Genomic DNA, 72,089 nt, shown 5'->3' on the forward strand with positions numbered 1-72,089 from the left:
CGATGAATCTGTTGTTTCTTTTAACAGTAATCGTATTACTAAAGAAGATAGAATAACCATCTGCACCAGTTTTGAGACAAAAATCAAATTTCTCCTTAAATTTTGTACATAAAGACAGTCTTTCAGTACAATTATTCCTTCTCTAAAAATTAATTCCACAGTTCCTATGGCCGTGGCTGCAACAGTTGCAGTAGTCCCCAAGAAGAGTGTGACTTCTCCTTTACTCAGCCTTCTGCTTAACATGAACCCCTGCAGTGAGTTACAAGCAAGAGTCGAAGCCCCGGAGTCAATACACCAGGAAGCAGAAGCTACCAACAAATTGGTTTCTATAACACAAGTTTCGAAGTTACCTTTCTTGGATTCCAGGTAGGCAAGACAATTCCTTTTCCAGTGGCTGGTCTTCTTGCAGAAGTGACAGGCATCCGATGCTTTGTCTTTCTTTTGCTTCTTGCTCTTAGTGGCTTTCTTCTGAGGCTTCTTTGCCTTCCTTTTTCTCTTGCCTGTCTTGCCAGTTTCAACAAGCATTGCTACAGGCTCATCTTTTCTAATCAGTTCCTCAGCTCTTTGCAACATATTGCTGAGCTCTTGTAAGCTGACATTCAGCTTGTTCATGTTAGAGTTCATGATGAACGGATTAAAGGAAGGAGGCAAAGAGTTAAGGATAGCATCTATCTGGGTAGCAAGGTCCAGCCCGGATTCAAAAGCCTCCAGTTCGTTGATGTATCCCATCATCTGAAGACAATGGTCATGAACTTGTTGACCCTTGGACATTTGTGCGGTCATGAACTGTTTCAAGACCTTTTGTCGAGTAGAACGATTATGCTCTTCATACATTGTCCTGAGACTATCCAATATGTCTTTGGCAAATTCGATCTGATCGAACTACCTCTATATCAGGTTGTCTAAGGAGGCAATGATGTAACACCGGGCAAGGGAGTTTTTCTCCTCCCATTCTTGATAGTCTCTCCTTCGGGCCTCAGAAGCCCTATCACCCGGACGCTCCGGGGCAGGATTCTTTGCCACTTTGTCCTACTTTTCAGAAGCTAGCACCAGCATAAGGTTCTTGTACCAGTCAGCATAGTTTGGGTCCTTCAACTTGTTGTCATCAAGCAGTTTTGCAAAAGATCCGTTTGCCATTTTCTGATAAAAGAGCAAACATCAGTCCACAACCTAATTTGATTCATGTTCATTTCATAGATATGGATTTTAATCTACGATCCATTTCCATTTATTCATCTCTGAGATTTCTCTCCTTTCTCAGTGATGGAGACTACGGGTTCTCTCTGGAAATGTGGGAAATCACATAGGGTGCTTGGAGCCAACTGTTTCAGCTGCATAACCCCACCACCTTTCTGTAAAGGATCACATCCACTCATCATTTGAGTTTTCCCTTTGGCCTCTGTCAGACAAGGTCTAGAGCCGTTTTCAGGTAAACCTTTCTGTCCAGTGAGTGCTTACCCATCATATTCGTGAACGCGAAGGTACCGTGAGAGAGTTCCCATTTTCTGGTGAAGCCCCTCCCACATCGGTCTATGACGCCCCTATCATCTTATGAAACACTCAGACAAGCTCAACAACAAATGGATAGCCCATTTTCTGGTGTGTTTCCTCATTACTGAAGGACCCATCCTCATGCTAATGATGGAAGGCTTTTAGAGAGTTCATCATATGAATCTCCCTATCACATGCACTCATATTAGCTGGAGGGAACAAAATTATGCCCTAGTTTGATTTAGGTCAAACCTAAGTGGCTCCCACTGATTTTCATAAAGCCAGATTTCGGTGGGCCTTAAATCGGCTAGGGTTCCGCACACAACCTATTGATGAGGTGTGGGGCCCACCATTGAGGGAAGTCATCCAATGACCAAAAGGGACACCATGGCAATGATGTGCATTCAGCCATGATGTGCGCAAGAGCCACTATCGAATGAGCATGGGCCAAGTACTTATGGACCATGTACGCAGCACATCACACATCCATACATCACATGCAGGGATAAATTGATCCAATCAATTAATTATCTGTAAGGCCCGTTGGAAGCCCATTAAAATTCCATAATATTAACCATTAATATTATCTAGGTATATGGGTTGAATTAGGGTTACCCAGCTCGGCCCATATAGCTTTATCCTTTAAAATGGGCTTTTGCAGTTTTAACTATTTAAAATTGGGCCTTTACAGGCTGGGCCGAATTAACCATTTAATTAAATATCAATACATATGCCCATTAGTGGGAAATTAGGGCTGACTTTCAGCCTTGATTAAACCCTAGAATTGGTCCAAACAGTTTTGAAACAATCTTGGTTCGAATGGGTCTAGTGTTTGATTTTTAATTAAATCCTTAATTCAAGAAAATAATCTGAAATTAAATACTGATAAAATAAAAAACAAGAATCAGTCAAACAGGGCTGTTCGCACAATCCTTCCTGCAAAACAGTGGTTAGATCACAGAAATGCAGTTTTACAAACTGTAAATCGCAGATAGCATTTTCCTTATCTGCGAAATCTCCTTCTCTGCGCCGCTATCTTCGATCCAAAATAAAATAAATAGAAATCCTATTTCTATTAATAATTACATCAGATCGAATACCTATACATTGAGTCTAGAAAATAAAAAAAATATTTCAGACCCCAAAAAAGTCAAGAACTGCAAAATCGCAGATTCCCTACGCAAACCAAGAATTCGATCTCCTCTTGTACGAACAGCCCATAAATCAAGAAAATTATAAAGAATAATTCTAAATAATAATCAGATTTATTTAAAATTAATTTCAGATTATTTGCCCATCTGATTTGGGAACAAATTTCCCAAAACCAAATCTGCGCAAATTGGGTAGAACTCCTTCTCCCTAATTGCGCAGGTTCAGATCTGAAACAGAATGGTTCAAGATTTGAACCTGGCTCTGATACCACTGAAGGATTGAGAGATCCATCATATGGATGCCCAAAGATTGCGGAATAAGGGGCGAATTTCAAAAATTTTTCTCTCCCTTCAAATGGGAATCACATTCCCTATTTAGAAAATCACATTTTCAAGGATAAATCTTGAACCTTAAACTGAACCAGATCTGAACCAAAAGGAATGGGAGAGAATGATACCCGATACGGAGAAGCAATATCTCCCAACGAAGGTGTTCACGCCCAAGGAAGGATCCAAAGACTGCTCCCACTAAAGATGGCGCAGTGCAGGATGGAGCAGAATCAGCAGTGTTCTTCCCCAAGAACTCTGTCCTTCACAAGAAACAGTAGGATGGAACGTGAGCACAGTTTCCTTTTCAATCCTTTCTCAAAGAATTGATGTCAAGATCCAATCTTGACTTCTCCCACAGTTGGAGATCGAACTGGCAAATAGGGCGGCACGAGCAGGGAAGCGGCAAGAGAGTATTCACAGGGTGCAGAATTCTCTCTTCTTGATTTCAGCACTAAAGAGGATCTGATGTGTTTCTTGGTCTCTCTCAAGGCTGCCGCCCCCTCCTTTCTTTTGTTAACTTGAAAAGATCAGCTCCTAATCCCATTAGGAGGTGCTTATCCAAATCATATTTGGATCAGCCTTCTCAGCCCATAATGATCATACACTGCCCGACAAGAGAAGACCTCTCCCTCGGCTGCAAGGAACAGTGTTGCACTCACCACTAATATGGATCCCGGGAATTAAAACCTTTTGCAAACATTTTAGAAACCATAATATATATACTTTTATATCTCACATAAAATATATTTTGCAAAACAAATTTCAACGGTTGAAATCGGCTGCCGGCAGTCTTGGTTTCCAACAGTGAGAGTGCATCCCCGATCATTACCTTTGTCCGACAAAGGGGCTGATCCTGTCACTATGATCACCCACTCAGATGAATTCTCAGATTGTCCCAACATACCCAGGTTTTGTCCCCCAGTAAGGATCTCACTGATTGGTACATCAAAGACAGCCCGATCCGACACCTAGTGCAGTATCATAATCGAGTCTAGGGGTCGGGTGTAACTTTCCAGTTTTGCCCATCAATCTCCAAGGTCCAGGGCAATACTGGAAATCTGGTCCAGTTCAAAGATTCAATTAATCCCACACTGTATGTGCCTAGGGTCTCACCCCGGTAGCTGAGACAAGCCACCCCAACAGAATTGGTGGCACCACAGTGTCAGCCTTGTCAGGATAAGTCTCCCCAGACCGACCCACTGGCTGTGAACATTCAAAACTAACACGAGTCTCAATGAGTGTCTAGTTTAAGGGTAATACACAGAAACATACCAAGGGAAATGAATCAAATATGTACTTTTATTCATTTACAATAAACTCATAAAGTACATCAATTTTGATTGAAGCTAAGGGCATACAAAACTGTTAGACAGCTAGGAAAATTGTTAGACAGTTTTGTATGCCCTTAGCTTCAATCAAAATTGATGTACTTTATGAGTTTATTGTAAATGAATAAAAGTGCATATTTGGTTCATGTTCCCTTGGTATGTTTCTGTGTAATACCCTTAAACTGGACACTTATTGAGACTCGTGTTAGTTTAGAATGTTCACAGCCAGTGGGTCAGTCTGGGGAGACCTATCCTGACAAGGATGACACTGTAGTGCCACCAAGTCGGTTGGGGTGGCTTGTCTCAGCTACTAGGGTGAGACCCTAGGCACATATAGTGTGGGATTAACTGAATCTTTGAACTGGACCAGATTTCCAGTATTGCCCTGGACCTTGGAGATTGATGGGCAAAACTGGAAAGTTACACCCGACCCCTAGACTCGATTATGATACTGCACTAGGTGTCAGATCAGGGTGTCTTTGATGTACTAATTAGTGAGATCCTTAGCGGGGGTCAAAACCTGGGAATGTTGGGACAATCTGAGAATTCATCTGAGTGGGTGATCATCGTAACAGGATCAGCCCCTTTGTTGGACAAAGGTAATGATTGGGAATGCGCTCTCACTGTTGGAAACCATGACTGCCGGCAGCCGATTTCAACCGTTGAGATTTGTTTTGCAAAGTATATTTTATATGAGATATAAAAGTATATATATTATGGTTTCTAAAAGGTTTGCAAAAGGTTTTAATTCCCGGGATCCATATAAGTGGAGAGTGCAACACTGTTCCTTGCAGCCGAGGGAGAGGTCCTCTCTTGTCAGGCAGTGTATGATCATTAAGGGCTGAGAGGTTAAGTGTAAGACCATTGAGGAAAATACCTGATGGGATAATCTTGCATCTACCCATAGTCCCTGGGTGTTACAAGGTGGTTTGGCCCAGGGACAACTTAGGGTAAGTGTTGGGCCCATAGAACCCATTCGATGGGTTTCAGGGGTGCACTGTCTTTAACGGTGTATTCGACCAGGTCTTGTAACAAAGAATGGGCCGAACCCATGTGGCTGATGTGTAGATCAATGCTTGGGTCCGACGCCATACAAGGAAGCCCAACTGGGCAACAGTTAGGAAGGTTAAGTGAGCACATAAGCTTGATGGGCCTAAAGGCCATTTCGAACTGGGCTATTTATTTTGTTAATTAAAGGGGCGAATTCTGAGATGGATTAGTAGATAGGATAGGGTCTTAATCCTATCCACTCAGAGAGTCTAGATCTGAATGTGATTCAGATCTAGAAACCTCCTAATGGGATTAGGATAAAGCTAATCTAATCTGCAGATAAGATAAGTGTTTATCCTTATCATTAGAAGAGAAGGCTGATCCAAATATGATTTGGATAAGCACCTCCTAATGGGATTAGAAGCTGATCTTTTATTTTAACAAAAAGGAGTGGGCGGCAGCCTAGAGAGAAAGAGAGAGACCCCGAAACACATCGGATCTTCTTTAGTGCTGAAATCAAGAAGAGAGAATTCTACACCCTACGAATACTCTCTTGACGCCTCCCTGCTCTTGTTGCCCTGTTTGCCAGTTCGATCTCCAGCTGTGGGAGAAGTCAAGATTGGATCTTGATATCAGTTCTTTGAGAAAGGATTGAAAAGAAAGCTGTGCTCACGTACCATCCTACTGATTCTTGCGAAGGACAGAGTTCTTGGGGAAGAACACTGCTAATTCTGCTCCATCCTGCACTGCGCCATCTTCAGTGGGAGCAGTCTTTGGATCCTTCCTTGGGCGTGAACACCTTCGTTGAGAGATATTACTTCTCCGTATCAGGTATTATTCTCTCCCATTCTTTTGGTTCAGATCTGGTTTAGTTTAAGGTTCAAGATTTATCCTTGAAAATATGATTTTCTAAATAGGGAATGTGATTCCCAGTTGAAGGGAGAGAAAAATTTTTTGAAATTCGCCCCTTATTCCGCAATCTTTGGGCATCCATGGGATGGATCTCTCATCCTTTCAGTGGTATCAGAGCCAGGTTCAAATCTTGAACCATTCTGTTTCAGATCTGAACCTGCGCAATTAGGGAGAAGGCGTTCTACCCAATTTGCGCAGATTTGGTTTTTGGGAATTTTGTTCCCAAAACAGATGGGAAATAATCTAAAATTATTTTTAAATAAATCTGATTATTATTTAGAATTGTTCTTTATAATTTTTCTTGATTTATGGGTTGTTCGTAGAAGAGGAGATCAAATTCTTGGTTTGCGCAGGGAACCTGCGATTTTGCAGTTCTTGATTTATTTTGGGTCTATAAATATATTTTTTTATTTTCTAGACTCAATGTATAGGTATTCGATCTGATGTAACTATTTATAGAAATAGGACTTCTATTTACTTTATTTTGGATCGAAGTTGGCGGCGCAGAGAAGGAGATTTCGCAGATGAGAGAGATGCTAACTGTGATTTGTAGTTTGTGAAACTGCATTCTGTGATCTAACCTCTGTTTTGCAGGAAGGATTGTGCGAACAGCCCTGATTGACTGATTCTTGTTTTTTCTTTAATCAGTATTTAATTTCAGATTATTTTCTTGAATTAAGGATTTAATTAAAAATCAAACCCTAGACCCATTCGAACCGAGATTGGTTCAAAACTATTTGGACCAATTCTAGAGTTTAATCAAGGCTGAAAGTCAGCCCTAATTTCCCACTAATGGGCCTAAGGATTGATATTTAATTAAATGGTTAATTCGGCCTAGCCTGTAAAGGCCCAATTTTAAATAGTTAAAACTGCAAAAGCCCATTTTAAAGGATAAAGCTATATGGGCCGAACTGGGTAACCCTAATTCAGCCCATATACCTAGATAATATTAATGGTTAATATTACGGAATTTTAACAGGATTCCAACGGGCCTTACAGATAATTAATTGATTGGATCAATCTATCCCTGCATGTGATGAATGGATGTGTGATGTGCTGCGTACAAGGGCCATAAGTACTTGGCCCATGCTCATTCGACAGTGTTTCTTGCGCACACCATGGCTGAATGCACATCATTGCCATGGTGTCCCTTTTGGTCATTGGATGACTTCCCTCAGTGGTGGGCCCCACACCTCATCAAGAGGTTACGTGCGGAACTCTAGCCGATTCAAGGCCCACCGAAATCTGGCTTTATGAAAGTCAGTAGGAGCCACTTTGATTTGACCTAAATCAAACTAGGGCGTAATTTTGTTCCCTCCAGCTAATATGAGTGCATGTGATAGGGAGATTCATATGATGAACTCTCTAAAGGCCTTCCATCATTAGCATGAGGATGAGTCCTTTTGTAATGAGGAAACACACCAGAAAATGGGCTATCCATTTGCTGTTGGGCTTGTCTGAGTGTTTCATAAGATGATAGGGGCGTCATAGACCGATGTGGGAGGGGCTTCACCAGAAAATGGGAACTCTCTCACGGTACCTTGGCGTTCACGAATATGATGGGTAAGCACTCACTGGACAGAAAGGTTTACCTAAAAATGGCTCTGAACCTTGTCTAACAGAGGCCAAAGGGAAAACTCATATGATGAGTGGATGTGATCCTTCACAGAAAGGTGGTGGGGTTATGCAGTTGAAACAGTTGGCTCCATGCACCCTATGTGATTTCCCACATTTCCAGAGACAACCCATAGTCTTCGTCATTGAGAAAGGAGGGAAATCTCAGAGATGAATAAATGGAAATGGATCGTAGATTAAAATCCATATCTATGAAATGAACATGAATCAAATTAGGTTGTGGACTGATGTTTGCTCTTTTATCAGAAAATGGCAAACGGATCTTTTGCAAAACTGCTTGATGACAACAAGTTGAAGGGCCCAAACTATGCTGACTGGTACAGGAACCTTATGCTGGTCCTAGCTTCTGAAAAGTTGGACAAAGTGGCAAAGAATCCTGCCCCGGAGCGTTCGGGTGATAGGGCTTCTGAGGCCCAAAGGAGAGACTATCAAGAATGGGAGGAGAAAAACTCCCTTGCCCGATGTTACATCATTGCCTCCTTAGACAACCCGATACAGAGGCAGTTGGATCAAATCGAACTTGCCAAGGACATATTGGATAGTCTCAGGACAATGTATGAAGAGCAGAATCGTTCTACTCGACAAAAGGTATTGAAACAGTTCATGATCGCACAAATGTCCAAGGGTCAACAAGTTCACGACCATTGTCTTCGGATGATGGGATACATCAACGAACTGGAGGCTCTTGGATTCGGGCTGGACCTTGCTACCCAGATAGATGCTATCCTTAACTCTTTGCCTCCTTCCTTTAATCCGTTCATCATGAACTATAACATGAACAAGCTGAAGAACTAATTAGAAAGGATGAGCCTGTAGCCATGCTTGTTGAAGCTGGCAAGACAGGCAAGAGAAAGAGGAAGGCAAAGAAGCCTCAGAAGAAAGCTGCTAAGAGCAAGAAGCAGAAGAAAGACAAAGCATCGGATGCTTGTCACTTCTGCAAGAAGACCGGCCACTAGAAAAGGAACTGTCCTGCCTACTTGGAATCCAAGAAAGGTAACTTCAAAACTTGTGTTATAGAAACCAATTTGTTGGTAGCTTCTGCATCCTGGTGTATTGACTCCGGGGCTTCAACCCATGCTTGTAACTCACTGCAGGTGTTCAAGGTAAGCAGAAGGCAGAGTGAAGGAGAAGTCACACTCTTCTTGGGGACTACTGCAACTCTTGCAGCCACGACCATAGGAACCGTGTAATTAATTTTTAGAGAAGGAACAATTGTACTGAAATACTGTCTTTATGTGCAACTCCGGGGCTTCAACCCATGCTTGTAACTCACTGCAGGGGTTCAAGGTAAGCAGAAGGCTGAGTGAAGGAGAAGTCACACTCTTCTTGGGGACTACTGCAACTGTTGCAGCCACGACCATAGGAACCGTGGAATTAATTTTTAGAGAAGGAACAATTGTACTGAAATACTGTCTTTATGTGCAAAATTTAAGGAGAAATTTGATTACTGTCTCAAAATTGTGTGCAGATGGTTATTCTGTCTTCTTTAGTAATACGATTACTATTAAAAGAAACAACAGATTCATCGCATATTGGGAACTGGAGAACGGTTTCTATGTTCTACATCCTTCTCTAGAAACTAACATAACCGAAACTACGTCGGCTGAAATCCCTAAGAAGAGAGCTCGTGATATAGTTAATCCCACGTGTCTGTGGCATTATTGACTTGGCCACATCGATGTTGACCGAATCACAAGGTTGGTAAAGGATGGTCCTTTGGATTTTCTAACTGTAGAAGATCTTCCCACTTGTTAGCCTTGCTTACAAGGCAAGATGACGAAACGACCATTTAACGGTAAGCCTGAAAGATGTACGGGCACACTTGACCTAATACATACTGATGTATGTGGTCCCCTGAGTGTTAGGACATGAAATCAACACGTGTATTTCATTACCTTCACAGATGATTTTTCATGATACGGTTACGTGTACCTAATGAGACACAAGTCTGAATCCTTTTAAAAGTTCAAAGATTTTAGACAAGAGGTCAAGAAACAGTTAGGGAGAGAATTAAACCCCTTCAATCAGATCTAGGTGGCGAGTATCTCTCTGACAAATTCAGGGACTACTTAAAGGAAAATGGGATAGTATCACAATTTGCTCCTCCTGCTACACCACAACTTAACGGTGTTTCAAAGAGGAGGAAATGGTCTGGTTGCTTCTCATACACTCAGAGTTACCCACATCCTTTTGGGGTTACGCATTAGAGACAGTGATTTATATGCTGAATCAGGTTCCAACCAAATCGGTTCCGAATACTCCATATGAACTTTGGACCAGAAAGAAACCAAGTGTCAGACACTTAAAGATTTGGTGTTGTCCAGCACACGTTAAAAGAACGAGTGCAGACAAGTTGGAATCCAAGACCAGCCATTGCCTATTTGTAGGCTACCCAAAAGGCTTTGTAGGTTACCTATATTATGACCTAAGTGAGTAGAAAGTGTTCTGCAGTTGTAATGCGCAATTCTTGGAAACCGACTATATCCTGGACACCCATCGTCAAGAAGTTGTTCTTGATGAGGAGAGTTCAGGAACAGTGGGAGATGTCCCACAAGTTCTAGGTAGTGACCAACCTAGAAGATCCACTCGGGTATCCACGCCACCAGTCCATCATGGTTATGACTAGGATAGTTACCTGGTGGAAACCTTGACTAGTGAGGAGGATCCCGTGACTTACACGGAAGCTATGTTGGACATAGATTCCCAGAAGTGGGTGAAGGCCATGAGAGCAGAGATGGACTCAATGGAGACCAATGGATTCTGGACTCTAGTAGATCCACCCTCCGGGGTAAAAGCAATCGGTTGCAAATGGATTTACAAGAGGAAGAAGGGCCCCGATGGTAAGGTTGAGACATTCAAGGCTCGTCTGGTGGCGAAAGGGTACACTCAGAAAGAGGGCATAGATTATGAGGAAACCTTTTCGCCTGTTGATGAACCTACAATTTATGTATAATTTTTGAGGACTTTAGCATGGATTTTTATGCCGGTTTTATTAATTTTTGCCTTAATTTAGCTTAATGCTAAGAATAAATTCAGGGATAATTAATCCAAGAAAAGGAAGGAAAAAGGCAAGAAAAGAAGGTTCAAAAAGACCAATTTCAGTCCAGCCCGGTCGTGGAAGCAAGAGAGAGCACTTCGGCCCAAGAAGAGCAAGTGAATTTCTTGAGAAAACCCAAGAAAAGAAAGCCTCGCTATGAGTAGAATTCGGCCCAGCAAGGAAGGCCCATTCTCAGCCCAAAAGAGCAGCTCAATGTATAGCTATCATGTGCTAAGAGAGAGTCTAAGTGCAGCCCAAATAGCAGCCCTTAGGAGGCTTTCAAGAGAGCTCTAGAAAGTTCAAGAAAGGGGTGTAATACACCCCATTCTAGTGGCTTCAAGAAGGGGCAAGAGCCCCCTTGAAAAACTATATAAGGAGGCCTCTAGGAGGGGGGAGAGGTGTTCAATTGCTTGAGAGGAAGGCTCTCCCACTCTTAGAGGTTCGGCCACCTTGAGAGAAGAGAAGAGAAGAAGGCTAGGCGCAAGGAAGAAGAAGAAGAAGGACTGAAGAAAGTTCAAGACAAGCAAGCTAGAAGAAGAAGGTGAGTTCGAATTGAGGGTTTGTGATTCAAAGATCTTTTGTAATAAATCATTTGTAGTTTCATTCTCTTTTGATTTGAATTCAGTTTTTTTGTTATATTTTCTTTCTTCTTTCTCCTTGTTTCCATTCTTCCTTGATGTATTTCAGCTTGTAAAATTTCAGTTCAGCAATCTAATTCTTTTTGATTCATTCAAATGGTCATGAATTGTACTTGAAGTTTCTTGAATAAGGGTGTTATTGTAGAGTAATTCGGCCAACTAACCTTCAAAACTCAGATCTGAATTCTCAGATCTGAGATTGCAAGATCTGAATTGCTTGAAAGAGAATTCAGATCTGCAATTTTCAGATTGGCCGAATTAATCTACAGTTTGGAATTCCTATAGTGCTTGAGAGAGACTCTAGGAATTCAGATCTACTATTCAAGAACTGAATTGAGTGCAAGGTTAGAGATAACTTGCACAATTCAGTTGGTGATCAATTCAGATTTGAATTGATGCCTTAGAAGTGTTTGAAGAAATGCATGCATGGGGATTAGATTCTTGCTAGAGATAGAAGAACCGTCACTCATGCATCGGATGAACATGCGCTTGAGAGAGGCTGTTCATGACCTTGGGGTTTCACCAAACCAAGGCTCAATCATGATTTATTTGAATGATCCAAATTGATAGATTGCTGAATTCTGAGATTGACATTTACTGCTTACTCTTCTAACCTGATTTGAAGGCAATTGGGCCAATGATTTAGATAGATTTTAATTTAGGATTTTTTTTTAGCTTTCATTAAAGTTTTGATTATTTGTTGATCAGATAAGAAGTACTCAATTTAGTATTGGTAATTGTTTCCTAAATCATCGTGGGAACGATACTTCACTCACTACTTTATTACTTGAACGGCTAGTGCATTTGCTAGTGTCACAATGAGCCACACATCAAGTTTTTGGCGCCGTTGCCGGGGATTTAGGGAAACAATATTAGGAAACATTGAGCATTCTTAATCTGATCTCATTCAGTATTGCATTCATAGTTGGGTTAATTTGCTAACTTTTTCATTTCAGCTTGGACTGCAATTGCTGTACTACTGTAATTGTGTTTTAGTAGATTACTTTCTCTTCCCTGTTTCAGTTTAATTTTAATAAAGGGAGACCTGTTTTCCTTTCTATCTTGAAGTTATTGTCTTCTAAAAGAAAAAAAATTAAAAAAAATTAAAAAAGCTGAATGTTGCAGATCTGAGTTGCATTCGGCACTCAGATCTACTATAGCAGAACTACAGCACTCAGCTGAGAAAATCTGTTTATGTTTCAGCCCTTTATCTTCTTTTCTTTTTCATCACAAAAAAAAGAAAAGTATATATATTTATAGAAATTGAAAAAAAAATAGAGAGAGAGAACCATATAACCAAAAGAATGGAAACCAAGGATTCGGATCAGAACTCAGATCTGAGTTCAGATCTGAGTTTTGCTGTAGCAGATCTGCAACAGTTCAGATCTGAGTTCTCTTGAACTCAGACCTGAACTGATGTAAATTTAAAGGATAATTGGGGGTTATCGTCACCCCAATACACCCTACAAAAAATCTGCTATCTCCCAAAAACAATTGGATAGCATTGGGTAAAGAAATTCAGATCTGCAATCACCTAGATCTGAACTGGGGTTGTGAACAGAGCAGGATACAGGGCAAACTTTGCTGTATTAAATAACTTGTACTATGATCTATCTGGGCTGATTTGGTTGAGGAAAAGTTTGTTTATTTTGAGAATTTTTTTTTTTTTGATGCCTCAATAGTTTTAATGCGATGCAGCACCTCCACACAATTCTCTATTTCAGACTTCTCTTCTGATATTGCAGATCTGCAACATTTCAGATCTGAGTTCATCAGAACTCAGACCTAAACTGATGCAATCATGAGGTGAATTGGGAGCTATAATCACCCCAATTCACCCTATTATACATCTTCCAGCCCCCAAAAATAGTTGGATAGCAAAGAAGGGCAATTGAGATCAGAACTCAGATCTGAATTCAGTTATTAACAGTACCAAAAATTGCAATATGTCACATTGCAATCTGATGCATCAGATCTGATTTATGATTGCAGTATATTTCATTGATGCTTCATTGATGTGGACTTGTAGCAGTATACCAAAAATGTGTAAAAATCAGATCTGCATCATTGATGAAATAGTAGCAATGTGTGATGATATCAGAGTGCACTTGATTTCTACTGTGGACTGACTGATGACATGAGGCAATATGTGGACTGATGTTTTTATCCTTTAAATTACTTTCATCCGATCTGATTGATTGTTTGTCTGTGGACTGATGTTTGTGTTATATCTGTGGGCTGATAATCATATATGTGGACTGATTTTACTAGCTTTAAACCACTTGCACCAGATCTGAACTGGATGAGTGTAATATACTGGCATTCAGGGCTGCTTACAGTATATAGTTAGCAGAACTGATTTCATGTTTCTGCAACTACTTAATTTGAGCCATCATGATTTCAGGTTTCTGCTTTAAACCTCTTGCACATAGTCTTGGATGTCCATTAGTAAAATCAAAGTTTTAGATGACCAGCTCTGATTGCTTTGAGATCTGATCTGAAATTGGACTCAGTTCTGTTCTGCAACACTGCTAAATTGTAGCAGTAACAATGCCAAACAGTGCAGACCTGATTTCAGGTTTCTGTAAATTTGTGGACTGAATAGCTTAATATATTTGAGCTAGACAAATTTGGGCTGATATGGACTGATAGAGGCTGATATGAGATCTGAAACAAAACATGGGCTGAACTGACTGTGGGCTGAATTTACAGGTTGTATGCATTGTAGACCTGATTTCAGGTCACAAAAGTCTTCAAGATTATGAAGCCATACACTTGCATAGCTTACAAACCTGAATCCAAACCTGGCTCAGGTCTGGTTGTAGCCCAATTTAAGCCCTCTGAAGGCACATTGACAATTCAGCTCTGAATAGCAGCCCACAGTATAGCAGATGTAAATGGTGATGTGCAATAGTTTCAATAAGTATATTCAATTCAGACTCCAATTTTTATGGTTTGTTAATTGTATATTTGAACTCAGATAAATTGTATCTGAATTTAGATGCTATAATTAAGGAATGTAAATAAGATTGTTGGTTTAGATTCCCTTTTTAATAATCAAAATCATTTATGATCTAAAATCAGTGGTTATTTGAATGCTATTAACCACTGATTTCAGTATAAATGACTACTGTAATTTCAGATCTGAACTCAGATCCAAAGGTGACTGTTCTCAGTAGGTAAGTTTGCATATCTAATTTCAAGTCTCTGCAATTTATTGACGCATACAAGACATATAAGTTGGGATTTGAAATAAGAAGTCTTAAACTCTTGAGTTCGGACTTATTTCAAACCTAATTGCATCATAATTCAGACTTATTGATGTTAGGTTTTTTTTGTAAGACTGTTCTCAAAAGCTAAGACTTCAGGTCTGATTCTATTAAGAGCCTGAAGAGCAGCCTAAAGATACTAAATTCAGCAATTGATTTTAGATCTGATTATAGTAGATGTTAGATATGTTTACTTCTATTTAGTCTAGAATAGTGTGTAATAATATCGATTGCTAATTTAGCTAGCTTTCTTTTTCATTAATGATCTACTTCACACTTGAATGTTGGTTTTCAGTAATGGAGCTCTGTTTTTCTTGTTTATAAAAAAAAAGAGAGAGAGAGAGAGAGAGAGAAAAAGAGTGAAGCAAATGACTTTGGTTTGTCTTATTAATTACTTGGCTTTGTAAATTTTTCTTGTATAGATAGTAGATTAGGATTACTTACATTCTTTTGAATTGTGAATAGTAGTCTTTTTTATTATTTGGTTTAAATTATTTTTAGTTAGAACAAAGCTTCTGATCTCTGTTGCAAGTAAATTCTAGCAGAAGAGGCTCCCACCAAAAGAACTCTTGCATATCTGGAAATTAATCTTCAGGAAATCCTCTTTACCCTTCTCTTTACTTGGTATTTCTCTTGTTGGTTTTATTGTGATCCCCTAACAGTAGGAACATTGAGGACAATGTTCATCTTAAGTGTGGGGGAGTGAGCCCGAGGCTAGGGTATGGGGGCTGAAACCATGCACCCCAACACACATATGTAGGCAATGACATAACCAAAAAAAGACTGGAAACCCTCAAGTTCATTACTATTTATTTGATGATTTTTTTTAAGAAGGAATTCAATGAGTTGAGGGAGACTGATGTACTTGTTAAGTTTTTATTCTTGTGAATGACCCAATTTGATATATGCATGAGAAAAGGGGAGCTGAATATGCTTTTCAGCATGACTAGCCCTAACTATCTTCATGTGTATGGAAGCCCTTGATTTCATTGTTAATGGTCAAGAGAGCTAGTGCACATCTGAAGTGCTGATTCTTGAGGTTCAATAATTGCAAAGAAGGACAAAAGCCCAAATTGACTCCGCTATTCTGAGCTGAATAGTAAAACTAGCAGCTTAGAACATGAGTCCTATTTACCTACCTCAAGCAAGTGACCAGTGTGAGATGGAGCATAAGATGCACCCACACCAAAAAAAAAAAAAAAAAAAAAAAAAAAAAAAAAAGAGAGAGAGAAAAGTGTGTGAGATGGAGTATAAAATGCACTCACACCGAAAAAAAAAAAAAAAAAAAAAAGAAGAAGAAAAGGGTGAGAAGGAGCATAAGATGCACTCACCCCTAGAATTAAGAAATTGTGGTGATAGCTGAGGTTCAAAGGGGCACTCTAAAGTTGAACTCTCATTAAGATTTAGTTACACATGTGAAACTTAGTGAAATTTGATTATTAACCTTGACAATTAAGGAGCTGATTTATATATGAATTAGGAGTGAAGGGTAGACTATGATGAAATTCATATTCTCCTTTCCTTGGATCTTATACATATCTTAAATAGTAATTTACAAGAATAAGAGTTGAGCACTTACAAAAGTCCCCCGACTACTGAATGAATTTCTATCTTAAAAAGTTCACCAGGTAAATGGTAAGAACAGAAAGGGGGGAATGTTCAGTTTATGGCTGATGTCCTTGCTTGAGGACTAGCAAAAGCTTAAGTGTGGGGGTATTTGATGAACTTACAATTTATCTATAATTTTTTAGGACTTTAGCATGGATTTTTATGCCGGTTTTATTAATTTTTGCCTTAATTTAGCTTAATGCTAAGAATAAGTTCAGGGATAATTAATCCAAAAAAATGAAGGAAAAAGGCAAGAAAAGAAGGTTCAAAAAGACCAATTTCAGTCCAACCCGGTCGTGGAAGCAAGAGAGAGCACTTCGGCCCAAGAAGAGCAAGTGAATTTCTTGAGAAAACCGAAGAAAAGAAAGCCTAGCTATGAGTAGAATTCGGCCCAGCAAGGAAGGCCCATTCTCAGCCCAAAAGAGCAGCTCAATGTATAGCTATCATGTGCTAAGAGAGAGCCTAAGTGCAACCCAAATAGCAGCCCTTAGGAGGCTTTCAAGAGAGCTCTAGAAAGATCAAGAAAGGGGTGTAATACACCCCATTCCAGAGGCTTCAAGAAGGGGCAAGAGCCCCCTTGAAAAACTATATAAGGAGGCCTTTAGGAGGGGGGAGAGGTGTTCAATTGCTTGAGAGGAAGGCTCTCCCACTCTTAGAGGTTCGGCCACCTTGAGAGAAGAGAAGAGAAGAAGGCTAGGCGCAAGGAAGAAGAAGAAGAAGGACTGAAGGAAGTTCAAGACAAGCAAGCTAGAAGAAGAAGGTGAGTTCGAATTGAGGGTTTGTGATTCAAAGATCTTTTGTAATAAATCATTTGTAGTTTCATTCTCTTTTGATTTGAATTCAGTTTTTTTGTTATATTTTCTTTCTTCTTTCTCCTTGTTTCCATTCTTCCTTGATGTATTTTAGCTTGTAAAATTTCAGTTCAGCAATCTAATTCTTTTTGATTCATTCAAATGGTCATGAATTGTACTTGAAGTTTCTTAAATAAGGGTGTTATTGTAGAGTAATTCGGCCAACTAACCTTCAAAACTCAGATCTGAATTCTCAGATCTGCAATTTTCAGATTGGCTGAATTAATCTACAGCTTGGAATTCCTATAGTGCTTGAGAGAGACTCTAGGAATTCAGATCTACTATTCAAGAACTGAATTGAGTGCAAGGTTAGAGATAACTTGCACAATTCAGTTGGTGATCAATTCAGATTTGAATTGATGCCTTAGAAGTGTTTGAAGAAATGCATGCATGGGGATTAGATTCTTGTTAGAGATAGAAGAACCGTCACTCATGCATAGGATGAACATGCGCTTGAGAGAGGCTATTCATGACCTTGGGGTTTCACCAAACCAAGGCTCAATCATGATTTATTCGAATGATCCAAATTGATAGATTGCTGAATTCTGAGATTGACATTTACTGCTTACTCTTCTAACCTGATTTGAAGGCAATTGGGCCAATGATTTAGATAGATTTTAATTTAGGATTCTTTTTTAGCTTTCATTAAAGTTTTGATTATTTGTTAATTAGATAAGAAGTACTCAATTTAGTATTGGTAATTGTTTCCTAAATCCTCGTGGGAATGATACTTCACTTACTACTTTATTACTTGAACGGCTAGTGCACTTGCTAGTGTCACAATGAGCCACACATCACCTGTGGCCATGCTCAAATCCATTAGGATCCTGTTAGCTGTAGCAGCATACCATGATTATGAGATTTGGCAAATGGATGTCAAAACTACATTCCTGAATGGTGATCTTACTGAAGATATCTATATGCAGCAGCCGCAAGGCTTCATTGCTGTAGGTCAGGAAAACATGGTATGTAAACTTAATAGATCCATTTATGGACTTAAGCAAGCTTCTAGAAGTTGGAACATCCATTTTGACTCTGCCGTCAAATCATTTGACTTCGAGCAGAATCCGGATGAACCCTGTATTTACAGGAAGTACAGTGGAGATAAGGTTACCTTCTTGGTTCTGTATGTAGATGACATTCTACTCATTGGGAATGATATAGGTATGTTAACTACGGTGAAAGTATGGTTGTCACAGCAATTCTCCATGAAAGATGTTGGAGAAGCCTCTTATATACTGGATCTTCGACTCTATAGAGATAGATCGAAGCGGATAATAGGATTATCCCAATCTGCTTATATTGACTAAATAGTCAAGAGATACAGCATGGCAAACTCCAAGAAAGGAAATGTTCCTTTCAGGCATGGAGTCACTCTCTACAAGAAGATGTCTCCTAAGACTTCTAAGGAGATTGAAGGCATGAAAGACGTTCCCTATGCCTCTGCCGTAGGGAGCATCATGTATGCCATGCTGTGCACTGGCCCTGACATAGCTTAGGTAGTGAGTGTAGTAAGTAGATTTCAGGCCAACCTAGGGCAGGAGCATTGAACTGCTGTGAGAAACATACTTAAGTAGCTTCGAAGGACAAAAGAGTTTTGTCTAGTATTCGACGGTAGCTCACTACAGATCCAAGGGTATACAGAAGCCGATTTCTAGTCAGACCCAGATGATAGAAAGTCTACATCTAGATATGTTTCATGATAGGATCGTGTGCTGTTTGCTGGAAAAGCAGCAAACAGGGGTCAACTGCAGACTCCACAACCCAAGCCAAGCGCATTGCCGTAAGTGAGGCTGCCGTATGAATGAAGGTGTTCATTCATGAATTTGGAATTCAGTACATCACCCATTCCATTGTTGTATGACAACAATGGACCTACGGGAGGATGATAATAAGAGGTAGCATCAGTGGAGAATGTGGTAGACCCATTGACTAAGCCACTGACACAGAAAGTGTTTATGAAACACGTGGAAAGTATGGGACTCCGGCTAGTACCTAATTGGACCTAGGTGCAAGTGAGAGCTGTTAGAGAGTTTTGTATGCCCTTAGCTTCAATCAAAATTGATGTACTTTATGAGTTTATTGTAAATGAATAAAAGTGCATATTTGATTCTTGTTCCTTTGGTATGTTTCTGTGTAATACCCTTAAACTGGACACTTATTGAGACCCGTGTTAGTTTAGAATGTTCACAGCCAGTGGGTCGATCTGGGGAGACCTATCCTGACAAGGCTGACACTGTGGTGCCACCAAGTCGGTTGGGGTGGCTTGTCTCAGCTACCGGGGTGAGACCCTAGGCACATACAGTGTGGGATTAATTGAATCTTTAAACAGGACCTGATTTCCAGTATTGCCCTGGACCTTGGAGACTGATGGGCAAAACTGGAAAGTTACACCCGACCCCAAGACTCGATTATGATACTGCACTAGGTGTCGAATCAGGGTGTCTTTGATGTACCAATCAGTGAGATCCTTAGCGAGGGTGAAAACCTGGGTATGTTGGGACAATCCGAGAATTCATCTGAGTGGGTGATCATAGTGACAGGATCAGCCCCATTGTCGGACAAAGGTAATGATCGGGGATGCGCTCTCACTCTTGGAAACCAAGACTGCCGGCAGTTGATTTCAACCGTAGATATTTGTTTTGCAAAGTATATTTTATATGAGATATAAAAGTATATATATTATGGTTTCTAAAATGTTTGCAAAAGGTTTTAATTCCCGGGATCCATATAAGTGGAGAGTGCAACACTGTTCCTTACAGCCGAGGGAGAGGTCCTCTCTTGTCGGGCAGTGTATGATCATTAAGGGCTGAGAGGTTAAGTGTAAGACCATTGAGGATAATACCTAATGGGCTAATCTTGCATCTGCCCATAGTCCCTGGGTGTTACAAGGTGGCTTGGCCCAGGGACCACTTAGGGTAAGTGTTGGGCCCATAGAGCCCATTCGATGGGTTTCAGGGGGTGCACTATCTTTAACGGTGTATTCAACTAGGCCTTGTAAAATAGGCTGGGCCAAACCCATGTGGCTGATGTGTAGATCTATGCTTGGGTCCCACGCCATACAGGGAAGCCCAATTGGGCAGCAGTTAGGAAGGTTAAGTGATCACATAAGCTTGATGGGCCTAAAGCCCATTTCGAACTGGGCTATTTATTTAGTTAATTAAAGGGGTGAATTCTGAGATGGATTAGCAGATAGGATAGGGTCTTAATCCTATCCACTCAAAGACTCCAGATCTTAATGTGATTCTGATCTAGAAACCTCGTAATGGGATTAGGATAAAGCTAATCTAATGTACAGATAAGATAACGGTTTATCCTTATCACTAGAAGAGAAGGCTGATCCAAATATGATTTGGATAAGCACCTCCTAATGGGATTAGGAGCTGATCTTTTATTTTAACAAAAAGAAGGAGGGGGCGGCAGCCTAGAGAGAAAGAGAGAGACCAAGAAACACATAAGATCTTCTTTAGTGCTGAAATCAAGAAGAGAGAATTCTGCAGCCTGCGAATACTCTCTTGCCGCCTCCCTGCTCTTGTCGCCCTGTTTGCCAATTCGATCTCCAGCTGTGGGAGAAGTCAAGATTGGATCTTGACATCAGTTCTTTGAGAAAGTATTGAAAATGAAGTTGTGCTCACATACCATCCTACTGATTCTTGCGAAGGACAGAGTTCTTGGGGAAGAACACTGCTGATTCTGATCCATCCTGCACTGCGCCATCTTCAATGGGAGCAGTCTTTGGATCCTTCCTTGGGCGTGAACACCTTTGTTGGGAGATTTTACTTCTCCGTATCAGATATTATTCTCTCCCATTCCTTTTGGTTCAGATCTGGTTCTGTTTAAGGTTCAAGATTTATCCTTGAAAATATGATTTTCTAAATAGGGAATGTGATTCCCAGTTGAAGGGAGAGAAAAAATTTTTGAAATTCGCCCCTTATTCCGCAATCTTTGGGCGTCCATGGGATGGATCTCTCATCCTTTCAAAAATTAAATCATTAACCTACACCATTACATTCTCAACAATCCCTTCTGGGTTGGTGTTAGAACGATCAGCTAATTGGATAACAGATTTAGTTTCCCTTAAAGGACCTAATCTCAAAGCATAGTAAATTGAGTATGGCATGACATTGATAGATGCACCTAAGTCTACTATGGCATGCTCGATTTTCTTATTGTCAATCACACTAGGTAGGGTGAACATACCTGGATCAGCATGTTTTACTGGTAAGGTCCTCTTGATCACGGCTGAAACGTTCTCTCCAACTCCTACCTTAATGGGGCTTTTGTTTCAGTCCTGTACCTCCTCTTCTTCTTGTCTTTTTACCGCCTTCCTTGGTGAGGTGGGTTCTAGCTGCAGTTCTTTCCCGCTTCTCAGCACCACTACACTTACATTTTCCTTGGGGTTGACTACCGTTTGTGATGGTAGTTTCCTGGAGCTCTGCGCCTCCAACTTACTAATGGAAGTGGCAAGTTGGCTGATTTGGTTCCCCAAATTCTGAATGCTGGTTCTTATTTCCTGTTGAAATTGCTGAGTATTAGTAGCTAGAGCCTTAACTATATCTTCTAATAATGTACCTGAATTCGGGGGTTGGTCTTGCACTGTGATGGGTGTTGAAAACTGGGGCTGTTGACTGAAAAAATGGGGCTGATATTGCTGATGTCCTCCTGGGTTCCCGTAGCTTAGATTTGGATGATCTCTCCACCCCGGATTGTAATAATTGGAGTAGGGATCATACTTTCATTAGGGCTGCCCTGGGAATCCTCCTACGGCATTTACTTGTTGCATCGATCCATCTTGTAATGATGGACACATGTCTGTAGGATGACCATGGATCGAACAGATACCACACACCCTAGCAGTTTGTAATTATCCTACAGCTAGTTTCCTAACCAAAGCAGTTATGTCAGAAATCTGATTTTCTAAATTTACATGGCTTACCTCATTTGCATGCCTAATGGGACCATCTATCCTTGCATCGAACTACTGTAAATTTTTTGCCATGTTGGAAATTAATTCCCTAGCCGCTTTGGGTGTCTTGTTCACTAAAGCTCCTCCACTAGCTGCATCGACCATACTTCTATCCATGGGCTGAAGCCCTTCATAGAAGTATTGGATCAAAAGTTGTTCGGGTATTTGGTGCTGTGGACAGCTAGCAACAAGTTGTTTAAATCTTTCCCAATATTCATATAGTGTCTCACCACCAAATTGTCGAACTCCACATATTTCTTTTCTTATATTTGCAGCCCGGGATGCAGGGAAATATTTATCCAAAAATATCCTATTCATCTCATCCCATGTGCGTATCCAAAAATGGAAAGGCTATAAGTTTTACCTGATTCTCGGTCATACCATGGGGCTTCATGCTCGAACAGATGACATGGAATTCCTTTAGATGCTTATGGGATTTGTGATAAGTGTTTATCATGTACCTAGGATCGATAGCCAATCGATTCGACCTAGTACCACTTATCACCACTCAACTGGGTATGATAGCGTTCCATGTTAAACAATGATAGCATTAAGATTTGTGAAAACAGTTAAACCAAAATAACAATAATTGAGATAGCTGCAATTATTGAATTTTGTTCCATTGATTCCTTTAGGTTGAACCATGATAAAATGTTGATCAAAGCCTGTCACGAACAATTGACCCAAAATGATATCAACCTAATTGCCACTTGTACCATTATTCGTGACAATTACGGATCACCAAAATCATGGATAGTAATAGGAAAATCAACATTAATTCAGTTTGGTCAAACTAATTAACATCAACATCCAATAAAAATATGCACAAGAATCAATGAATACTTGAATTAGAAATGGAGCTATTGCTCAGGCTAAGGAGCCACGAGCCCACTCAAAGTCGAAGCACATCGAAAGGAAGTACCATGTACTAAGGGAGATTGTTGGTAGAGGGGATGTCCTGATTCAGAAGGTAGCGTCAGCGGAAAATGTAACAGACCCATTGACAAAGCCACTATCACAGAAAGTGTTTGAGAAACACGTGGAAAGTATGGGAATCCGGCTAGTACCTGATTGGACCTAAGTGCAAGTGTGAGCTGTTAGACAGTTTTGTATGCCCTTAGCTTCAATCAAAATGATGTACTTTATGAGTTTATTGTAAATGAATAAAAGTGCAAATTTGATTCATGTTCCCTTGGTATGTTTTTGTGTAATACCCTTAAATTGTACACTTAATGAGACTCGTGTTAATTTAGAATGTTCACAGCTAGTGGGTCGGTCTGGGGAGACCTATCCTGACAAGGCTGACATTGTGGTGCCACCAAGTCGGTTGGGGTGGCTTGTCTCAGCTACCGGGGAGAGACCCTAGGCATATACAGTGTAAGATTAATTGAATCTTTGAACTGGACCAGATTTCCAGTATTGCCCTGGACCTTGGAGATTGATGGGAAAAACTGGAAAGTTACGCCTGACCCCTAGACTCGATTATGATACTATAGTAGGTGTCGGATTGGGCTATCTTTGATGTACCATTCAGTGAGATCCTTAGCGGGGGTCAAAACCTGGGTATGTTGGGACAGTCTGAGAATTCATCTAAGTGGGTGATCATAGTGACAGAATCAGCCCCTTTGTCGGACAAAGGTAATGATCGGGGATGCACTCTCACTGATGGAAACCAAGACTGCCGGCAGCCGATTTCAATCTTTGAGATTTCTTTTGCAAAATATATTTTATATGAGATATAAAAGTATATAAATTATGGTTTTGAAATGATTCGCAAAAGGTTTTAATTCTCGAGATCCAAATAAGTAGAGAGTGTATCATTGTTCCTTGCAGCCGAGGGAGAGGTCCTCTCTTGTCGGGTAGTGTATGATTGTTATGGGCTGAGAGGTTAAGTGTAAGACCATTGAGGATAATACCTGATGGGCTAATCTTGCATCTACCCATAGTCCTTGGGTGTTACAAGGTAGCTTGGCCCAAGGACCACTTAGGGTAAGTGTTGGGCCCATAGAGCCCATCTGATGGGTCTCAGGGGGTGCACTGTCCATAACAGTGTATTCAGCCAGGCCTTGTAACAAAATCTAGGCTGAACCCATGTGGCTGATGCGTAAATCAATGTTTGGGTCCCACGCCATACAAGGAAGCCCAACTAGGTAGCAATTTGGAAAGCTAAATTAATACATAACCTTAAATGGGCCTTAAGCCCATTTTGAATTAGGCTAATCTGATTAGTCACTTAAGGGGCAAATTCTAAGATAAGATCAGCTGACAGGATTGAGTCCACACCCTACCCACTTAGAGAGTCCAAGATCTAAATAAGATTTAGATTTGGAAACTTCTAAATTAGATTAGGAGATGGCTGATCTAATCTGCAGATAAGATAAGGATTAACCCTTATCTAAAAGGGACTTCTAATCCAAATATGATCCCTTGAAGTCTATAAAAGGAAGAGGGGGTGGCAGCCTTTAGACACAACAGACAACCACCAGCAATAGTCTTGTCTTCAGAGCTGAAATCACAGAAGAGAGAATTCTGCACCCTGCGAACACTCTCTTGCCGCCTCCTTCCTGCAGCCGCCGCCTACAACAGTTTGATATCCCTTCCTTGGGAGAAATCAAGATTGGATCTTGATTCCAATCTTTTGGAGAAAAGATTGGTGGGAGTTGTATTCACAAGCCGTCCAGGTGATTCTTAAGAAGGATCAAGTTCTTTTGGAAGAACACTGCTGATTCTACTCCACCCTGCACTGCGCCATCTTCAGTGGGAGCAGATTTTGGATCCTACCTTGGTCGTGATCACCTCCATTGAGAGATATTATTTCTCTGTATCAAGTATTATCTCTCCCTACTCCGATTGGTTCAGATATGGTTTAGTTTATGGTTCCAGAATGATCCTTGAAAATATGATTTTCTAAATAGGGAATTCGATTCCCAATTGAAGGGAGAGAAAAATTTTTGAAATTCACGCCCCTTATTCCGCATTCTTTGGGCATCCATGTGATGGATTTCCTAGCCCTTCACCTGATTGGACCTAAGTGCAAGTGGGAGCTGTTAGACAGTTTTGTATGCCCTTATCTTCAATCAAAATGATGTACTTTATGAGTTTATTGTAAATGAATAAAAGTGCATATTTGATTCATGTTCTCTTAGTATGTTTTTGTGTAATACCCTTAAACTAGACACTTAATGAGACTCGTGTTAGTTTAGAATGTTCACAGCCAGTGGGTCAGTCTAGGGAGACCTATCCTGACAAGGCTGACACTGTGGTGCCACCAATTCGGTTGGGGTGGCCTGTCTCAGCTGCCAAGGTGAGACCCTAGGCACATATAGTGTAGGATTAATTGAAACTTTGAACTGGACCAGATTTCTAGTATTGCCCTGGACCTTGGAGATTGATGGGCAAAACTGAAAAGTTACACCCGACCCCTAGACTCGATTATGATACTGCACTAGGTGTCGGATTGGGTGATCATAGTGATAGGATCAGCCTCTTTGTCAGACAAAGGTAATGATCGGGGATGCACTCTCACTAATGGAAACCAAGATTGCCAGCAGCCGGTTTCAATCGTTGAGATTTGTTTTACTAAATATATTTTATATGAGATATAAAAGAATATATATTATGGTCTGAATTGTTTGCAAATAAGTTTTAATTCCCGGGATCCATAGAAGAGAGAGTGCAACACTGTTTCTTGCAGCCGAGGGAGAGGTCCTCTCTTGTCGGGCAATGTATGATCATTATGGGCTGAGCAGTTAAGTGTAAGACCAATGAGGATGATACCTGATGGGTAAATCTTGCATCTGCCCATAGTCCCTTGGTGTTACAAGGTGGCTTGGCCCAGGGACCACTTAGGGTAAGTGTTGGGCCCATGGAGCCCATCTGATGGGTTTTCAAGGGGTGCACTGTCCATAACAGTGTATTCGGCCAGGCCTTGTAACAAAGGCTGGGCTGAACCCATGTGGCTGATGTGTAGATCAATGTTTGGGTCCCATGCCATACAAGGAAGACCAACTAGGCAGCAGTTTGGAAGGCTAAATGAATAAATAACCTTAAATGGGCCTTAAGCCCATTTCGAACAGGGCTAATTTGATTAGTCACTTAAGGGGCGAATTCTGAGATGGATCAGCTGATAGGATTAGGCCCACACCCTATCTACTTAGAGAGTCCAAGATCTAAATAAGATTTAGATCTGGAAACTTCCTAATTAGATTTGGAAATGGCTGATCTAATCTGTAGATAAGATAAGGGCTATCCTTATCACTTAAAGGGACTTCTAATCCAAATATGGTTTGGGTTAGCAACTCCTAATGGGATTAGGAGCTGATCCCTTTAAGTCTATAAAAGGAAGAGGGGGCAGCAGCCTTTAGACATGCAAGCTACACACTCTTGTCTTCAGAGCTGAGATTACAAGAAGAGAGAATTCTGCACCCTACAAATACTTTCTTGCCGACTCCTTCCTGTAGCCACCGCCTATAGCAGTCCGATTTCCAGTTCTTTGGAGAAATCAAGATTTGATCTTGATACCAATCTTTTGGAGAAAATATTGGTGGGAGTTGTATTCACAAGCCGTCCAGTTGATTCTTGTGAAGGGTCAAGTTCTTTTGGAAGAACACTGCTGATTCTGCTCCACCCTACACTGCACCATCTTCAATGGGAGCAAATTTTGGATCCTTCCTTGGGCGTGAACACCTCCATTGGGAGATACTGTTTCTCTGTATTAGGTATTATCCCTCCCTACTCCTTTTGGTTCAGATTTGGTTTAGTTTATGGTTCAAGAATGATCCTTGAAAATATGATTTTCTAAATAGGAAATTCGATTCCCAGTTGAAGGGAGAGAAAAAATTTTGAAATTTGCCTCCTTATTCCGCAATCTTTGGGTGTCCATGTGATGGATTTCCTATCCCTTCAGCAGTAGCTTTTATTACTGATGAAGCTGGTCTTCTTTCCTAATGCTGAATTGCTTCATCTTTGGTTCCTGTTTTAGTTTAGGTAGTTAAGTTGATTGCTGGTTGTGTTTATCAAAAATTTCATTGTTGATTTCTTTAACTGATAGCTGATTTCAGTTCTGTACAAATCTGCATTTAGTATTCTTCATTACTGATATTACTAGTCTATTTTTTTCTATTGCTGATTTGTTTGGTTTTGATTACTGTTTTAGTGCTGCTAGTTTAGCTGGTTTTGGGGTCTATATAGCTCATCAAAACACGGGAGTTCAGATCTATACACGGTAGATTTCAGTATTGAAAAAAAAAATCAGATCTGAGCACACCGAAGAAAAAAAAAAAGAGATTTTGTTCAGTAGTATAGTTGCATTACTGCTTTGTGTTCTATTTCATCTCAAAAGAAAAGAAAAAAAAATCAGATCCCAGCAGCCACACCATGGTGAATATAGGTCTGATTTCAGATATTTTTACTACTAGTTGATTTCGGTTTTGTGTAGATCTGTATACAGCATGTTTCATTGCTGATATCAGTGGGTTATCCTACTGATTTGCTCAGTTTTAGTATGGCTACTCTAGCTGGTGTCTGGTGATGCATAGCTCATCAAAATAGTGGGTTCAGATCTGATATTTAGTATCCTTCCAATATGGAAATCAGACCTGAGCACAACTGTACTATTATCAGTAACTGTTGTTATATTTATTGCTGTTCTTAGTGGCTTCTGAGATTTCAGAGCTGATCTCAATTTTGTGTAGAACTGATGTCTGAATTGCTATCTCACAATCCTTTGTACACTGATTTCAGTTCTGTGTATTGACCTTTATTTAGTAGCACAGAATAGTCTTTTAATATGAAGCTCAAACCTGAACACAATCACTGCTGATCCGCATTTGGCTGTCCTCAGTAGCTGCTAACATTTCAGATCTGATTTCAGAACTGTATATTACTGTTCGCAGTTGCTAATGAGATTTCAGCTCTCAGCAGTTCAGACCTGTGTAATTAAATCTCGTCCCTGATTTCAGCAATATAAAGAAAAGGAATTTGTAGACTGTTGTTCTACTCAGAGATTACTGAATTCAGACCTGTTTGTAAATTGCTACTGAATTCTGTATATTGAATAAGATGTTGGTTTAGATCTACTTTTAGTTTGCTGTATTTATTTATTTTAGGATGTAGGCTTTTGTATTCCAATAATTCACTTTACATTTTCAGTTTTGATAAGGTTAGTAATTTATATTCTTCTATGTTATTTTGTTTACTGCCTTGACTTTCATAGTTTCTGACAAGCAGAGTCGAGCTGGAGGAAATCCTCTATGACCCAGAGATTGAAAGAACCCTCTGTGTCTGTCTAAGAGCAGCCAGACAAATCCAGCAAGAAGCTCAAGAAGCTCAAGAAATGACTGAGCAGAGGACTATGAAGGATTATGCCAAACCCACACTCACTGGAGCTACCTCTAGCATTATCAGGCTCAATATTGCTGCTAACAACTTTGAAATCAAATTGGCCATCATACAAATGATTCAAAACACGATGCAATTCTATGGTTTCGCCCATGAAGATCCCAATGCACACATTTCTAACTTTTTAGAAATATGTGACACCTTCAAACACAATGGGGTAAGTGATGATGCCATTAGGCTGAGGTTATTCCCATTTTCTTTGAAGGATAAAGCCAAAGCATGGCTGAATTCATTACTGGCAGGATCAATAGCTACGTGGGATGAAATGGCCAACCGTTTTCTCTCTAAAAATTTTCCCCCTTCTAAAACTGTTAAAATGAGGAATGACGTCACTACTTTTTCTCCAGCAAGAGGGGGAATCCTTATATGAGTCATGGGAACAATACAATGAGCTATTGAGGAGAGTTCCTCATCATGGCCTTCCCATATGGCTGCAAGTGTAGACTTTCTATAATGATCTTACCAACTCAAATAAGACCATATTAGATGTTGCGGCCGGAGGGTCCATAAATAATAAAACTCTTGAAGTTGCCCATGCACTTATTGAGGAAATGGTAGCCAACAACTATCAATGGCATTCTAAAAGGACTCAAACTAAGAAGCAGCAATGCCTACATAATGTTGATACTTATACAACACTATCTGCACAAATAGGAGCACTCAGTAAGAAAAATGATGAAATACAAATAGCTGCCATACATGTGTAACCTCTTACTTGTGAATTGTGTGGGGGAGGCCACATCAACACTGACTGTCAAGTTGGCAATTAGTTCAGGCCATCTACTGAACAAATCGACTTTGTCAGTAATTCGTCAAGACAGCAAGGTTACCAAAGTCACCATACCTTTCACCTAGGATGGAGGGGACATTCAAATCAGCCCTGGCCAAGTCAGCATACTTTAAAGCCTTTCCACCAGACTTATCATCAGCCCAAACCAAAGTCCAATTTGGAGGAATTGATGACAAAATTTATAACAAGTGCGAAAACCAGATTCCAGAACCAGGAAGCCTCAATCAAAAACTGGAAAACCAAGTGAGGCAATTGGCACAATTGATCTCTTCCAAAATGTCGGAAACTCTTCCAAGTAACACTGAAGTGAATTCGCGAGAGCAAGTGCAAGCTATTACCCTAAGAAGTGGAAAAGAGTTGCCCGAGGTAGAAAAGAAGAATTGGGCTGAACCCAAGGCAGAAACAAGTCTTGGGACTGGACAACAAAAGAAGGAATAACCAGAAGCACAACAAGGGATGCACCAGCAGCCACAAGTTCCATTCCCTAACAGGCTAAAGCAACAGAAATTGGAGAAGGAATTTGGTAAGTTTTTTGAAATTTTTAAAAGTTTACACATTAATATCCCTTTTGCTGATGCTTTAGCCCAGATGCCACATTATGCAAGGTTTTTGAAAGAATTATTGGCAAACAAAAGGAAACTGGGAGATGTGGCTACAATTGCTTTAAATGAGGAATGTTCTGCTATCCTTCTGAACAAGTTGCCTCAGAAACTTAAGGATCTAGGGAGTTTCACTATTCCTTGTACTATAGGAAGTCTCAAAATTGAAAAAGCTTTATGTGATCTAGGAGCTAGCATCAATTTAATGCCATATTCCATCTTCAAGAAATTGGAATTGAATGAACCCCAACCCACTAGAGTGGCATTACAATTGGCTGATAGATCCATTAGACATCTTAGGGGGATCATAGAAGATGTTTTAATTAAAGTTGACAAATTCATTTTTCTAGTTGATTTCATTGTGTTAGACATGCAAGAAGATGTAGAAGTCCCACTGATCTTAGGGAGACCTTTCTTGGCTACCGGGAAAGCAATGATTGATGTCCAACAAGGACAACTCAGCCTTAGGATACAAGATTTGGAGACAATTTTTAAAATGTCTGATGCTATAAAACATGCACCATCTAGTGATGATTCTTGTTTTATGATTGATGCCATTGAATTAACAATTGATGAATGCTTCCAGGTAAGTAGAATAACTGATCCTCTTGAACTCTGCCTCTAGCAGGGAGAACTTGAAGAAAGAGAAAATGAAGAAATAAACCTCATGATAGCATACCTGAATGATAATCCTCAATTCAAGGGAAAGGGGTTTCTCAAGTTAGAGAACCTAGGCAAATTGCCTGGACCATCAGGTAAACCATCATCCCAAGAACCCCCCCATCCTTGAATTGAAGCAATTATCTTCCCATTTAGAGTATGCTTTCCTTGAGGCACCATCAGGTCTCCCCGTAATAATTTTCGCAGCACTAAATCCCTTACAAAAAGAAAAGCTATTAAGAGTGTGGCAAGAACACAAAAATGCTATAGCTTGGAAGATAGAGGATATCAAAGGCATTAATCCATCAATCTATACTCACAGAATTTTGATGGAAGAGGACAGCTAGCCTTCCGTTTAGCCCCAAAGGGGCTTAAATCCCAACATGAAAGAAGTGGTAAAGGCTGAAATAATTAAACAACTAGATGTTGGGATCATTTATCCTATTTCTAATAGTTCTTGGGTAAGCCCTGTGCAAGTTGTGCCCAAAAAAGGGGGTATAACTGTTGTTCCAAATGAGAAAAATGAACTCATCCCTACTAGAACCGTCACGGGATGGCGTGTGTGTATTGACTATAGAAAATTAAATGATGTCACCTGGAAGGACCATTTCCCTCTCCCATTTATGGACCAAATGTTAGAGAGGATAGCTGGGCATGAGTATTATTGTTTCTTGGATGGATATTCAAGGTACAACTAGATACCAATTGCACTAGAAGATCAAGAAAAAACCACTTTTACTTGCCCATATGGTACATTTTCATACCGAAGGATGCCCTTTGGGTTATGTAATGCCCCAGCAACCTTTCAGTGATGTATGGTGTCTATATTTTTTGATATGGTTGAAAATTTTATTGAGATCTTTAGGGATGATTTTTCAGTTTTCAGTTCTTCGTTTGGAGCATGTTTAACTAATCTGGAATAGGTGTTTACTAGATGCAAAGAAACACATCTTCTGTTGAATTGGGAGAAATGTCATTTTATGGTGCAAGAAGGCATAGTGCTTGGCAACAAGATCTCTCAAAGAGGTATAGAAGTCGACAAGACCAAGGTGGAGGCAATTGAAAATTTGCCACCCCAACATCTATTCGTTCTTTGAGAAGTTTCTTAGGACATGTCGGATTCTATAGGAGGTTTATTAAGGATTTCTCAAAAATTGCCAAGCCATTATCTACCTTGCTTTAGAAAGAAGTGACTTTTGAATTTTCAATTGAATGCCTTCATGCTTTCAACATCTTGAAAGACAAATTGATCCATGCACCTATCATGGTAGCACCCGATTGAACCCTCTCATTTGAATTAATGTGTGATGCGAGTGATTTTACTATAGGAGTTGTATTAGGACAAAGAATGAACAAACATTTTCAGCCAATTTACTATGCTAGCAGAACCTTGAATGGACCCCAACTCAATTACACCACTATCGGAAAAGAGCTGCTAGCAGTAATATTTGCACTTGACAAGTTTTATTCATATCTGATATTGTCCAAGGTTGTTGTCTACACAGATCACTCGGCATTAAGGCACTTGCTTACCAAGAAAAACTCAAAACCAAGGCTGATCAGGTGGATCCCTTTATTGCAAGAGTTTGACATTGAGATTAGAGACATGAAGGGTGCTGCAAACCTGGCTACTGACCATCTCTCCCGGTTAGACAAGGTAAGCTCAAAAGAGGAAATAACTAGAAAGATTCGGGAGGAAATTCCAGATGAACAGCTGTACTCAATCCAGGAATACTCATCTCCTTGGTATGCTGATTTTGCTAATTATCTAGCTGCACAAGTCCTTCCTCCTAACCTTTCATATCAATAGAAAAAGAAATTCTTTTCTAATGTAAAATACTATCTATGGGAGGAACCATTTTTGTATAAATTGTGTGCAGATCAGATCGTAAGGAGATGTGTCACCGAGGAGGAGATGGAGTCAGTACTCCACTTTTGCCATGATAAAGAAGCAGAATGTCATTTTGGAGCAAGCCGCACTGCAGCCAAGATTTTGCAATCAGGTTTCTATTGGCCCACACTTTTCAAAGATGCCCATAGGTATGTGTCCACATGTGACAAATGCCAAAGATCGGGAAACATTTCCCGATGGAATGAAATGCCCCTTTCCAATATCTTGATATATGAAATCTTTGATGTTTGAGGTATAGATTTCTTGGGACCTTTCCCGAATTCTTTTGGTAATAAGTACATCCTCATTGCAGTTGACTATGTATCCAAATGGGTAGAAGCCATGGCTTTACCCACAAATGACTCAAGGAGGGTGGTACACTTCATAAAGAAGCTATTCTCCCGATTTGGCACTTTGTGAGCCATAATTAGTGATAGGAGAACTCACTTATGCAATAGCCAATTAGAGAGGTTAATGCAAAAATATAGAATTATACATAAATTACCTACCCCTTATCACCCTCAAACTAGTGGCCAAGTGGAGTTGGCTAACAGGGAACTCAAAAGAGTTCTGAAAAAGACCGTAGCATCTGCCAGAAAAGATTGGTCCATCAAATTAGATGATGCATTGTGGGCATACAGAATTGCATTTAAGACACCCATTGGCATGTTCCCCTACAGATTGGTCTTTGGTAAAGCATGCCATTTACCAGTTGAATTAGAACACAAGGCCTATTGGGCTCTTAAATTTTTAAATTTTGACATTCAGGCCACAGGGACTAAAAGGTGGTTACAATTGAATGAATTGGATGGATTCAGACTGCCTATGATAATGCCAAAGTTTATAAAGAAAGAACCAAAAACTGGCATGATAAGAACTTGCTGAGACGAGACTTTTATGTAGGCCAACAGGTATTGTTATATAATTCCCGTCTCCACTTGTTTCCGGGTAAGCTGAGATCCAGGTGATCTGGACCCTTTACCATTTCACAGGTTTTTCCCCATGGAGCTATAGAAATCATCCACCCGGTTTATGGCACATTTAAAGTAAATGGTCGGCACCTGAAACTATATTTAATGGGAGGTACTGTACCCCCTCCATCCACTGTTTATCTTGATAACCAATAATCTTCTTTGCTTGATCTAGAACAGGTTAAGGCATCTCTTTGTCATTTACCCTTTTAGCATATTAGTTAACAAAATAAAGATCTTCTTCTCAAAATTCCAATTCTTTAAGGACACTATTCATCCTTTTCTTTTCTTCAGTTTGCTCTAGAAAGAGTGACTCCCTAACACTACAAACATTGAGGACAATGTTCATCTTAAGTGTGGGGAAGTGAGCCCGAGGCTAGGGTATGGGGGCTGAAACCATGCACCTCATTCACCCCAACACACATATGTAGGCAATGACAACCAAAAAAGACTAGAACCCGTCAAGTTCATTACTATTTATTTGATGATTTTTAAGAAGGAATTTAATGAGTTGAGGGAGACTGATGTACTTGTTAAGTTTTTATTCTTGTGAATGACCCAATTTGATATATGCATTAGAAAAGGGGAGTTGAATATGCTTTTCAGCATGACTATCCCTAACTATCTTCATGTGTATGGAAGCCCTTGATTTCATGGTTAATGGTCAAGAGAGCTAGTGCACATCTGAAGTGCTGATTCTTGAGGTTCAATAATTGCAAAGAAGGGCAAAAGCCCAAATTAACTCCACTATTTTGAGCTGAATAGTAAAACTAGCAGCTGAGTCCTATTTACCTACCTTAAGTAAGTGACTAGTGTGAGATGGAGCATAAGATGCACTCACACCAAAAAAAAAAAAGATGGAGAAGAGAAAAGTGTGTGAGATGGAGCATAAAATGCACTCACACTGGAAAAAAGAAGAAGAAAAGGGTGAGATGGAGCATAAGATACACTCACCCTTAGAAATAAGTAATTGTGGTGACAACTGAGGTTCAAAGGGGCACTCTAAAGTTGAACTCTCATTAAGATTTATTTACAGATGTGAAACTTAGTGAAATTTGATTATTAACATTGACAATTAAGGAGCTGATTTATATGTGAATTAGGAGTGAAGGCTAGACTATGATGAAATTCATATGTTCCATTCCTTGGATCTTATACATATGTTAAATGGTAATTTACAAGAATAAGAGCTAAGCATTTACAAAAATTCCTCGACTACTCAATGTATTTCTATCTTAAAAAGTTCACCAGGTAAATGGTGAGAACAGAAGGGGGGGAATGTTCAGTTTATGGCTGATGTCTTTGGTTGAGGACAAGCAAAAGCTTAAGTGTGGGGGTATTTGATGAACCTACAATTTATCTATAATTTTTGAGGACTATAGCATGGATTTTTATGTCAGTTTTAATAATTTTTGCCTTAATTTAGCTTAATGCAAGAATAAGTTTTAGGGATAATTAATCCAAGAAAAGGAAGGAAAAGGGCAAGAAAAGAACGTTCAAAAAGACCAATTTCAGCCCAGCCCAGTTGTGGAAGCAAGAGAGAGTACTTCGGCTCAAGAAGAGCAAGTGGATTCCTTGAGAAAACCCAAGAAAAGAAAGCCAAGCTAAGAGTAGAATTCAGCATAGCAAAGAAGGCCCATTCTCAGCCCAAAAGAGTAGCTCAAAGTATAGTTATCATGTGCTAAGAGAGATCCTAAGTGCAGCCCAAATAGCAGCCCTTAGGAAGCTTTCAAGAGAGCTCTAGAAAGTTCAAGAAATGGGTGTAATACACCCCATTCTAGAGGCTTCAAGAAGGAGCAAGAGCCCCCTTGAAAAACTATATAGGAAGACCACTAGGAGGGGGGAGAGGTGTTCAATTGCTTGAGAGGAAGGCTCTCCCACTCTTAGAGGTTCGGCCACCTTGAGAGAAAAGAAGAGAAGAAGGCTAGGGGCAAGGAAGAAGAAGAAGAAGAGCTAAAGGAAGTTCAAGTCAAGCAAGCAAGAAGAAGAAGAAGGTGAGTTCAAAATTGGGGTTTGTGATTCAAAGTTCTTTTGTAATAACTCAATTGTAGTTTCATTCTCCTTTAATTTGAATTCTGTTTCTTCGTTATATTTTCTTTCCTCTTTCTCCTTCTTCCATTCTTTTTTGATGTATTTCAGCTTGTAAAATTTTAGTTCAACAATCAAATTCTTTTTGATTCATTCAAATGTTATGAATTTTACTTGAAGTTTCTTGAATAGGGGTTAAATTGTAGATTAATTCGGCCAATTAACCTTCCAAACTCAGATCTTCAGATCTGAGATTGCAAGATCTGAATTGCTTGAAAGAGAATTCAGATTGGCCAAATGGATTTAAAGCTTGGAATTCCTAGAGTGCTTGAGAGAGACTCTAGAAATTCAGATATACTATTCAAGAACTAAATTGAGTGCAAGGTTAGAGATAACTTGCACAATTCAGTTGGTGATCATTTTAGATTTTAATTGATGCCTTAGAAGTGTTTGAAGAAATGCATGCATGGGGATTAGATTCTTGTTAGAGATAGAAGAATCGTCACTCATGCATACGATGAACATGTGCTTGAAAGAAGCTATTCATGACAGTGGAGTTTCACCAAACCAAGGCTCAATCATGATTTATTCGAATGATTCAAATTGATAGATTGCTGAATTCTGAGATTATCATTTACTGCTTATTCTTCTAACCTGATTTGAAGGCAATTGGGCCAGTGATTTAGAGATAACTTGCACAATTCAGTTGGTGATCATTTCATATTTTAATTGATGGCTTAAAAGTGTTTGAAGAAATGCATGCATGGGGATTAGATTCTTGTTAGAGATAAAAGAATCGTCACTCATGCATAGGATGAACATGTGCTTGAGAGAGGCTATTCATGACCTTGGAGTTTCACCAAACCAAGGCTCAATCATGATTTATTCGAATGATTCAAATTGATAGATTGCTGAATTCTGAGATTATCATTTACTGCTTATTCTTCTAACCTGATTTGAAGGCAATTGGGCCAATGATTTAGATAGATTTTAGTTTAGGATTTTTATCTTTCATTTAAGTTTTGATTTATTTGTTAATCAGATAAAAAGTACCCAATTTAATATTGGTAATTGTTTCCTAAATCCTCATGGGAACGATGCTTCACTCACTACTTTATTACTTGAACGGATAGTTCATTTGCTAATGTCACAATGAGCCACACATCATATAGCAGCAGCCTTCACTATTCGCTACTTAAAAATGAATATATAGTGGCATTTTTATTAGTGCTACTAAGAATTCTGATGCTATATACCGATTTTGTTTTAGTGAACCACTCATTTCCTAGAATGAATAGTCAGGTAGTGAAGCGAAGAGCCTTATCCCTATTGATGATGACCTTGAAACACTTCCATTTGACTCTTCTGGCGGTATTAGCACCTGGACCACGGTTGTTATACTCAGCATAGAACAAAGTAACCAGTGCAAAGTAACCACTCATTTCCTTGTACTGTTACTGTGTTTTGCTGGTTGTTCATAGGCCTTCTAACGATGATTTGACATCTTGCATCACTGCTTTCGTGTTACCAAATATGAAGTCAATGGGGCTGGAAACGACACAGTTCTGATAGAATTGGTGAAAGGCTTGGAAATACAAGGTGACCGGTCATGATACTCCAACACTCAATATCCCGTATGTCCAATAGGACAAAAAATTATTTGCATCTTAGTGATTCAAAATTCATTAATAGTGTTTAATAAACCCTATGATGAATAAAACCCAGTTGGATAAAAATCAATGTGCGTAAGATGCAGATGGCTGCTCGAAGTCTCATCCTAATAGTTGATACTTAACTATTAACAATCTATGTGCCAATCATCAAGTTAATTGCCAAAGACCAAAGTCCACTGGGACCTCCTAGGTTACAAATGGAGTGATTTAGATCTCCCGTTATGGGTCTTACTCACCAAGTGAATTCCCTACAATGTAACCTTTAGAAAAAAATAAGATAAAATAAAAACACACAAACTAGAAACAACAAGATTACCTCTAACAAAAATCTCACTTTATTGATTAAAGAAACTAACAGAAGATACAGATGGCTTCAAATGAGCAAAAGGAAATTGTATTTCCAACATCTCATTCTATTCCTGTCTGTTGCCTTTTGTCAAGTGAAATCTACTTGGATTAGTACTTCAATCCAAGAATGAAAGGTGCTCCGGTGTCTTTCAACCACTCGTTCCCTAGAAGGAATGGTCTAGCAGTAAAACGAAGAGCCTCATTCCTATCGGTGATGACCTTGAATCCCTTCCATTTGACCCTTTGGGCGGTATTAGCACCTGGACCACAGTTGTTATACTCAGCATATAACAAAGTATCAAGTGCAAAGGTGCCATTCCATGGCATCCACCCTTCAGGTCTTATGAAATCACCAATGGCAGATTCCATGATAATTGTCGTTGCATATTTTTTCCATGGGCGGCCCAAGAATGAAGGGATCTTTAACTTGTCAACGGAGAGCTGTTGATCTGGGATGATATTGCAATTTTGGATCACAATACCAGTTACCTCATCCGGGAATTTCTTTCCTTGTGTTGTTACTGTGTTTTGCTGGTATTCCATAGGCCCTCTAACAATGATTACACAGTCGTGCATCACTACTTTCGCGTTACCGAATATGAAGTCAATGGTGCCGGAAACGACACCGTTCTGATAGAATTGGCGAAAGGCTTGGACATACAAGGTGTCTTGGTATCCATCCATTTTGCAATTGAAGAAAGCCGCCTTATCACCTTGGACGCGAAGCACCACTGCTTGGTGCCCTTGGGGACCGGCTGTGTTTTCGAATCCCATCGACTTGGTGATGAATCCATCTCTAATAACAGCTATAGTAGGAATAAATAATTATATAATGGACTTTGTTAGAATCAAGCAATAATAATGAAAGGATAAAAGGAAATGAAATGTTAGGTTGATTAGGTCCAACATACAAAATGAGGCAGTTCGAAATGTGGAGGTGCCTGTAGCATAGCTCTTCTTTGGGCGTCCATGTGATGGATTTCCTATCCCTTCAGTGGTATCAGAGCCATGGTTCAAATCTTGAACCTTTCTGTTTCCAATTTGAACCTGCGCAAATAGGGAGAAGACGTTCTACCCAATTTGCGCAGATATGGGTTTTGGGGAATTTGTTCCCAAAATTGATGGGCAAATAATTTGAAATTAATTTTTTATAAATCTGATTATTGTTTAGAATAGTTCTATATGATTTTCTTGATTTATGGGCTGTTCGTACAAGAGGAGATCGAATTCTTGATTTGCGTAGGAAGAACTACAAGATTTGTAGTTTCTTGATTTATTTATTACATTTGGTCTGTAAATAATTTTTTTTTTTATTTTTAGACTCAATGTATAGGCATTCGATCTGATGTAATTATTAATAGAAATAGGATTTCTATTTAATTTTATTTTGGATCGAAGATGGCAGCGTAGAAAGGGAGATTTCGGAGAGATGGAGATTTCGTAGATGGGGCATTCGCTATCTGTGATTTGCAGTTTGTGATTTGCAATTTATGATCTAACTTCTGTTTTGCAGGATGGAGTGTGCGAACAGCCTTATTTAACTGATTCTTGATTTTCTTTTATCAATAATTTAATTTTAGATTATTTTCTTGAATTAAAGATTTAATTAAAGATCAAACCCTAGCCGATTTAAGGCCCACCGAAATCTAACTTTATGAAAGTCAGTGGGAGCCACTTTGGTTTGACCTAAATCAAACTAGGGCATAATTAACTATTCCCTCTAGCTAATATGAGTGCACGTGATTTAGAAAATCATCATTAGCATGATGATGGGTCCTTCAGTAATGAGGAAATGCACCATAAAATGGGCTATCAATTTGCTGTTGGGCTTGTCTAAGTGTTTCATAAGATAATAGGGGCGTCATAGACCAATGTGGGAGGGGCTTCACCAGAAAATGGGAACTCTCTCACGGTACCTTGGCATTCAAGAACATGATGGGTGAGCACTCATTGGATAGAAAGGTTTACTTGAAAATGGCTCTGAAACTTGTCTGACAAAGACCAAAGGAAAAACTCATATGATGAGTGGATATGATCCTCCATAGAAAGGTGATGGGGTTATGCAGTTGAAACAGATGGCTCCATGCACCCTATGTGATTTCCCACTTTTCTAGAGACAACCCGTAGTCTCCATCACTGCGAAAGGAGGGAAATCACAGAGATGAATAAATGGAAATGGATCATAGATTAAAATCCATATCTATGAAATGAACATGAATCAAATAAGGTTGTGGACTGATGTTTGCTCTTTTATCAAAAAATGACAAATGGATCATTTGCAAAGCTTCTTGACGACAACAAGCTTAAGGGCCCAAACTATGCCGATTGGTACAGGAACCTTATGCAGGTCCTAGCTTCTGAAAAGTTGGACAAAGTGGCAAAGAATCCTGCCCCGGAGTGTCCGGGTGATAGGGCTTCTGAGGTCCGAAAGAGAGACTATTAGGAATGGGAGGAGAAAAACTCCCTTGCCCGGTGATACATCATTGTCGCCTTGGACAACCCATTACAGAGGTAGTTCGATCAGATGAACTCACCAAGGACATATTGGACAGTCTCAGGATGATGTTTGAAGAGCAGAATCATTCTACTCGACAAAAGGTCTTGAAATAGTTCATGACTGCACAAATGTCCATGGGCCAACAAATTCACAATCATTGTCTTTGGATGATGGGATACATCAACGAAATGGAGGCTCTTGGATCCGGGCTGGACCTTGCGACCCAAATAGATGCTATCCTTAATTCTTTGCCTCCTTCCTTTAATCCGTTCATCATGAACTATAACATGAACAACCTCAATGTCAGCTTGCAAGAGCTTAGCAATATGTTGCAAAGAGCCAAAGAACTTATTAGAAAGGATGAGCCTATGGCTATGCTTGTTGAAGCTAGCAAAACAGGCAAAAGAAAGAGGAAGGGAAAGAAGCCTCAGAAGAAAGCCACTAAGGGTAAGAAGCAGAACAAAGACAAAGCATCGGATGCCTGTCACTTTTGCAAAGAAGACCGACCACAGGAAAAGGAACAGTCCTGCCTACCTAGAATCCAAGAAAGGTATTTTCGAATCTTATGTTATAGAAACCAATTTATTGGTAGCTTCTACGTCCTGGTGTATTGACTCCATGGCTTCAACTCATGCATGTAACTCACTGCAGATGTTCAAGGTAAGCAGAAGACTGAGTGAAGGAGAAGTTACACTCTACTTGGGGACTACTGCAATTATTGTAGCTGTGGCAATAGGAACCGTGGAGTTAATTTTTAGAGAATGAATAATTGTACTGAAAGATTGTCTTTATGTACAAAATTTATGGAGAAGTTTGATTTTTGTTTCAAAACTATGTGCAGATGGTTATTCTGTCTTCTTTAGTAATACGATTACTATTAGAAGAAATAACAGATTCATCACATATAGAGAACTGGAGAACGGTCATTATGTTCTACATCCTTCTCTAGAAACTAACATAACCGAAACTACGTTGGCTGAAATCCCCATGAAGTGAGCCCGTGATATAGTTAATCCCACGTGTCTGTGGGATTATCGACTTGGCCACATCGGGTTGACCAAATCACAAGGTTTGTAAAGGATGGTTCTTTGGATTTTTTAACTATAGAAGATCTTCCCACCTGTGAGCCTTGCCTACAAGGCAAGATGACGAAATGGCCATTTAACGATAAGCCTGAAAGATGTATAGGCACACTTCACCTAATACATACTGATGTATGTGGTCCCCTGAGTGTTAGGACAATGGGATAGTATCACAATTAGCTCCTCCTGCTACACCACAACTTAATGGTGTTTTAGAGAGGAGGAATAAGACCTTATTGGATATGGTCTGGTCACTTCTCATACACTCAGAGTTATCCACATCATTTTGGGGTTACGCATTAGAGACTGCGATTTATGTGCTAAATCAGGTTCCAACCAAATCGATTCCGAACACTCCATATGAACTTTGGACCAGAAAGAAACCAAGTGTCAGACACTTGAAGATTTGGGGTTGCCCAGCACATGTTAAAAGAACGAGTTCAGACAATTTGGAATCCAAGACCAGTCGTTGCCTATTTGTAGGCTACCCAAAAGGCTCTGTAGGATACCTATTCTATGGCCCAAGTGAGCAAAAAGTGTTCTACAGTCGAAATGCTCAATTCTTGGAGACCGATTACATCCTGGACACCCATCATCAGGAAATTGTTCTTGATGAGGAGAGCTCAGGAGCAGTGGGAGATGTCCCACAAGTTCCAGATAGTGACCAACCTAGAAGATCCACTCAGGCATCCAGGCCACCAGTCCATTTTGGTTATGACCAGGATAGTAACAAGTGAAACCTTGACTAGTGAGGAGGATCCCGTGACTTACCCAGAAGCTATGTTGGTCATAGACTCCCAGAAGTGGGTGAAGGCCATGAGAGCAGAGATGGACTCGATGGAGACCAATGAAGTCTGGACTCTAGTAGATCCACCCTCTGGGGTAAAAGCAATCGGTTGCAAATGGATTTACAAGAGAAAGAAGAGCCCCAATGGTAGGGTTCAAACCTTCAAAGCTCGCCTGGTGGCGAAAGGGTACACTTAGATAGTTTTGTAAGCCCTTAGCTTTAATCAAAATGATGTACTTTATGAGTTTATTATAAATGAATAAAAGTGCATATTTGATTCATGTTCCCTTGGTATGTTTCTGTGTAATACCCTTAAACTAGACACTTAATGAGACTCATGTTAGATTAGAATGTTCACAGCTAGTGGGTCGGTCTGGAGAGACCTATCCTGACAAGGCTGACACTATGGTGCCACCAAGTCGATTGGGGTGGCCTGTCTCAGCTGCCAGGGTGAGACCCTAGGCACATACAGTGTAGGATTAATTGAATCTTTGAACTGTACCAGAATTCCAGTATTGCCCAGGACCTTGGAGATTGATGGGCAAAACTAGAAAGTTACACCCGACCCCTACACCCGATTATGATACTGCACTAGGTGTCAGATTGGGTTGTCTTTGACGTACCTATCAGTGAGATCCTTAGCGGGGGTCAAAACCTGGGTATGTTGGGACAGTCTGAGAATTCATTTGAGTGGGTGATCATAGTGACAGGATAAGCTCCATTGTCGGACAAAGGTAGTGATCGGGGATGTACTCTCACTGATGGAAACCAAGACTGTCGGCAGCCGATTTCAATCGTTGAGATTTGTTTTGCAAAATATATTTTATATGAGATATAAAACAATATATATTATGGTTTGAAATGTTTGCAAATAAGTTTTAATTCCCGGGATCCATAGAAGAGAGAGTGCAACACTGTTTCTTGCAGCCGAGGGAGAGGTCCTCTCTTGTCGGGCAATGTATGATCATTATGGGCTGAGAGGTTAAGTGTAAGACCATTGAGTATAATACCTGATGGGCTAATCTTGCATCTGCTCATAGTCCCTGGGTGTTACAAGGTGGTTTGGCCCAGGGACCACTTAGGGTAAATGTTGGGCCCATAGAGCCCATCTGAAGGGTTTTAGGGGGTGCGCTGTCCATAACAGTGTATTCGGCCAGGCCTTGTAACAAAGGCTGATGGGTAGATCAATGTTTGGGTCCCACGCCATACAAAGAAGCCCAACTGGGCAACACTTTGAAAGGCTAAATGAATACATAACCTTAAATGGGCATTAAGCCCATTTCAAATTAGGCTAATTTGATTAGTCACTTAAGGGGCGAATTCTGAGATGGATCAGCTGATAGGATTAGGCCCACACCCTATCTACTTAGAGAGTCCAAGATCTAAATAAGATTTAGATCTGGAAACTTCCTAATTAGATTTGGAAATGGCTGATCTAATCTGTAGATAAGATAAGGGCTATCCTTATCACTTAAAGGGACTTCTAATCCAAATATGGTTTGGGTTAGCAACTCCTAATGGGATTAGGAGCTGATCCCTTTAAGTCTATAAAAGGAAGAGGGGGCAGCAGCCTTTAGACATGCAATGCAATTCAGAGATCCTTGTCTTCAGAGCTGAAATTATTAGAAGAGAGAATTCTGCACCCTACAAATACTCTTTTGCCGCCTCCTTCCTGCAGCCACCGTATACAGCAGTTCGATCTCCAGTTCTTGGGAGAAATCTAGATTTGATCTTGATACCAATCTTTTGGAGAAAATATTGGTGGGAGTTGTATTCACAAGCCGTCCATTTTATTCTTGCGAAGGGTCAAGTTCTTTTGGAAGAACACTGTTGATTCTGCTCCACCCTGCACTATGCCATCTTTAGTGGGAGCAGATTTTGGAACCTTCCTTGGGCGTGAACACCTCCATTGGGAGATACTACATCTCTGTATCAGGTATTATCCCTCCCTACTCCTTTTGGTTCAGATCTGGTTCAGTTTATATTTCAAGAATGATCATTGAAAACATGATTTTCTAAATGGGAAATTCGATTCCCAGTTGAAGGGAATCTTTGGGCGTCCATGTGATGGATTTCCTATCCCTTCAGAAAGTCAGCCCTAATTTTCCCCCTAATGGGCCCGAGGATTGATATTTAATTAAATGGTTAATTCGGCCCAACCTGTAAAGGCCCATCTTTAAATAATTAAAACTGCTAAAAGCCCACTTAACACTTAAAACTATATGGGCCGAAGTGGGTAACCCTAATTTAGCCCATATACCTAGATAATATTAATGGCTAATATTATGGATTTAAAATGGGCTTCCAATGGGCCTTACAGATGATTAATTGATTGGATCAATTTATCCCTGCATGAGATGTATGGATGTGTGATGTGCTCTGTACATGGGCCATAAGTGCTTGGCCCATGCTCATTCGACAGTGGCTCTTGCGTACACCATGGCTGAATGCACATCATTGCCATTGTGTCCCTTTTTGTCATTAGATGACCTCCCTCTGTGGTGGGCCGCATGTCTCAGTGGGAGCTACTTTGGTTCGATCTAAATCAAACTAGGGCATAACAAGTGATTGGGAGATTCATACGATGAACTCTCTAAAGGCCTTCCATCATTAGCATGAGGGTGGGTCCTTCAGTAATGAGGAAACGCACCAGAAAATGGGCTATCCATTTGCTGTTGGGCTTATCTAATTGTTTCATAAGATGATAGGGGCATAATAGACCGATGTGGGAGGGGCTTCACCAGAAAAAGGGAAATCTTTCATGGTACCTTGGCGTTCATGAATATGATGGGTAAGCACTCACTGGACAAAAGGTTTACCTAAAAATGGCTATGAACCTTGCCTGACAGAGGCCAAAGGGAAAACTCATATGATGAGTGGATATGATCCTTCATAGAAAGGTTGTGGGGTTATGCAGCTGAAGCAGTTGGCTCCATGTACCCTATGTGATTTCCCACATTTCTAGAGACAACCCGTAATCTCCATCACTAAGAAAGAAGGGAAATCTCGGAAATGAATAAATGGAAATGGAACGTAGATTAAAATCCATATCTTTGAAATGAACATGAATCAAATTAGGTTGTGGACAGATGTTTTCTCTTTTATTAGAAAATGGCAAATGGATCATTTGCAAAGCTTCTTGACGACAACAAGCTTAAGGGCCCAAACTATGCCGACAACAAGAATCCTGCCCTGGATCGTCTGGGAGATAGGGCTCTTGAGGCCCGTAGAAGAGAGTACCAAGAATGGGAGGAGAAAAACTCCCTTTCCCGTTGCTATATCATTGCCTCTTTGGACAATCCAATTCAGAGGCAGTTCGATCAGATCGAACATGCCAAGGACATATTGGATAGTCTCAAGACAATGTATGAAGAACAAAATCGTTCTACTCAACAGAAGGTCTTGAAATAGTTCATGATCACGCAGATGTCCAAGAGCCAACAAGTTCACAACCATTGTCTCCAGATGATGGGTTATATCAACGAATTGGAGGCTCTTGGATCCGGGCTAGATCTGGTAACACTGATCGATGCTATTCTCAACTCTCTGCCTCCATCCTTTAATCCATTCATCATGAACTACATCATTGACAAGCTGATTGTCAGCTTACAGGAACTCAACAATATGTTGCAAAGGGCCGAAGAATTGATTAAAAAGGATGAGCCCATTGCCATGCTTGTTGAAACTGGCAAATCAGGCAAGAAAAGGAAGGCAAAGAGAAAGCCTTAGAAGAAGGCTGCCAAACCCAAGAAGCAGAAGAAAGACAAAGCATCGGATGCCTGTCACATGTGTAAGAAGACCGACCACTGGAAAAGGAACTGTCCTGCCTACTTGGAATCCAAGAAAGGTAATTTCGAAACTTGTGTTATAAAAACCAATTTATTGGTAGCTTCTGAATCCTGGTGTATTGACTCTGGGGCTTCAACTCATGCGTGTAACTAACTGTAGGTTCAAGGTAAGTAGAAGGCTGAGTGAAGGAGTTGTCACTCTCTACTTGGGGACTACTACAACTATTGCAGCCGCGGCCATAGGAATCGTGGAGTTAATTTTTAGAGAAGGAATAATTGTACTTAAAAATTGTCTTTATGTACAAAATTTAAGGAGAAATTTGATTTCTGTCTCAAAATAGTGGAGTTGGTTATTCTATCTTTTTTGTAATATGATTACTATTAAAAGAAATAACAGATTCATCGCATACAGGGAACTGGAGAATGATCTCTTTGTTCTACATCCTTCTCTAGAAATTAACATAATCGAAACTACGTCGGGTAAAATCTCCAAGAAGAGAGCCCATGATAGAGTTAATCCCACGTGTCTGTGGCATTATCGACTTGGCCACATCGGTGTTGACCGAATCACAAAGTTGGTAAAGGATGGTCCTTTAGATTTTCTAACTATAGAAGATCCTCCCACCTGTGAGCCTTGCCTACAAGGCAAGATGACGAAATGGCCATTTAACGGTAAGCCTGAAAGATGTACAGGCACATTTGACCTCATACATATTGATGTATGTGGTCCCCTTAGTGTTAGGACACGAAATCAACACGTGTATTCCATCAGCTACACAGATGATTTCTCACGATATGGTTACGTGTACCTAATGAGACACAAGTCTGAATCCTTTGAAAAGTTCAAAGAGTTTAGACAAGAGGTTGAGAAACAGTTAGGGAGAGAAACCTTGATAAGTGAGAAACATGACAAGATTCGATCTTCGCCACCTCCAGCAGTGGGTCGGTTTGGGGAGACCTATCCTGACAAGGCTAACACTGTGGTGCCACCATGACGGTTGGGGTGACCTGTCTCAGCTGCCAGGGTGTGACCCTAGGCAAATATAGTGTAGGATTAATTGAACCTACAAATTGGACCAGATTTCCAGTATTGCCCTGGACCTTGGAGATTGATGGGCAAAACTGAAAAGTTACACCTAACCCCTAAACTCGATTATGATACTGCACTAGGTGTCGGATTGGGCTGTCTTTGGTTTACCAATCAGTGAGATCCTTAGTGGGGGTCAAAACTTTGGAATGTTGGGACAGTCTAAGAATTCATTTGAGTGGGTGATCATAGTGACAAGATCAGCCCCTTTTACAGACAAAGGTAATGATCGGGGATGCACTCTCACTGATGAAAACCAATACTACCGGCAGCTGATTTCAATCGTTGAGATTTGTTTTGCAAAATATATTTTATATGAGATATAAAAGTATATATATTGTGGTTTTGAAATGATTTGCAAAAGGTTTTAATTCCCCGGATCCATATAAGCAGAGAGTGCAACACTGTTCCTTACAGCCGAGGGAGAGGTCTTCTCTTGTCGGGCAGTGTATGATCATTATGGGCTGAGAGGTTAAGTGTAAGACCATTGAGGATAATACCTGATGGGATAATCTTGCATCTACCCATAGTCCCTAGGTGTTACGAGGTGGCTTGGCCCAGGGACCACTTAGGGTAAGTGCTGGGCCCATAGAGCCCATTTGATGGGTTTCATGGGGTGCACTATTCATAACAGTGTATTCGGCCAGGCCTTGTAATAAAGGCTGGGCCGAACCCATGTGGCTGATGTGTAGATCAATGTTTGGGTTCCACGCCATACAAGGAAGCCCAATTGGGTAGCAGTTTGGAAGGCTAAGTGAGTACATAACCTTAAATGGGTCGTAAGCCCATTTCGAACTAGGCTGATTTGATCAGTCAATTAAAAAGGAGCGAATTCTGAGATGGATCAGCTGATAGGATTGGGCCTAGACCCTATCCACTTAGAGAGTCTAACATCTAAATAAGATTTAGATTTGGAAGCCTCCTAATTAGATTAGGAGATGGCTGATCTGATCTGCAGATAAGATAAGGGTTATCCCTTATCACTTAAAGGGACTTCTAATCCGAATATGATTTGGATTAGCAACTCCTAATGGGATTAGTATTATGTACCCTACGAATACTCTTTTGCCGCCTCCTTCCTGCAGCCGCCATCTCCAATAGTTCAATCTCCTACTCTCTATAGGAGTAATTAAGATTTGATCTTGATACCAGTCTTTTGGGGAAAATATTGATTGGAGCTGTATTCACAAGTCATCTTGTTGATTCTTGTGAAGGGTCAAGTTCATTTGGAAGAACATTGCTGATTCTGCTCCAATCTGCATTGTGCCATCTTCAGTGGGAGTAGATTTTGGATCCTTCCTTGGGTGTGAACACCTCCATTGGGAGATACTGTTTCTCTGTATCAGGTGCATCCTCCCTCTTACTCCTTTTGGTTAAGATCTGGTTTGGTTAATGGTTCAAGATTGATCATAGAAAAATATGTTTTTCTAAAATAGGGAATTCAATTCCCTGCAAAGATGGGAGAAATTTTTGAAATTTGCCTAGTCCATTCCACAAGATTTGGGCATCTATATGATGGATATCCTATCCCTTCAGAACCAGCAGCGTGCGTCTTACACATTGAATCCTTCACAAGAATCCTCTAGATGACAATGAGCACCAAACCAAATCAACCTTTCAAGAAAGACTGATATCTAGAACTTTTCTTGATCTTTCTTTGGCAGAGTAAACAAACTACAACAGATGGGTGGCGGCTACAACTGGAGGAAGCTAGAGAAATAGATGGTGAACTGCTTTTCTTTTCTCTAGGGTTTTTGAGATCTTATCTCACAAAACTACAAAATGTGTTCTATCTCCCTAGGGTTCAAATTCATGTAATTTGATAAGGGTTTCTTCTAGTTGCTTAATGATTAAGAAATATTTTCTTGATCATATCAAGAGTTTCCTCTTATCCAAATCTGTATTTGGTTTAGGACTCTTCTTAATCCTATCTATAGATTAGATATGCTTTTGGGCTCATCCTAATCTCAGATTCACCTCTTAATAATGACTAATCAAATCAGCCTAGTTCAAAATGGGCTTTAGGTCCCATAAGGTTATGTGCTCAAAAGTCTTCCAAACTACTTCCCAGCTGAGCTTCTTTGTATAGTGTGGCACCCAAGCATTGATCTACACACCAGCCACATGTGTTCGGCTCAGCCTCTGTTACAAGGCCTGACCGAATTCACTGGAAAGCCCAGTGAACCCCTCGAGCCCATCTGATGAGACCAAAACGAACCCTAATTTTATCCCCTAATATTCACTCTTTTACATTTATTTATCACTTAAGTGGACTCATTACTCTTGTATTTCGATTCAGGGCAATAAAGAAGGCAATTGGAAGAAAACAGGACAAATCGGCTGATTTTGCACAGTTTCGGCGACAGTCAGTAATCTGGGCATAACTCTCAATTCCGGACACCGAATTGGACAATTCAAGAAGCATTAGAAAGAAGAAAGAAAGGCCCACAACTTTTATGTTTTGGGTTTGGACAGATTCGGCCCGCATCGAGTACGAATACGAGCCCAAAGTCGGAGCAAGTTCGCAGTCAGGCCCATTTCACAACTTAAGCCCAACTCGCAGAAGTAGCTTGAAGCAGCCCAACTCGAATTCAAGAGTTAAGAGTCCGAATTTCGAATGTAATCTCCAAGGAGAGAGTTTTATCAGATCTAAAGTTTTGAATGTAATCCTAGAGAGATAAGAAGATTGAGATTAAAGCATTAGATAAGAGATAGGATAGGATTAGTTCAAGATAAGATCAAAACTCCCTAAGGATAAGATGATCTCCTAGAAGGAGTTGGAAAACAGCCCTCTCCTTTGGCTATATAAAGAGGGGGGCGAACCAGCTCTAGAAATCACTCAATCATCCAGCAATCAAGCATCAAGCAACTCAAGAAGATCAGTTCGGCCATGGAGAAGCAAAGCATGGAGATTGCGCAGATCATGAGCAGCTAAGCTTCTTTTTCTGGTTCAAGGGGGGAGGTTCGATTGTGTCATTGTGAGGTTCTGTAGTTACTTTATTTTCTTTCTTTTTAATTCAAGTATTCATTGGTTCTTGTGCACATTTTTATTGGATGTTAATGTTAATTAGTCTGACAAACTGAATTAATGTTGATTTTCCTACTGCTATCCATGATTTCGGTGATCCATAATTGTCACGAATAATGGTACAAGTAGCAATTAGGTTGTTATCTTTTTGGGTCAATTGTTCGTGACAGCCTTTGACCAATGTTTTAACATGGTTCAACCTAAAAGAATCGATGGAACAAAATTCAGTAATTGCAGCTATCTCAATTATTGTTATTTTGGTTTAACTGTTTTCACAAATCTTAATGCTATCATTGTTTAACATGGAACGCTATCGTACCCAGTTGAGTGGTGATAAGTGTTGATCGAATGCTGGGTTTGGTCAACTGAATTAGGAAAACACAAGGTTTATTATGGCTATCCTAATAAATCTAAGGTTAAATGCTTGAATTGCAAGAATGCTGAATTGTTACCTAGGATCGATGGCCAATCGATTCAACCCGAACCCTTGAACCAGAATTCGGTAAGACTGATTTTTTCTTGTTTGTTTAGTCTGTTATTCTTTTAATTTTAGTTATTTAATATTCCCACACAATTACTTTGTCCATTCGGCTGAGAGATTACTGATTTGCTCCCTGTGGGATTTGACCTAGAACCACTTTTACTGCAAATATTTTATTGTGGGACTAGTAATAATTTTGAGGGCTTCAACAAACCCGTCAAAAATTTGGCGCCGTTGCCGGGGAGCAACTTTAATTTCTTATCTATTACCTTCCTCTTGTTAACCTCTTTTGTTTTATGACTCGTGCTTCTCAACAAGGTAAACTCGAGTACAATCCTGAAATTGAGAGGACCACCCGTCGTTTAAGAAAGGAGGCGAAGCAAAGGAAGGATCGTTCACCAAAGAAGGTGAATTCAGATTGTGATCTTCCCATATTCGAAGAAGTAGAAAGAATGGCTGACAGAGAGAGGACATTAAGGGAGTTGGCTGCACCAATTATGAACCAACAACCTTTATGCATAACGTACCCCACTCTTGAGGTAGCCTTTGAACTCAAATCTGGTTTGATTCAATTATTACCTCTGTTTCATGGTTTCCCAGGTGAGGACCCTCACAAACATCTAAAAGAATTTCATGTCGTCTGTTCAAGCATGAAACCCCACGGTATGACCGAGGACCAGGTAAAACTCATAGCCTTTCCATTTACTTTAAGAGATAAAGCAAAGGATTGGTTGTATATTCTTCCTCCCGGTTCAATATGCACATGGGATGAGATGAATAGGATATTCTTAGATAAATATTTTCCTGCATCCCGGGCTGCAAATATAAGAAAAGAAATATGTGGAGTTCGGCAATTTGGTGGTGAGACACTATACGAATATTGGGAAAGATTTAAACAACTTGTTGCTAGCTGTCCACATCACCAAATACCCGAACAACTGTTAATCCAATACTTCTACGAAGGGCTGCAGCCCATGGATAGAAGTATGGTCGATGCAGCCAGGGAGTTAATCTCCAACATGGCTGAAAATTCACAACAGTTCGGTGCTAGGACAGACGGTACCATTAGACGGGTTAATGAGGTAAGCCATGTAAATTTAGAAAATCAGATTTCTGACCTAACTGCTTTGGTAAGACAAACTCGCTGCAGGACAAGTATAAACTGCCAGGGTGTGCGGTATCTGTTCGATTCCTGGCCATCCTACGGACATGTGTCCATCATTGCAAGATGGTTCGGTGCAGCAAGTCAATGCCGTAGGAGGATTCCCGGGCCAGCCCCAATGAAAGTATGATCCCTACTCCAATTATTACAATCCGGGGTGGAGAGATCACCCAAACCTAAGCTACGGGAACCAAGGAGGACAGCAGCAATACCAGCCCCATTTTTTCAGTCGACAGCCCCAGTTTTCAACACCCATCACAGCGCAAGGCCAACCCATGAATTCAGGTATGTCATTAGAAGATATAGTTAAGGCTCTAGCTACTAATACTCAGCAATTTCAACAGGAAACAAGAGCCAGCATTCAGAATTTGGGGAACCAAATCAGCCAACTTGCCACTGCCATTAGCAAGTTGGAGGTGCAGAGCTCCGAGAAACTACCATCACAAACGGTAGTCAACCCCAAGGAGAATGTAAGTGCAGTGGTGCTGAGAAGCGGGAAGGAACTGCAGCTAGAACCTACCTCACCAAGGAAGGTGGATAAAAGACAAGAAGAAGACAAGGTGCAGGACTCAAGAGTTAGAGAGAACGTTTCAGCCATGATCAAGAGGACCTTACCAAAAAAACATGCTGATCCAGGTATGTTCACCCTACCTTGTGCGATTGGCAATAAGCAAATCGAGCATGCCATGCTAGACTTAGGTGCATCTATCAATGTCATGCCATACTCGATTTACTATGCTTTGAGATTAGGTCCTTTAAGGGAAACTAAAGCTGTTATCCAATTAGCTGATCGTTCTAACGCCTTCCCAGAAGGGATTGTTGAGAATGTAATGGTGCAGGTTAATGATTTAATTTTCCCAGCTGATTTTTACATTCTGAAGATGGAGGAGGAAACGATCGAAAGTTCAGCCCCACTTCTATTAGGCAGGCCATTTATGAAAATGGCCAAGACCAAAATAGATGTGGATGAGGGTACCCTCTTCGTCGAATGTGACAGAGAGTATTAAATTTAATAATTTTGAAGCTATGAAGTACCCAAATGAAGACCATTCAATTGATACTATTGATCCAACTGTGCAGGAATTTTTTGAAAAAGATATGAATGAGGAGCTAGAATCGAGTGCACAATTGGATACGAAGGCCCCTATTCCAGATTTGAACCCGCCCATGATGGATGGAAGGGGAGCACACCGAAAGCTCAAACCACGAGAGCTAAAGTAGCAAAGGAGGACGTCGAGCATAACGACGTTAAACAATTGCGCTTGTGGGAGGCAACCCATTGTGTTTTGTTAATTTTGTTATTTTGTTTGGTTTTTGATTTTTGTGTTTAGCAGGAACCCAACAAGACAAACAGGGAAGTACCCCCAAATCCTTCTACTTTATGCATAATCACATACATTGGGGACATTGTATAACTTAAGTGTGGGGGGATTACGAAAATCTGATGGAAATTTGGGATACCTTACCTTCTTGAAATTTCTGCTCCCTAGAAACTTATCTTTGAACGATTTCAACTTATCAGGAATCATGTGCTTAGGCTGAATAGATAAGATAGGATGCAAGCATGACTAACTGAATCTTTCTTGGCTGCATATGGTATCTCATGATTTTAATCGATCAATAGGTAAGATGCATAAGGGTTTGATTGATTTTCACATAATTATCTGTCAAACATGGGTTAATTATTCTAGAACTTGTTGTGTTAGGCATATAGAGACCACGATCAATGAATTCATGGATCAGGCGGTGAAACCATGTGATTCTTGTGAAAAAAAAAAAAAGAAAAAGGGAGTTTGAAACTAAAATCGTGACTAATGTGAGATGGAGCATAAAATGCACTCACATCTAGAAACAAAAAATAAGTGTGAGACGGAGCATAAAATGCACTCACATTTAGAAATGAAAGCAAGTGTGAGATGGAGCATAAAATGCACTCACATCTTGAAAAGAAGGCAAGGGTGAGATGGAGCATAAGATGCACTCTCCCTAGAACCCCAACCCCATTCTCACCTTCAGATCCTAGGAATTCACACCAAGTGGTGAAGATGTGATACATAGCGAGCTTATGGCAATAAGCACACCTTGTTTTGATTCAAAGGAAAGTAATTGCATCTGGCTGAATTGGTTTGTTAAAAGCAATGAGCAGCCGTGCAGTCCAAGGAGTTTCAGCCCTGGAAGGTTTGTCTCCTTGACTATCGATTTAACTTGGGACCATGAGGAATGGTGATTTGTTATCACTCTTGGACAAGAAAAAGGGGAGAAAGAGATGAAAAGGAAAAGGTTACCAAGTCTGAACTAAAGCATGAAATGAACCAGGCCTCATGTAGAAAAAAAAAAAAAAAAGATTGAAAATCAATAGTTAGCCTCTCTTGTGTTACTTGAGTTTTTGCCTTGCCCGAGGATGGGCAAAGTATAAGTGTGGGGGGATTTGATGAGACCAAAACGAACCCTAATTTTATCCCCTAATATTCACTCTTTTACATTTATTTATCACTTAAGTTGACTCATTACTCTTGTATTTCGATTCAGGGCAATAAAGAAGGCAATTGGAAGAAAACAGGACAAATCGGCTGATTTTGCACAGTTTCGGCGACAGTCAGTAATCTGGGCCTAACTATCAATTCCGGACACCGAATTGGACAATTCAAGAAGCATTAGAAAGAAGAAAGGAAGGCCCACAACTTTTATGTTTTGGGTTTTGACAGATTCGGCCCGCATCAAGTACGAATACGAGCCCAAAGTCGGAGCAAGTTCGCAGTCAGGCCCATTTCACAACTTAAGCCCAACTCGCAGAAGTAGCTTGAAGCAGCCAAACTCGAATTCAAGAGTTAAGAGTCCGAATTTCGAATGTAATCTCCAAGGAGAGAGTTTTATCAGATCTAAAGTCTTGAATGTAATCCTAGAGAGATAAGAAGATTGAGATTAGAGCATTAGATAAGAGATAGGATAGGATTAGTTCAAAATAAGATCAAAACTCCCTAAGGATAAGATGATCTCCTAGAAGGAGTTGGAAAACAGCCCTCTCCTTTGGCTATATAAAGAGGGGGGCGAACCAGCTCTAGAAACCACTCAATCATCCAGCAATCAAGCATCAAGCAACTCAAGAAGATCAGTTCGGCCATGGAGAAGCAAAGCATGGAGATTGCGCAGATCATGAGCAGCTAAGCTTCTTTTTCTGGTTCAAGGGGGGAGGTTCGATTGTGTCATTGTGAGGTTCTGTAGTTACTTTATTTTCTTTCTTTTTAATTCAAGTATTCATTGGTTCTTGTGCACATTTTTATTGGATGTTAATGTTAATTAGTCTGACAAACTGAATTAATGTTGATTTTCCTACTGCTATCCATGATTTCGGTGATCCATAATTGTCACGAATAATGGTACAAGTAGCAATTAGGTTGTTATCTTTTTGGGTCAATTGTTCGTGACAGCCTTTGACCAATGTTTTAACATGGTTCAACCTAAAAGAATCGATGGAACAAAATTCAGTAATTGCAGCTATCTCAATTATTGTTATTTTGGTTTAACTGTTTTCACAAATCTTAATGCTATCATTGTTTAACATGGAACGCTATTGTACCCAGTTGAGTGGTGATAAGTGTTGGTCGAATGCTGGGCTTGGTCAACTGAATTAGGAAAACACAAGGTTTATTATGGCTATCCTAATAAATCTAAGGTTAAATGCTTGAATTGCAAGAATGCTGAATTGTTCCTAGGATCGATGGCCAATCGATTCAACCCGAACCCTTGAACCAGAATTCGGTAAGACTGATTTTTTCTTATTTGTTTAGTTTGTTATTCTTTTAATTTTAGTTATTTAATATTCCCACACAATTACTTTGTCCATTCGGCTAAGAGATTACTGATTTGCTCCCTGTGGGATTCGACCTAGAACCACTTTTACTGCAAATATTTTATTGTGGGACTAGTAATAATTTTGAGGGTTTCGACAAACCCATTACCATCACATGGACCCTATGGGCCCAACACTTACATTTGCAAGGTTAGCCCATCAGGTATCACCCCAAATGGCCTTACACTTAACCTCTCAGCGCATAATGATTAAGCACTGTGTGACAAGAGAGGATCTCTCCCTCGGATGCAAGGAATAGTGCTGCACTCTGTACTTACATGGATCTCAGGAATTAAAATCATTTGCAAACATTTTGAAACCATACTTAAATATATATCATATATATAAATTTTGCAAAACAAAATTCCAACGATTGAAATCAACTACCATCTATTTGGTTTCCATCAGAGAGAGTGCATCCCCGATCATTAGTTTTGTCAACAAAGGGGCTGATCCCCTCACTATGATCATCCACCAGAAGAATTCTAAGACTGTCCCAACATACCCAGGTTTTGACCCCCTCTAAGGATCTCACTGATTGTCATATCAAAGATAGCCCAATCCAACACCTAGTGCAGTACCATAATCGGGTGTAGGAGTTAGGTGTAACTTTTCTAGTTTTGCCCATCAATCTCCAAGGTGCAGCACAATACTAGAAATCTGGTCTGGTTCAAGGGTTCAATTAATCCTACACTACATGTGCCTTGGGTCTCACCCTGGTGGCTAAGATAAGCCACCCCAACACTTGGCAGCACACCAATGTCAGCCTTGGCAGGATAAATCTCCCCAGACTTATCCAATGGCTTTGAACATTTAAAACCAACACAAATCTCATTAAGTGTCCAGTTTTAGGGTCTTACACAGAAGTATACCACACAACATGAATCAAACATGTACTTCATTTATTTACAGTAAATGTCAAAAGTACATCAAAACTGATTGAAGCTAAGGGCATACAAAAAGTGTCTAACACTTTGGGCAAATGCAAGATTAGCCCATCAGGTATTACCTTAAATGGTCTTACACTTAACCTCTAAGACCATAATGATCAAACTTTGCCCGACAAGAGAGAACCTCTCCCTCAACTGCAAGAAACAGTGCTGCACTCTCTACTCACATGGATCCCAGGAATTAAGACCTTTTGCAAACATTTGAAAACCATAATATATATACTTTTATATCTCATAAAAAATATATTTTGCAAAACAAATCTCAATGATTGAAATCTGCTACCGGCAGTCGTGGTTTCCATCAGAGAGAGTGCATCCCCATCATTACCTTTGTCCGATAAAGGGGCTGATCCTGTCACTATGATCACCCACTCAGATGAATTCTCAGACTATCCCAACATACCTAGGTTTTGACCCCCGCTAAGGATCTCACTGATTGGGATATCAAAGACAACCCAATCCAACACCTAGTGCAGTATCATAATCGAGTCTAGGGGTCAGGTGTAACTTTCCAGTTTTGCCCATCAGTCTCCAAGGTCTAGGGCAATACTGGAAATCTAGTCTGGTTCAAAGATTCAATTAATCCTACATTGCATGTGCCTCGGGTCTCACCCTGGCGGCTGAGACAGGCCACCCCAACAATTGGCAGCACACCAGTGTCAGCATTGGTGGGATAAATCTCCCCAGACTTATCCAATGACTGTGAACATTCTAAACTAACATGAGTCTCATAAGTGTCCAGTTTAAGGGTATTACAGAGAAATACACCACAGGAACATGAATCAAATATGTACTTTATTCATTTACAATAAATTCATAATATACATCATTCTGATTGGAGCTAAGGGCATACAACTGTATAACAGCTCCCACTTGCACTTAGGTTCGATCTGGTACAAGCCGGAGTCCCATACTTTCCACGTGTTTCTCAAACACTTTTTGTGTCAGGGGCTTAGTCAATGGGTCTGCTACATTCTCCGCTGACGCTATCTTCTGAATAAGGACGTCCCCTCTACCCACAAGTTGCATGAAAGGAACATTTCCCTTCTTGGAGTTCTCCATGTTGTATCTCTTGACAATTTTGTCAATGTAAGCAGATTGGGATAATCCTATTATCTGCTTTGATCTATCTCTATAGAGTCGAAGACCCAATATATAGGAGGCTTCTCCAATATCTTACCTGGAGAATTGTTATGAAAGCCACACTTTCACCATAGTCAACATTCCAACATCATTCCCAATGAGTAGAATGTCGTCTACATACAAAACTAAGAACATAACTTTGTCCCCACTGGTCTTCCTGTAAACACAGGGCTCATCCGAATTCTGCTCAAAGTCAAACATTTTGATAGTAGAGTCAGTTCAAATGTTCCAACTCCTAGAAGCTTTCTTAAGTCCATATATGGATTTATTTAGTTCACACATCATGTGTTTAGGACCGACAGCTATGAAGCCTTGTGGCTGCTGCATATAGATATCTTTAGTAAGATCTTCATTCATGAACACAATTTTGACATCCATTTTCCAAATCTCATAGTCATGGTATGCTACTATAGCTAACAGGATCCTAATAGATTTAAGCATGGCCACAGGCGAAAATGTTTCCTCATAATCGATGTCCTCTTTCTAAGTGTACCCTTTCGCCACAAGACTAGCTTTGTATGTCTCAACCCTACCATCGGGGCCCTTCTTTCTCTTGTAAATCCATTTGCAACCAATTGCTTTTACCCCGGGGACGGATCTACTAGAGTCCAGACTCCATTGGTCTCCATTGAGTCCATCTCAGCTCTCATGGCATCTACCTACTTAAGGAAGTCTATGTCCAACATAGCTTCTGCGTAAGTCTGTTAGACAGTTTTGTATGCCCTTAGCTTCAATCCAAGTTGATGTACTTTTGACATTTAGTGTAAATAAACAAAGTACACGTTTGATTCATGTTGTTTGGTATATTTTGGTGTAAGACCCTAAAACTGGATACTCATAGACACTTGTGTTAGTTTTAAATGTTCATAGCCATTGGATAAGTCTGGGGAGATTTATCCTGCCAAGGCTGATACTGATATGCCACCAAGTGTTGGGATGGCTTGTCTCGGCCATCAGGGTAAGAACCAAGGCACATGTAGTATGGGATTGCTTAAACCCTTGAACCGGACCAGATTTCCAGTATTGCCCTAGACCTTGGAGACAGATGGGCAAAATTGGAAAGTTACACTTGACCCCTAGACTCGATTATGACACATCACTAGGTGTCAGATCGGTCTGTCTTTGATGTGTCAATCAGTGAGATCCTTAGTGGGGGTCAAAACCTGGACCTGTTGGGGCAGTCTGAGAATTCATCTGAGTTAGTGATCATAGTGACAGGATCATCCCCTTTGTCGAACAATGGTAATGATTGGGAATGCACTCTCTATGATGGAAACCAAACTGCCGGCAGATGATTTCAATCATTGGAATTTTGTTTTGCAAAATTAATATATATATGTATATGTACGGTTTCAAAAAATTTGCAAAAGGTTTTAATTCCCGAGATCCATGTGAGTAGAGAGTGCGGCACTGTTCTTTACAGCCAAGGGAGAGGTCTTCTCTTGTCGGGCAGTGCTTGATCATTCAGGGCTGAGTGGTTAAGTGTAAGACCATTTATGATAATACCTGATGGGCTAATCTTGCACCTGCCCACAGTCCCTAGGTTTTTATAAGATGGCTTGGCCCAGGGACCACTTAATGTAAGTGTTGGGCCCATAGAATCCATGTGATGGGCTCAAGGGGGTCACTGAGTCTTTCAGTGAATTCGGCTGAGCCTTGTAATAAAGGCTGGGCAGAACCCATGTGGCTGGTGTGTAGATCAATGCTTGGGTCCCACGCCATACAAAGAAGCCCAACTGGGCAGCAGATTGGAAACTAGTTAAACACTGAACCCTTAATGGGCCAAAAGCCCATTTCAAACTGGGCTGATATGATCACCTATTCATGGGGCGAATCTGAGATTAATGTTAGTAAAAGGATTGGGTCTTTAACCTTATCCACTCTAAGAGACCAAATTCAAATTAGATTTGAATCTGCTAACCTCTTGATAAGATCAGAAATATCATATTTCAAACTAGGGTTTGTATGCAAGAGATACCTCCTGCGAATTGAGATTTGATCTCTCACAGACTCCAGAGAGAAGAGACATAGTTCAGCCCTCTTTGTCCCTGGATTTCTCCTCCTCCAGCAGCTGCCATTCCCTATTGCAAGATTAGATCTTTGCAGCATTAGCAAGTCAAGAAATTAGTTCTTGACAACAATCTTGCAAGAAAGACCAAAAGGTTCAGTGTTCAAGGTTTGCAGAGGATTCTTGCGAAGAATCCAGTGTGTAGGATGCACCCTACTGGTTCTGTTCCATCCACAGCTGTGTCATCCTCAGCTGGAGCAGATCTTGGTTTCTTCTTTGGGCATGATCACCAACTTTGGGAGATATTGTTTCTCCGGATCAGGTATAATCTTTCCTATTTCCTTTTGGTTCAGATCTGGTTTGATTATGATTCAAGTAGAATCCTTGAATATTATATTTTAAATTTAGGGAATATGATTCCCAGTTGGAAGAAGGTAGGAAATTTTTGAAATTCGCCCACCCATTCCCCACCCTTCATGGCATCCATTAGATGGATCCTGCCATTCTTTCAGTGGTATCAGAGCCACAGGTTCAAATCTTGAACCAAAAGAAAATCAGATCTGACCCTGCGCAGATGGACAGAAGATGTTCTACCGAGATCTGCGCAGATTGCTTTCTTTTTTTTCAAGAAATGGTTTCTTGTTAAGGGCGGTTTTGGTGCAGATGGTCTGTGCACCCTTTTTCATTTATTTTATTCAATTCAGTCTGTAAATAATTTTTTTCTAGTTTGAATGTATAGGATTTGATCAAGAATGTAATTAATTAATAGAAATAGGATTTCTGTTATTTATTTTCTTGATTAAAGTAGAAGGAAGAAGATGGCGGCACTGGAGATTTACAGATGGAGAAATCACTTCCTGCGATTTACAATTTATGAAATTGTAACATTTGTGATTAACCTCTGTTTTGCAAGTGGTGCAAATAGTCCATAGTTGATTTGTGATTGTTCAAAATCAAGATTATTAATTTCAGATCTTTCATGAATTAATTCTTGAATTGAAAATCAGTTTTGGACCATTTCGGACTAGATTGGACCAAAACTGTTTGGACCAAATCTGGGGTTCGAAAGGGGCTGTTTTTCAGTCCATATTTCTCACACTTGTTGTTCGAAATCTGATGTTCAATTACAGGGATTAATTCGGGAAATCAAGGACGAAGTAGCGGCCGCCGAACTGCTAATTGCAATTCAGCCCATACACCTAGTAGACATTAATTATTAATGCTTAGGTTTTTAAATGGGCTATTCGATGGGCTTTACAATAGTTAATTGATTGGATCAATTCCTCCTTTACATGTGATGTTTGGATGTTTGATGTGCTGCGACCAGGGGCCATAAGCACTTGGTCCATGTTGACTCGTTAGTGGCTCTTGTGCACACCATGGCTGAATGCACATCATTGCCATGGTGTCCCTTAAGGTCATTGGATGACCCCCTCTCTACTTGGTGGGCCCTACAACCCTGAAAAGGGATGCATACGAAACCCCTAGCTGATTAAGGCCCACTGGAAATCTGACTTTATGAAAGTCAGTGGGAGCCACTTTGGTTTGACCTAAATTAACTAAGGTGTAATTTTGTTCCCTTCAGCAAATCTGAATGCATGTCATAGGGAGATCCATATGATGGACTCTCTAAAAGCCTTCCATAATTAGCACAATATGGGTCCATCAGTAATGAGGAAACGCACCATGAAATTGGGCTATCCATTTGCTATTGGATCTATTAGAGTGTTTCATAAGATGATAGGGGCGTCATAGACCGATGTGGGAGGGCTTAACCAGAAAATGGGAACTCTCTCACGATACCTTGGCGTAACCTGAATTTGATGGGTGTGCACTCACAGGGTAGAAAGGTTTACCTAAAAATGGCTCTGAACCTTGTCTGATAGAGGCCAAAGGGATACTCATTTGATGAGTGGATATGATCCATCACAGAAAGGTGGTGGGGTTTTACAATTGAAACAGTTGGCTTCACGCACCCTATGTGATTTTCCACATTTCCAAAGACATTTCGTCATCTTCGTCACTGAGAAAGGAGGGAAATCTTAGAGATGAACAAATGGGAATGGAACATAGATTAAAAACCATATCTATGTAGGTAACATGAATGAAACTAAGGTTGTGGATTAACGTCTTTGTTGTTTTATCAGAAAATGGCAAACGATCAATTTGCAAAGCTTCTAGACGATAACAAGCTTAAGGGCCCAAACTATGCTGATTGGTACAAAAATCTTATGCTGGTCCTAACTTTAGAAAAGTTAGACAAGGTGGTGAAAAATCCTGCCCTAGAATGTCTAGATGATAGGGCTTCTGAGGCCCGTAGGAGAGAATACCAAGATTGGGAGCATAAGAACTCCCTAGCCTGCTGCTTTGTCATTGCCTCATTAGACAACTCAATACAGAGGCAGTTCGATCAGATCGAACTAGCCAAGGACATATTGGACAGTCTAAGAACAATGTATGAAGAGCAGAACTGTTATACTCGACAGAAGGTCCTGAAATTGTTCATGACCGCGCAGATGACCAAAGGGCAGAAAGTTCATGACCATTGTCTTCGGATGATAGGATACATTAACGAACTCGAAGCTCTTTGATCCGGGCTAGATCTTGGCACGCAAGTGGATGCCATTCTGAATTCTTTGCCCTCTTCCTTCAATGCATTCACAATGAACTACAATATGAATAAGCTGAATGTCAGCGTCCAGGAACTCAACAATATGTTGCAGAGGGCCGGGGATCTACTCAAGAAGATCTACTCAAGAAGGATGAGCCTGTTGTTATGTTTGCTGAAGCTAACAAATTGGGCAAGAAAAAGAGAAAGGCAAAGAAGCCCTAGAAGAAAGCTGCCAAACCCAAGAAGCAGAAGAAGAACAAGGCATCTGATGTCTGTCAATTCTGCAAACAGACCAGCCACTGGAAGAGGAACTATCCTGCCTACCTGGAATCTAAGAAAGGTAACATCGAAACTAATATGTTAGTTACTTCTATGTCCTTGTGTGTTGACTCCGAGGCTTCAACTCATGCGTGTAACTCACTGCAGGGGTTCAAAGTTAGCAGAAGATTGAGTGATGGCGAAGTGACACTATTTTTGGGAACGACTGCAAGTGTTGTAGCTGCGGCAATAGGAACCGTAGAATTAGTTGTTAGAGAAGGATTCCTTGTACTTAAAGATTGTCTTTTTGTACAGAACTTGAGAAGTGATTTAATTTCTGTTTCTAAACTGTGTGCTGATGGATATACTATTTATTTTAGTAATATGATTACTGTTAAATAGAATAACAAATTCATCGCTTGCGGGGAACTAGAGAATGGTCTCTATGTTCTACATCCTTCTCAGGAAACTAACCTAACTGAAACTACGTTGGTCAAAAATCCCAAGAAAAGGAATCATGATACAGTAAATCCCACGTGCCTCTGGCATTACCGACATGGCCATATCAATGCTGACCGAATCACAAGACTAGTAAAGGATGGTCCTTTGGATTTTCTAACCGTAGAAAATCTTCCTACTTGTGAGCCTTGCCTTCAAGCTAAGATGACTAAGCGGCCATTTGACGGTAAGCCTGAAAGATCCGGAGGCACGCTTGACCTAATACATACTAATGTATGTGGTCCCTAAGTGTTAGGATACGGAATCAACACGTGTATTTCATTACCTTTACAGATGATTTTTCACGATATGGTTACGTGTACCTAATGAGACACAAGTCTGAATCCTTTGAAAAGTTCAAAGAGTTCAGACAGGAAGTTGAGAAACAGTTAGGGAGAGAAGTTAAGGCCCTTCGATCGGATCGAGGAGGCGAGTATCTCTCTGACGAATTCAGGGACTACTTAAAGGACAATGGGATAGTGTCACAACTAGCTCCTCCTACTACACCTCAACTCAATGGTGTTTTAGAGAGGAGGAATAGGACCTTGTTGGACATGGTCCGGTCACTTCTTGTACGCTCAGAATTACCCACATCCTTTTGGGGATATGCATTAGAGATTACTATCTACGTGCTAAATCGAGTTCCAACCAAATCAGTTCCGAAAACTCCATATGAACTATGGACCGGAAGGAAGCCAAGTGTAAGACATTTGAAGATTTGGGGTTGTCCTGCACACATTAAAAGAACAAGTGTCGACAAGTTGGAATCCAAAGGATTTAGTGGGTTATCTATTCTATGACCCTAGTGAGCAGAAATTGTTTTGCAGTCGAAACGCCCAATTCCTAGAATCCGAAGACAACCTGGACACTCACCTTCAGGAAATAGTTCTTGATGAGGAGAGCTAAGGAGCAGTGGGAGATGTCCCACAAGTTCCAGGTAGTGACCAACCTAGAAGGTCCACCCGGGTATCCAGACCACCAGTCCGATATGGTTATGACTAGGATAGCTACCTGGAGGAAGCCTTGACTAGTGAAGAGGATCTCGTGACTTACGCGGAAGCTATGTTAGACATAGATTCCCAGAAGTGGGTGGAGGCCATGAGAGCTGAGATGGACTCGATGGAGACCAATGGAGTCTAAACTCTAGTAGATCCGCCCTCCGGGGTAAAAGCAATTGGTTGCAAATGGATCTACAAGAGGAAGAAGGGCCCCGATGGCAGGATTGAGACCTATAAAGCTCACTTGGTGGCGAAAGGGTATACTGAGAAAGAAGGCATCGATTATGAGGAAACTTTTTCGCCCGTGGCCATGCTTAAAGACATTAGGATCCTGCTAGCTGTAGCAGCATACCACAACTATGAGATTTGGCAAATGGATGTCAAAACCACATTTTTGAATGGAGATCTTAGTGAAGATATCTACATGTAGCAGCCGCAAGGCTTCATTGCTGCTGGTCAGGAACACATGGTATGTAAACTCAATAGATCCATATATGGACTTAAGCAGGCTTCTAGGAGTTGGAACATCGGTTTTGATTCTGCCATCAAAACGTTTGACTTTGAGCAGAATCCGGATGAGCCCTGTGTTTCCAGGAAGTCTAGTGGGGATAAGATAACCTTTTTGGTATTGTACGTGGACGATATACTACTCATTGGGAATGATGTAGGAATGTTGACTTCGGTCAAGGTATGGCTATCATAGTAGTTCTCCATGAAAGATCTTGGAGAAGCTTCTTACATACTAGGTCTTCAACTCTATAGAGATAGATCAAAAATGATAATTGGATTATCCCAGGCTGCTTACATTGACAAAATTGCCAAAAGGTACAGCATGGAAAACTCCAAGAAAGGAAATGTTCCTTTCAGACATGGAGTCACTTTCTCCAAGAAGATGTCTCCTAAGACTTCTGAGGAGATTGAGGGCATGAGAGACGTTCCCTATGCCTCAGCCATAGGGAGCATCGTGTATGCCATGCTGTGCACTCACCTGGACATAGCTCAGGTGGTGAGTGTGGTAAGCAGATTCCAGGCCAACCCAGGCCAAGAGCATTGGACTACTGTGAAGAACATACTTAAATACCTTCAAAGGACAAAAGAGTTTTGTCTAGTATTTGACGGTGGTTCACTGCAAGTTCTAAGGTATACCGATGCCGATTTCTAGTTGGATCCAGATGATAGAAAGTCTACATCTAGGTATGTTTTCACAATAGGACCATGTGTTGTTTGCTGGAGAAGCAGCAAACAGTGGTCCATTGCAGACTCCACAACTGAGGCCGAGTACATTGCCGCAAGTGAAGCTGCCAAGGAAGCCGTGTGGATGAAAAAATTCATACACGAATTGGGAGTGATTCCGTCCAGCACATCACCCATCCCATTGTTGTGTGACAACAATGGAGCGATCGCCCAGGCTAAAGAGCCTCGGGCTCACTCAAAGTCAAAGCACATCAAGAGGAAGTACCATATACTACGGGAGATCATTGGTAGAGGGGACGTCCTAATTCAGATGGTAGCATCAGCGACAATGTGGCAGACCCATTGACTAAGCCACTGACATAGAAGGTGTTTGAGAAACACATGGAAAGCATGGGACTCTGGCTTGTACCGGATTGGACCTAAGTGCAAGTGGGAGCTGTTAGACAGTTTTGTATGCCCTTAGCTTCAATCCATTTTGATGTACTTTTGACATTTAGTGTAAATAAATAAAGTACATGTTTGATTCATATTGTTTGGTATAATTTTGTGTAAGACCCTAAAACTGGACACTTATAGAAACTTGTGTTAGTTTTAAATGTTCACAGCCATTGGATAAGTCTGGGGAGATTTATCCTGCCAAAGCTGATACTGATGTGCCACCAAGTGTTGACATGGCTTGTTTTGGCCATCAGGGTAAGACCCAAGGCACATGTAGTATGGGATTGCTTGAACCCTTGAACCGGACCAGATTTCCAGTATTGCCCTAGACCTTGGAGACAGATGGGAAAAACTGGAAAGTTACACCTGACCCCTAGACTCGATTATGACAGTTCACTAGGTGTCGGATTGGGCTATCTTTGATGTGTCAATCAGTGAGATCCTTAGTGGGGGTCAAAACCTGGACATGTTGGGGCAGTCTGAGAATTCATCTGAATGAGTGATCATAGTGATAGGATCAGCCCCTTTGTCAGACAATGGTAATGATCGGGAAAGCACTCTCTCTGATGGAAACCAAACTGCCGGCAGTTGATTTCAATCGTTGGAATTTTATTTTGCTAAATTAATATATATATATATATATGTATATGTACGGTTTCAAAAGATTTGCAAAAGGTTTTAATTCCTGGGGTCCATGTGAGTAGAGTGTGCGGCACTGTTCCTTGCAGCCGAGGGAGAGGTCTTCTCTTGTCGAGTAGTGCTTGATCATTAAGGGCTGAGAGGTTGAGTGTAAGACCATTTAGGATAATACCTGATGGGCTAATCTTGCACCTGCCCACAGTCGCTGGGTTTTTATAAGATGGCTTCGCCCAGGGACCACTTAATGTATGTGTTGGGCCCATAGGGTCCATGTGATGGGCTCAAGGGGGTCACTGAGTCTTTCAGTGAATTCGGCTAGGCCTTGTAATAAAAGCTGGGCTGAACCCATGTGGCTGGTGTGTAGATCAATGCTTGGGTCCCACGTCATACAAAGAAGCCCAACTAGGCAACAGATTGGAAACTAGTTAAACACTGAACTCTTAATGGGCCAAAAGCCCATTTCAAACTGGTCTAATTTGTTCACATATTAATGGGGTGAATCTGAGATTAATGTTAGTAAAAGGATTGGGTCTTTAACCTTATCCACTCTAAGAGACCAAATTCAAATTAGATTTGTATTTGGTAACTTCCTGATAAGATCAGGAGTCAGCTAACTTAATCTGCAGATAGGATTAAGATTATCCCCTATCCAAATACTGATTTGGATTGGGATAACTCCCAAAAAATTAGGAGGTTTCTTAATCAAGAAGAAAGAGGAGAAAACCCTATCAGAAATATTAGATTTTGAACTAGGGTTTGTATGCACGAGATACCTCCTGTGAATTGATATTTGATCTCTCACAGACTCCAGAGAGAAAAGACATAGTTCAGCCCTCTTCGTCCTTGGATTTCTCCTCCTCTAGCAGCCGCCATTCCCTATTGCAAGATTGGATCGTTGCAGCATTAGGAAGTGAAGAAATCAGTTCTTGACAACAGTCTTGCAAGAAAGACCAAAAGGTTCAGTGTTCAAGGTTTCTAGAGGATTCTTGCAAAGAATCTAGTGTGTAGGACGCACCCTGCTGGTTCCGTTCTATCCACAGCTGTGTCTTCTTCAGCAGCAGCGGATCTTGGTTTCTTCTTTGGGTGTGAACACCAACTTCAAGAAATATTGTTTCTCCGGATCAGGTATAATCCTTCATAATTCCTATTGGTTCAGATCTGGTTTGATTATGGTTCAAGTAGAATCCTTGAATATTGTATTCTAAATTTAGGGAATATGATTCCCAGTTGGGAGAAGGTAGAAAAATTTTTGAAATTCGCCCACCCATTCCGCACCCTTCATGGCGTCCATTAGATGGATCCTACCCTTCTTTCAAATAAGGATTGGTCTTATGACCTTATCCTCTCTGGGAGACCAAATTCAAATTAGTTTTGAATCTGGTAACCTCTTGATAAGATCAGGAGTAAACTAACTTAATCTGCAGATAGGATTAAGATTATCCCCTATCCAAATATTGATTTGGATTGGGATAACACTTAATTATGAGGATTTATTAATCAAGAAGAAAGGAGGAGAAAATAAGATTCAAATATACTAGATTTCGAACAAAGTTTTTCAGAGAGAGAGAAGAAAGTCTTCTGCAACAGAGATTTGATCTCAAGAACTCCAGAGAGAAGAAAAGTTGTTCAGCCATCTTCGTCCAGGAGTTCTCCTCCAGCCACCGCGAACCCCTCTTGCAAGATTTGATCTTTGTAGGAGAAAGAAGTCATGAAATCAGTTCTTGACATCAGTCTTGTAGAAAAGACTGAAAAGGATTCAGTGTTCAGAGTTTCTAGTGGGTTCTTGCGAAGGATCCAATGTGTAGGATGCACTCTGGTGGTTCCATTCCATTCATAGTTGTGTCATCTTCAGCAGGAGCGGTTCTTGGTATCTTCTTTGGGCGTAAACACCAACTTTGGGAGATATTGTTTCTCTGGATCAGGTATAATCCTTCCTGTTAACTTTTGGTTCAGATCTGGTTTGATTATGGTTCAAGTAGAATCCTTGAATATTGTATTCTAAATTTAGGGAATATGATTCCCAGTTGGGAGATGGTAGAAAAATTTTTGAAATTCGCCCACCCATTCCACACCCTTCATGGCATCCATTAGATGAATCCTACCCTTCTTTCAAAGTCACAAAATCCTCCTCACTAGTCAAGGCTTCCACCAGGTAACTATCCTGGTCATAACCAAAATGGATTGGTGGCCTGGATATCCGAGTAGATCTTCTAGGTTGGTCACTACCTGGAACTTGTAGGACACCTCCCACTACATCTGAGCTCTCCTCATTAAGAATGATTTCCTGACGTTGATTGTCCAGGATGTAATCACTTTCCAAGAATTGTGCATTTCGACTGCAGAACACCTTCTACTCACTTGGGTCATAGAATAGGTAACCTACAGAGCCTTTTGGGTAGCCTACAAATAGGCAATGATAGGTTTTGGATTCCAATTTGTCCAGACTCGTTCTTTTAACGTGTGTCAGACAATCTCAAACCTTCAAGTGTCATACACTTGGTTTCTTTCCGGTCTAAAGCTCATAGGGAGTCTTCAGAACTAATTTGGTTAGAACCCGGTTCAGCATGTACATCGCAGTCTCTAATGCGTATCCCCAAAAGGATGTGGGTAACTCTGAATGGACGAGAAGTGACTAGACCATATCCAGTAAGGTCCTATTCCTACTCTCTGAAACACCGTTAAGTTGTGGTGTAGTAGGAGGAACCAATTATGATACTATCCCGTTGACCTTCAAGTAGTCCGTGAATTTGTTAGAAAGATACTCGCCACCACGATCCGATTAAAGGGCCTTAATTTCTCTCCCTAACTGTTTCTTGACCTCTTGTCTAAACTTCTTGAACTTTTCAAAGGATTCAGACTTATGTCTCATTAGGTACAAGTAACCGTACCGAGAATACTCAATGGTAAATGTAATAAAGTACACATGCTGGTTACGGGTCCTAACACTCAGGGGACCACATACATCAGTATGTATAAGATCAAGCGTGCTTGTACATCTTTCAGGCTTACCTTTAAATGGCCTTTTTCTCATCTTACCCTGAAGGCAAGGCTCACAAGTGGGAAGATCTTCTTCAGTTAGAAAATCCAAATGACCATCCTTTACCAGTCTTCTGATTCGGTCAATACCAATATGTCCAAGTCGGTAATGTCATAGGCACGTGGAATTAAATGTATCACGTACTCTTTTCTTGGGGATATCAGCCGATGTAGTTTCGATTATGTTAGTTTCTAGAGGAGGATGTAGAAGATAGAGACCATTCTCCATGTTCCTTGTATGTGATGAATCTGTTGTTTCTTTTAATAGTAATCGTATTACTAAAAAAGATAGAATATCCATCCGCACACAGTTTTGAGACAGAAATCAAATTTCTTCTTAAGTTTTGCACAAAAAGACAATCTTTAAGTACAATGGATCATTCTCTAAAAAATATCATCGTAGCTACAACACTTGCAGAAGTCCCCAAGTAGAGCGTCACTTCGCCTTCATTCAGCCTTCTGCTTACCTTGAACCCCTACAGTGAGTTACATGCATGAATTGAAACCCCGTCATCAATACACCAGGACACAGAAGCCACCAATAAATTGGTTTCTATGACACAAGATTCAAAATTACCATTCTTGGATTCCAGGTACTGAGGACAATTCCTCTTCCAATAGCCGGTCTGTTTGCAGAAGTGACATGCATCCGATGCCCTGTCTTTTTTCTGCTTCTTAGGTTTGGCAGCATCCCTCTGAGGCTTCTTTACTTTCCTCTTTTTCTTGCCCGATTTGCTAGCTTCATCAAGTATAGCCACAGACTCATCCTGAAGGGATAGGAAATCCATGACATGGATGCCCAAAGATTGCGGAATAAGGGGGCAAATTTCAAAAATTTTTCTCTCCCTTCAATTGGGAATCGAATTCCCTATTTAGAAAATCATAATTTCAAGAATCATTCTTGAACCATAAACTGAACCAAATCTGAACCAAAAGGAGTAGAGAGAGATAATACTTGATACAGAGAAGATGGCGCAGTGCAGGGTGGAGTAGAATCAACAGTGTTCTTCCAAAAGAACTTGACCCTTCTCAAGAATCACCTGGACGACTTGTAAATACAACTCCTACCAATCTATTCTCCAAAAGATTGGTATCAAGATCCAATCATGATATCTCTCAAGAACTGGAGATCAAACTGCTGTAGGCGGCAGTTGCAGGAAGGAGGCAGCAAGAAAGTATTTGCAGGGTGCAAATTCTCTCTTTCTTGTGATTTCAGCTCTGAAGACAAGAATGTGTATTGCTTGCTTGTGATGTCTAAAAGCTGCCACCCCCTCTTCCTTTTATAGACATAAAGCGATCAACTCCTAATCCCATTAGTAGTTGCTAACCCAAATCATATTTTAATTAGAAGTCCCTTTAAGTGATAAGGGATAACCCTTATCTTATCTGTAGATTAGATCAGCCATCTCCTAATCTAATTGGGAAGTTTCCAGATCTAAATCTTATTTAGATCTTGGACTCTCTAAGTGGATAGGGTGTGGGCCTAATCCTATCAGCTGATCCATCTCAGAATTCGCCCCTTAAGTGACTAATCAAATTAGCCAAGTTCGAAATGGGCTTAAGGCCCATTTAAGGTTATGTATTCATTTAGCCTTCCAAACTGCTGCCAAGTTGGGCTTCCTTGTATGGTATGGGACCGAAACATTGATCTACACATCAGCCACATGGGTTCGGCCCAGCCTTTGTTACAAAGACTGGCCGAACACACTGTTATGGACAGTACACTCCCTGAAACCCATCAGATGGGCTCTTGTCCCCTAATTTTCATATTTTTTTCATTATTTTAATACTTAAATGCACTTGTTACTCTTGTATTTCGATTCAGGGCAATAAATGAGGCAATTGGAAGGAAACATGCCAATTAGGGCGATTTTGCACAATTTCGGTAATAGTCAATGATCTGGGCCTAACTCACAATTCCGGACTCCGAATTGAGCAATTCAAGAAGCATTAGAAAGAAGAACAAAAACTTTTACGTTTTGGGCATTGACTGGTTCGGTCCGCATCGAATACGAAACTGGGCCCGAAATCGAAACAACATCGCAGCCAGGCCCATTTAACAGCTGAAGCCCAACTCGCAGAAGAACCTGGAAGCAGCCCAAGTAGCAGAGAAGCCCAACTCGGATACAAGAGTCTAGAGTCCTAATTCGAATGTAATCTCCCAAGAGGGAGAGAGTCTTATTAGATCTAAACTTTGAATGTAATTCTATAAGGATAAGAAGGTTGGGGATTAGATAAGAGATAGGATAGGATTAGTTCAAAGAAGATAAGATCAAGACTCCCTAAAGATAAGATGATCTCCTAGAAGGAGTTGGAAAACAGCCCTCTCCTTTGGCTATATAAAGAGGGGGGCGAACCAGTTCTAGCATCACTCATTCCAAGATCCAAGAGATCATCAAGAGGCCAAGAAGCTCAAGAAAGTAGTTCGGCTATGGAGAAGAAAAGCATGGAGATTGCACAGATCATGAGTAGCTAAGCTTCTTTTTCTGGTTCAAGGGGGAGGTTCGATTGTGTCATTGTGAGGTTCTGTAGTTACATTATTTTCTTTCTTTCTAATTTAAGTATTCATTGATTCTTGTGCATATTTTTATTGGACATTGATGTTATTTAGTTTGACAACTGAATTAATGTTGATTTTCCTATTGCTATCCATGATTTCGGTGAACCGTAATTGTCACGAAGAATGGTACAAGTAGCAATTAGGTTGGTATCTTTTTGGGTCAATTGTTTGTGACACCCTTTGACCAACGTTTTATCAAGGTTCAACCTAAAGGAATCGATGCAACAAAATTCAATAATTGCAGCTATCTCAATTATTGTTATTTTGGTTTAACTGTTTTCACATTCTTAATGCTATCATTGTTTAACATGGAACACTATCGTACCCAGTTGAGTGGTGATAAGTGTTGATCGAATGCTGGGTTTGGTCAAATGAATTAGGAAAACACAAGGTTTATTATGGCTATCCTAGTAAATCTAAGGTTAAATG

The 72,089-nt window shown here is 40.4% G+C and overlaps 1 non-coding gene and 1 pseudogene across 1 annotated transcript; both read right to left on the reverse strand.

Moving 5' to 3' along the window:
- Positions 1-28,918: 28,918 nt before the first annotated feature.
- On the reverse strand, positions 28,919-29,026 carry LOC148861093 (small nucleolar RNA R71). The gene has a single exon (XR_016095321.1). It is a non-coding gene; the product is annotated as a small nucleolar RNA R71 (small nucleolar RNA).
- An 8,647-nt stretch (positions 29,027-37,673) lies between these two features.
- LOC148861094 (pectinesterase/pectinesterase inhibitor 3 pseudogene) lies at positions 37,674-38,339 on the reverse strand (annotated as a pseudogene).
- Positions 38,340-72,089: the final 33,750 nt, after the last annotated feature.

The sequence above is a fragment of the Nelumbo lutea genome, chromosome 4 (genome assembly GCF_056320005.1).
Source record: "Nelumbo lutea isolate HS-2025 chromosome 4, American lotus-T2T, whole genome shotgun sequence".
NCBI classification, from domain to species: Eukaryota; Viridiplantae; Streptophyta; class Magnoliopsida; order Proteales; family Nelumbonaceae; genus Nelumbo; species Nelumbo lutea.